The sequence below is a fragment of the Vitis riparia genome, unplaced genomic scaffold (assembly GCF_004353265.1).
Source record: "Vitis riparia cultivar Riparia Gloire de Montpellier isolate 1030 unplaced genomic scaffold, EGFV_Vit.rip_1.0 scaffold868_pilon_pilon, whole genome shotgun sequence".
In the NCBI taxonomy this organism is placed as follows: Eukaryota; Viridiplantae; Streptophyta; class Magnoliopsida; order Vitales; family Vitaceae; genus Vitis; species Vitis riparia.
In genome coordinates, this window is record NW_023269819.1 from 2,880 (window position 1) to 74,968 (window position 72,089).

At 31.2% G+C, this 72,089-nt stretch overlaps 2 protein-coding genes across 2 annotated transcripts; both read right to left on the bottom strand.

The window, feature by feature from the left end:
* Positions 1-1,492: 1,492 nt before the first annotated feature.
* Positions 1,493-27,464, bottom strand: LOC117910805 (diacylglycerol kinase 6-like). Its single transcript, XM_034824955.1, has 10 exons — positions 27,308-27,464; positions 27,092-27,232; positions 24,432-24,517; positions 23,545-23,617; positions 15,196-15,244; positions 11,605-11,677; positions 5,256-5,330; positions 3,670-3,736; positions 3,419-3,535; positions 1,493-1,785 (listed from the first exon to the last, which is right to left on the bottom strand). The coding sequence occupies exons 1-10, from the start codon at positions 27,314-27,316 to the stop codon at positions 1,594-1,596; spliced, it is 882 nt and encodes a 293-aa protein (XP_034680846.1). The 5' UTR covers positions 27,317-27,464; the 3' UTR covers positions 1,493-1,593.
* Positions 27,465-29,316: 1,852 nt separating this feature from the next.
* LOC117910807 (probable disease resistance protein At5g45490) lies at positions 29,317-30,584 on the bottom strand. Its single transcript, XM_034824959.1, has 2 exons — positions 30,125-30,584; positions 29,317-30,031 (listed from the first exon to the last, which is right to left on the bottom strand). Exons 1-2 carry the CDS (start codon positions 30,486-30,488, stop codon positions 29,319-29,321), a joined length of 1,077 nt encoding a protein of 358 aa, XP_034680850.1. The 5' UTR covers positions 30,489-30,584; the 3' UTR covers positions 29,317-29,318.
* Positions 30,585-72,089: the final 41,505 nt, after the last annotated feature.

Below are 72,089 nucleotides of genomic sequence, written 5' to 3' on the forward strand. Positions count from 1 at the left end.
GGAAGAAAATCAGATTTTCACCGACTGAACTGTGTGAGATCCTATTGTTTTCAATTGTTTATTGAAAACAATAAACAATTATTTTTAATTATTTTCAATTGTTTATAAAAAATATTTCAAAAGAAAAAAGGAATTATTTTTGAAATCATTTCCAAACAGATCCTAAACTTCCTCAAGATTTGTTCTTTATACCTATTCATGTGAAGAATCTAAATATTATCACAAAAACTATAAGATAGTTCGACATTAGATTCTACACACATCTTAGTATGCTATAAATTGAAATAGTTTCTTTTATCAAACTTCTCAACTTCAAACTTTATTGTCATTCCAGGTCTAACAACTTTAGCTGTGATACTAGTTTGTTATGGAAAACCATAAAAAGGAAAAATAATAATAGGAAGAAAATAAGAGAACAAAATAAAAAACACATAAAATGTATAATGATTTATGTGGTTTAGCTTAAAGTCTATATCCATGGGAAAAGACAAAAAAACTTTCATTCTTTTTTTCAATGAGATTGCAATCCTAGGACTTTCAAATCTCAGAGTCCAAATTACACCTAAATAAGGACTTTCTCTTTGTCAAAGACTTAAAAAATTAACTTAAAAGAGAATTTAACACACTTTCTAATATCTTTGTAATGCCTCAAACCCTTTATGCATTGGAAGTGGCATTTATATAAAGTAGCTTTAGTCTTTGTTGAGTGATGTCTTAGGTTCTTTGTGGTTTGTTATAAAATAGTTCTGTTCTTTATTTAGTGATATCTCATGCATGTTCTTTGTACTTCACAAGTGCTAGCTACATGGAATTGTTTTGTTCCTTGTTGAGTGATGCCTTAGGTTCTTTATGATTTGGAACTAGTGGCCACATATGAAGTATAATTAGTGTAGAGGAAAGAAAATATTATTATTTTTGTATGACAAACAAATATTTACTTTGTTTTTATTGTACCCCTTTATTTTGTATACTTTTAACATGTTGCCTTTTTTAAAACCTTAGGTTAGATTGATAAGAAATAAAACCTTTAGCTTTATGTTAATAGTGTTAAGAACAGATTTTCTACTCCCAATTATACAAATTTTAACCAAATTACATATGGTACACCAATAGTTGTTTTACAATTCACAAGTTCTCGGATTTTATGGTAAATGCTAAAAATGGATTTACAAGTGAACCAAATTGGAGACATGACCAATTAACGACTCAACCAATTTTATTGGCTATGCCTCTTTTCAAGAATTTCTAATGCTCTAATGCCATTATTGAGTTGTGATTTGTTCAAACGCCTTTATAGTGTTTCTATGGTAGTATTTTTAATGGAAAATGAAACTCTATATCTTTTATTTTTTATTTTATTTTATAAAACTCCCATCATTTTTTAGAGTTGTATATAAAGTATAAATATTTATAATTAAGGATAAAAAAAATAAAGTTCTTTTTATTAAAATTTATGAAATGAAAACAAATATTTTTAATCTACTCAACTGGATAGCAATTATATGAAATATTTACTCACTATAAAAGTAATACAATTTGATTGTTCTGGCATGGACTGAGAACACCGCTCAACTCTTTGGAAGACATTCAATATCACTCATCAAGCGATTTGAATTTGCACCTTGAGTTGGAATTTACTAACACCTTTGTTTTTCCTGAATGATAGATCTTAATCACCTTATTGTCGTCCTCAATAGGGAGAGGAAGTTTCCATCTATTCCCGTCAATGCTCATATGGATATTGTTGACTGCACTATTGTAAAGCTCAAAGCGGATTGTTTCCACCTAAATTGGAAAGCAAAAATAGAACTTATCTTAATGAATTTTCTTATTTATAGTCTTGAGCATTGTAATGGTATAATAAAAATTAGAAGAAAATTCCCTAAACTAAAATAAGATCATATTTGCCATATGAGATGAATTTGTTTATAATGAAACCATGTGATTAATAACAAATATTCGAGTAACATTAAACACTACTATAATTGAAAATTGTTGTAAACATCATTGAATCAATGGTGCATCCTTGCAAACTATGGGTTATTCCACACATAAATAACTGATGGATATACCATAGAAAAAATTGTTTGCTTCAAGTTATTTTTGTTAAGCAGTATTTCAATTGAAACTTATGAGTTAACTTGTTAACATGGGTGTAGAAGTTGGCAATCTAGAATATAAACACACAATGTTTGTGTATTTTAGTTAGTTGGCAATTTTGTTCCATTTCTTATTGATTAGATTCAACTTACTTCTTTGGATCTTAATGGTTAAAAGGACTTCATGCTTCTATAGAATTGAGTTCAGGAGGGTACAAAGTCATCTAATTTGAGGCAAGAATGTATATATGGTTCGTACAACTTTTGAACTGACTAATACAAGAAATTAGGATGAAAATTACTTTCTGTTTTCTAATTCGATTTTACTGTTTTTTTAATTCAAAAATTGATTTTTGGTAAGTTTTAAAATTGTGTTTATTTCTAAATTGTAGTTTGATTCTAAAAAGATTTGGAATATTTTTAAAAATTAAAAACTCTCCTAATTGGTTACTAGGGTTTTTAGAAAATTTTACAATTAGGAAACTTTTCATAACGAAAGTGTAGGGTATTTTTAATATAAAAGAATTTGTTTTGTTGAAAATTATGGGACTTCAAGAAAATTCTAAGCCAAAAAGAAAAACCATAAAAGAGTAGTTGTCATCTCAAAGCTTCATCCTTCAACTCTCAAATCTTTCAAGATCCCTTTTGAAAGTACATATTGGTTTCAACAAAGGTATGAATTCAAATTACTTCAACCTTGATAAAGGCTTCAAGGGATTCACTAAGCAACATAGAGGAGTGTTGCATTAGGGAAGTTAAGTGTAGGTGTTGCTGATCTAAGACCCTAGGGAGTAGGTGTATTGGGTTAAGTAAAACTATGTACAATTTTCTCATATTTAGTGAATTATTTGCAGTTAAGACCACCTGTGGCTTTTACATCTAGTAGGTTGCTAGGTGGTTTTCAATGTTATACCTTGTGTACTATTAGAATCACTTTTATTTATCTGTGCATGAGATTTTTTTCTCTTGCTTAAAAACTAATCTAAAGGAAGAAACTAAGCAAGTAATAAAAAATAAAATTTGAGGATTAATTCAGGGGCTACCAATTCACCCCCTCTAGGTAGTTTCATTATATCAAGAGTAAACACAAAATTTCTTTCAAATAGTAATATTATTGGTTAGCCTTAAGGGTTCCATAATAAATTTTCACCTGTTTTCTTACCTGATTGCTTATTTAATGTACCAATGTGAGTATCCAAATATATATAGATTAATACTTCATATTTGTAAGTTTCTTTTGTAAGAATCCTTGAGTTCAAACAACTAAAGACATTACCTAGTTCCAAGTTTAAGGCAAATATAGATGCATTCTAACTAACCTGCACAAGACATTCCCCTCGATCTTTGGAAGGAAGAAAATCATTTCCATGCCATGCATCTTTAAAACAAATAACTTCAAGAAGCCCATCATCTACAAAAGGATCTTTAAAGTTTCTCTGTGCATCAAAACAAACTTTGTCTCTTTAGTGAAAGTTCTAATGATGTAATCATAAAGTTGGCTTGTTGCATCCATTAAAAAATTAGTTTTCTTTTTAGACATAAAAGAATACATTTAAGAAAAAGAACTTACATATTTTTTTTTTACATTTGGTCTATCTGGAAAGCAAGGCAAGTTAACGCAAATGATTGACCTGGTGCTACATATAAGAGAAAGAAGTAACAATGATGATTAATTAAGTACAACCCATATAGACAATACCTAAAAATAAATTCTTAGCTTTAGATGACATACAACAAACCTTTGTTACCTTAATATTGGGAAGTTATAATGGTATAAAGATTGGGTTACATTCCACAACTAAGAGGTTTATTATCTAACAACTTAAGCTTTTGGGATTCAATATTAGTTTATTATGATAATATTAAAGTCATTCTAAGATAATATACTTTTTTTTAGAACTATTCTTTCCACTTCTTTGTTTTCTTTCAACAAATAGTCATTTTTTATTTTTACTACTATTACTTGTCATCATCCTTTTTAAAATACCAACATCATATATCTTTTATCAATCAAGCTAGATAATCAAATTCATCATTTGGGGCAATCTTAGATTTTCACTCAAAGGTTATGACCTTGATGACTATGTTAGTAGAGTGCTATCTTTTCTTCCTCAATTTATCATATCTAAAGATGATATGAACAACTTGAATATCAAACTATACATGGCCTTGAAAAATTAATATTAGATCTTATTATATGGACACTATTACTATTCTTTGAATCCTTCTTTACACATGTTATTGATCTCCTTACTCCACAACTTGTTGGACATGCTATTAAAAACCAATTTACACCTTGCTCAGGTGCAATCATCAAAATTTGTAGTGCTTCCCTCAAACATTAATATAAGGTGGTCAAACTATGATGAATTTATCTCAAACATGCAAAAATACTTCCTATATGATTTTCCTAGATTATATATGAATCCAAACTTCAACAATTGATTTATTTTTATTTTTATTTTTTATAATCTTCCTTATGGGGATGACCTCAACATGTACAAATTTTACCACCATTTTAATTATATTTCAATGGAATGTTTTTAAGTTCACTTATGATCCTTTGAAAACACTTGGAATAACTATGTACAAAATTAACACAACACTATTTTTTGTGTGTTGATATCCTCTTTAATTTTGAGAGTGCTCTTCTTCATAAAATACTTAACAAGATTACCAATCCCTTTTCAAGGTTATGGCAGAAACTTAAGAGATAAAAGACATTGTTATTATACTCAAAATGCTTTCAACTGTCTATAGGTGGTTGACTACATTGTAAGCACTAAATAGGCATGCTTAATTGTGTGGCATTAGTAATGTTACAATCATTACATGTGCTTATCCATATCATCCCTCTCCTCAAGCCAAACCTCTTTCAAATTTGATATCTCAATTTAGGGAATTGTTGGAAGGTTCATGAAGATCATCTATAGGTAAAGTGGCTAAACATAGTAATTCATCTTAATCTTATTATCATTCTCCTTATGCTATGGAGTTTAGGTAGCTATTCAATCATTATCTTCTACTACAAAGGCACTTAGAAATGTAAGCTCATTAGATCCATTTACACTTTCATGTGACCAAGTGTGGAAGCTATAGTTCAAGTAAGTTTAATTGAAAAATATAAATTAGAATATAGCAACATAATATATTTACCTGTGTGGTATGCTTATTTCCTTCCACTCTCCTTGTTCATCTTTAGTTTTAATACCGATAGGTAGAACAATGTTCCTGCATTCTCATGCTCCTCACATTATTAAATAAATAACAAAACAAAATGCTAGTGTAAAATTAAATATTCCTTTTAAGTACATAAAACAATCCAAAAGTCAACTTATTTGATGGCCTTCAAATTAAGATATCCTAGCACAATGATAACTATGAATTCAAGCACAAGTCAAGATTTCAACCTCCTATGTTGACATAAGCTATGAACAAACTATCATTAAAGTGAAGTCAAATTTTTTTATTAAAAATGTTAAAGTAAGACTTTCCAATAATAGATACACATGGAGAGGGTAGTTGTTTCAGGAACATGAGTTGTAAATTGAAAAGAGTAAATTTGATCTTTAATACTTCAATCTTGAGTTTTAATAATATAATTAATTTAAAGTGAAAGGTAAAGTGTCGACATACATGAACATTGATTACTACTCAAAAAGTGCTATTTGATAGCTTCTAATTAATCCTTTTAAACACTTTTGAGTAGTAGTTAGTACCTTTTAACCCAATTAGCATGTTAAGGCCCCTTTCAATCAATTCTAATCAAATTGTGTAAGTTTTGGTGTTTTTGTTAGTATTTTGATCACCAAAGCATTTTGAGATTGAGGAGAGTTTTATGGAATCCTTGGCAAGCAATGGAAAGCTCAGAAGCATGAAGAATCAAAGCTTTGAAGCCCTTTTCCATAAGCAAATCCGGAATGCAAGGAAAAGCAAAGAGGAATCAGTCATGGAGCATTCTTGATGACAGTCACTGCAGCCACTTTTGGAGCACTTCCTGATGTCCAATTTATGCATGCTATATGTCATTTGAAAGCTTAGGAAGTCAACAATCCAATTCTTCAAACCGTGTGCAATTTGGAGCTGAAATGAGGAAGTTACAGCCTTTGGAAGATAACTGCTCCAAGTTGAAGGAAGGATTCAGAAAAGTGCTGCGGAATCAGCCTTTTGTTGCGAGATATTTCGCAACACTTTTGCACAGTGCTATGGATTTCCCCTGAAGCTTCACGCCGCGATGGAAGCCAAACACCACAAGATGTAAGCCAGCTTCACAAAGGTGTTGAATCAGCCTTTTGCTGCAAAGAAATTTCGCAGCCCTTCTTATGCATCTGCAAAATCTCGCAGACCTCATTTTCACCTGCGAAACGGTCCTGAAGCTTCCCGATAGTTGTGCACCGACTCTTTTAGATCTTTTCTTCTGATATTTTTGTGTCTAAATTTCCATTTGCTCCTTGTATTCAGCCACTCATGTAATTCCTTAGCTAGGAAGTATCCAAGGAAGGGTAAATTACCTTCCTATATAAACTCTCAGGGGGTGACTCTCAGAAGAGGTTGTTCCAAGAGATCCATCATAGATATATATCATATATGTAAGCAACGAACAGAGCATTTGCTCTGTTTTTCCTATATATTCTTGTTTTCTCTTTAGTTTTCTTTCTAGCCAATCAAACTCTGAGGATTTTTCCTTAGAGGATGAGAGGCTAGGCTCTTTGTCTCTTGGAGTGAAGAAATCCGGGTAAGTTTCCACATGCATAAATTGGAAGTTTTGTTGTTTTAGTTTTTAATGAAGAGAAAGAGTGACCGTTAATGGTTTTTATCTTTTTAGTTAACTTAAAACTCCTTTTAATCACCTGGGCCAACACTTGGTAAGGCAAGTGATCTCCATCCATGGAGATGCACTAGTTTACCCCTTGCGAGCCTTTAGGAGGTGGCTTGAAGGTAGGATTTTCTAGAATTGCCAACACTTGGTAAGCTTTTGGACTCCAAGGAGACATCCATTAGTTATCTCTTGCGAGCTTGTGACGGGTAATCCAAGGTTAAAGATCACCTTGAATGGCAAGTGCTAGGTGAGAGGTATGAGCCATTGCAAGTTGCATCAGTGAGAGGGATTTAATGTTTGAACCCATTAATGGGAAGCATCTGTACAACACCGGTTGGAGAAGGAACTATATGTTAATTCTCTAATGCGAGGAAAAGAAACAAGTGACCGGAACTCTCCTTTTTGTACAAGGAATCTGAGCCTAGTGATCTGAAACTCCAAGAAACACTTTTCTTTGTAAGTAAAATCAGTTACTATTCTTGGTTAGCTTAAAACCGAGCCTTTTTCATTCAAACATCTTTATGTTTTCTTTTAAAGCTAACCTTGAAATGAAAAGGCACCAATTCAGCTTTGAATTAATATCATTTGTGAAGTGAAAACCCATCCCAGTGAACGATCCTAGAGCCACTATGCTATAGTAGCTTTGTCTTTGCTACCCTAGTATATGGTGTAATAGGTTATAAATTTTGTTGATTAATCCCTCAATCAAGGAGCACCAGCTGGACACGAATCAACTGAGACACCAATTAGGCATGAATCAAACATGTGCTTGTGTCTGTATATATATATATGAGGATATAATTAAACATAGACATGCATATATGGCGATCCCATAATCCTAGTTGTGTACTTTGCATGCCAAGGTTAGATCCTCCTAATTAACCTTCACTAGTTGGGTCTCATTAGCACCTTCTCACTCCATCAAGGGTTCCTTCAATTATCATCCTCATCACTTCTCAAAAAAGTGGTTATATGAATCAACATTTTTCCAAGAGGCCATGAAAAGTAAGCACCTAGTTACCTCATCAAGAGGATACATTCACAACAAGGATCATGAAGAATTTAGTCACTCAATTGATAAACTCATATTTTACATTTCTTTCAAGGGTGACTAAGAACATATAAACTATATGTTTTAGTTCCATCTCACTCGATAATAAAGCTTGAAGTCCTTAACATGGTCTTGGTCCATCTTGATAGATAGCTTACCTCTTCCTTATACTAAGTAAAATAGGATGGTTTGAGGGTCTTGGTTTAATGACTGGGTTGGGAAGCTTGCTAAGAAAGAATGATATATAAATTGCAAGACTTGCTTTGGTTCAATGTAGAAGGATGGAACCATTATTGTCCATGGGCAAATTCTATCTCCACCACGTTAAGTTGTCCTTAAAGCCATATCTAGTCACCAAAATGGATCCAAACTTGAACCTTACATCTATGTGGTCAACTTCTTCTAATAAAAAATCCTCCATCAAATAAAACTAAATTAGGATTGATAAAAATAAGATTATAAAAAATCATCCTTATTGATTAAGCTCTTGATTGGATTGATAGAATAAAAGATTTTACCATTTGACTAATGACCATTTTTCATTGTCAATCTTGCAAGAAAATTAGGTTAACCAATCTAATAGTGGATGACACAAGCTTCTTAATTCATGCCAACCTAAAATGATGCAAACTTTATAATCTTCAAAAATCTAGAATTCTATTTTAGATTAAACCCCTTCCTACAAATATTAATTTTGAGAGATAATTATGTTATATTCCCCTATTTATTAATTCTTCTTTATATTTCCAATTTGAGACAAAAGACATGGAAAGGATTCTTTTCAAAGAGAAATAAAAATCTCATAATCCATTCTTAGAGTAACAAAATGAAATCCTTAGACATTGTAGCAACATCAAACTTGGTACTTATGAATTTGCCTAAAGGCTTGTGAAGAGAGATGTTCTAGATTTATTTTCATAAATGACTAGTGGATGCAAGTATTCAACTTTGGGGAGTTCAGACTAGTGATGTTTTACTATTCAAATATTGAACTTGATTTGCTAAAATATTTGGTCTTATAATGGTGTAGAGTAAGATTTCATGAAAGATACTACTTAAGATTCAAGACTTGAATTGTAAGTATACCTAAATATTTTTTGTGCCCTTAGATATGCAACGTTTTATATAGGCAAGGTTCTGTGATCTTTTGAGAAGATTCTTCAATATAACTGATTAAGCTTCCTTCTCATGTCCATTGTGCTCTACATAGTTTTTCATGATGCATTTTTTCTTATAATAATTGAAGTACTTGTTTCTCTAGACATCAATTTTGATCCAAACTTACTTTCACCATGATAATTCTTCTTTTATATTCTCCCTTTAGCAACCAAAATCACCTATGCCTTCTACTTTGAGACAATTTTTTCTCAACTAATTGAAGTTCAAAATTAGCTTTTAACTTTCTCCATTGAAAAAGTATTTTTGCCATATTTCATGGGCATCAACAACAATACTCCTTAAAACCATAATGGTTATTAAATTGAAATGATGAAGATAGTCTTCAACATAATTCTTCTATATATTTGAAGATTGAACATTTTTTTTTTCAAATAGAAACAATTTATCATTGGCTTAGTGATATTTATAAGTGATGGAAGTCATAAGTTGAGCATTTAATAAGGCTAAAATCACATATTAGGTGCATGATAGGTGATAAACACACTCCCAATGTGGTATTTTATTTAAGGTATTTTAGAGTTGGTGACGACATCCCATTGCATATGGCAATCTAGTTTAGGAGAAAGAGACCCTTATGACCATTCTTTTGTCCATGAAGTGTTTCTCAAATCTTAGGTGTTTGGTGATAAACTTAGCTTGTAATCTAGACTTCCTTGCTTTGATTAGAACATTGGTTCTTGATGCCTAAAAATTTGAGTTTAGGAGCCTCTTTAAGAGTATCTCAAGTGCATATTAGTCAAAATCCATTTTCAATGTAAGACAACTCTTATTGAGCTCCTAAAGGAATGGTTTAACAAACAAATAAGTAGTGGAAACTTTAAGGATACATATAAAGGTGTAACTCACAAGTGTGAGACTTCTAGATTGGTTAAAAATAGCTTGTATTGAAAACCTTCTAGTTGAGAATACTTGTAGGTAATCTAAGTTGTCTTAATTTGATTGAGGGTCTTTTCATAAAAGTAAAGGAGCTAAAGGGATCCCTCAATCATTAGAACTTTCGCAAATCTTTTCAAATATAATTTCATTTTAATTTCACCTAGGTTTTCCCCTTGTTTTAAGAAAATTTATCAACATTTTTTTGGTCAACAATTGAATGACACAATCACCTTAAAATTTTTGCTCACTTTTCAAAGCTTTCCATTTCCCCTATACCTCTAAGGCCATCTCCTCGTGGATAATACTCAACTCACTAAGATTCTTATCTATAACTTCTTTTTATATTTAGGGACTCTACCATATAGTATACTTATTTAAGAGCGGTTAATAAACTCCCTAACTCTATTGATAACATATAAGTATATTAGAATTTCATTTTATATTTTCTCTATGAGTTCATTAATTTCCATAAAGGACATCCTCATCACTAAAGAGTTTGTACCCTGTGCGCTACATTAAAAAAGAAAAAAGAAAAAAATAATAATCATAAAGGATGCAATGATTTATATGGTTTGACCCATTTAGACCATCTCCTACAACATCAAATTATTACTATTAAATTGGACTATCTTCCAAATAATAAGCCTTACTTCCTTACATATTTGGATTCTAAGTAGTGAAGAAACTACCAAAAAAGAGTTGACTTTTTCATTTACCATCTTAAGGTGAATTCTAACACCCTATCAGTTGGGAGGGTTCATGTTAAACATGTCTTCTTCTTTATTTGGATTGATTCCAAGGATACTAGCTTGATCTTAATGGCCTGAAATAACCCTATGAAAAATCCTATACTATTGTTTTCGAATTAGATGAAATGGTCTTCAAGATGGCATAACTTAAGTCTCACATAATCCAATACTTGAAGACATGATTATTCCAAAGATAAGTAGAGGTACCTAGATAAAACACATTCAAAAAAATTAATGCTTATTTAAGGGTTTATTATCTTTATTTTGACTTTTGTCACAAGCAACCATGAACCACCAAATATCAAATAAAAGTATCCTTTTTTTTTTTTCTTTTGACTAGTTTAGAATTTCATTATCATAAATAATAAAAAATCACTCTCTATTTCTCTCTCCCACTCCATTTTTTTTCTCACATTATTTTCTTTTTCCTTCCCTTCTATCCCTTGTTAAGAAGAAGATTACACATAAATTTAAAGTACTTTTTGGTCATCAAACAAACATATGTTTAAATATATCTCAAAATCTTAATTTGAACTAACTAGAACATCATAAGGAATAGGAAATAAAGAAATACATATAATGAAATCTCTCTTTCTCTCTCTCTTTCTCTCAAGCCTCACTCTACCTTCAAGGATAATATCACATCATAATTTAATGCATTTTTAATTTACAAAACAAACATATATCTAAGACATATCTTAACAAAACCAAGTAAACTTCGATCAGCCACATAATTGTTAATCTAATCTAAGTAGAGTATTATAAGAAGTATGAAATAAAGACAAATACAATTATTTGTAAATGTTGAAAATATCATTATCAAACAATCACCTTGGCCAAGACGTCAAAGAACAACTACCACAACATCCATCATTTTTCTGTGACAAATCTTCAATATCCAATCCTAATATAAACATGTTAAATCAATCAACAATGTAATCCAAGTTAATTTGGCTTGATTTTCATTAATTAGCAGTTTTGGTTGAATATCTTAAAACTCATAATGCAATAATGTAGAGGAAAAAAAAAGAAATTAGTATAAAAATACAATTTATTTACATACAATGTTAAGTGCAATAAATGAGTAATTGAATGTTTACTTCTAAAATATCAAATAATGGTTTTCTAAAAATATGACGGCAAGTCTATATGATAAAATGAGGTGAATATAATGAGACATGATATCGATCAATTTAAGGAAACAAAAATCCACTAAATATTTCATAGATAGAATAATTGGTTTGAAGTAGAATAAAAAAACGATCCAAAGGAATCAACAAACTAGGCCATAAAATTGTCAAATGTGATATGAAAGTATGCATAGTAGCCTTGAAAAACTTAGAGAAAAATGAATAGTCCTATTATATTATTTACTAAATGAATCCTAGATGAGGAACTATTAGGATCAACCAAAGTTTATAGTTTCTGAATTATAGGATTGAGTAACAAAAATATGATTTATTAAATAAAAGTTTCTGGCAATGAAATATAAGATTTTACTAATTCAAGTAAGCCCTAAAGGATGGGGAATGATGTTCAAAAAGCGATAATCTATGTGAGACCTTTGAACACAAGAATACAAATATATGCTAGTTAAATTGAACCTAAACTCAAGTACTTTAGGAACTCACATTTTTGAAAATTTACTCTCTATAATCCACATAATTCACAACATTTCTAAGAAAAAAATAGAGTTTCTTTGGAACAATGATGAGAACTCAAATTAAACACTTGGATGACTATTTAGTATATTAGAGAAAACATATTGATTATCACTCAAATAAATGTTTATATATGCTAAAAATGAATTTTTATATACCTTAAGTGATAATCATTTTGTTTTGCATAAACATATGCTATGTTCCAATTTAAGTACTAATATGTTTATCTAGTGTAGAATGCAAAATAAAAAAAAAGGATTAAGTCTTGGTGGGAAGTATCAAAGACAATTTAGAGTTATGAGAATGATGAAAGCAAGGTGGAGAAGCTTGGATCCATAAGAAAATATGAAAAAGGCAAGGAAAAGGGCATAGTTGAAATGCTAAATCCAAATCAATACCTAAAGGTGTATTTTGATGTTGAAAATTGTGAAGGGAAGGATTGTTAACAAAAGAATTTCGAAGCCCAATGGTTTATATTGAAACAAAATTGATACATGAGATGACTCATCAAAATTTCAATAGAGGCCTTAGAGATATCAAGTCTTGGTATTATTTAGCAATTACAATTGACAACACTTTGATACAAATTTGATGCAAGTAAGACTTGGTATCAAAGATTCAATACCCACTTCAACAACATACTCATTGAACAATATTTGGAACAAATTACTTCACCTAATTATCGAAATTGTAATACTAGTTTGATGCCTCATCCAAAATATTGATACAAGTATGCAATTTTTCTTTTTGAGCTTGATTCCATGAAATGGTGTTTTAAGGAGTAATTTGTGATTATTAAGGTGTGTTTGAGGTATGAGAAACTTGAGAAAGTCATGAGGAATGGTACTTTTGAAGTTGCCAATTTTTTATACCAACACTAGAAATTTTGAAACCATGTTCAGTACATAGTACACATTTTAAAACAAGCACTTGAAAGATGATATGATTCATCGAAATTTTGTTACCACAATGATGATGTATTAAAATTTTTGATAGCAATAGTTTATTTTGTTATTTTGTTTTAGAGAATTGTACTTGTATATTGTTCAATATTTTAGATATTTTATTGATGTTTGTAGATTTGAGAAGTAGATATAAATACTGACTTTACGACCTTTAAGGTGGGGATGGTGACTATTGAAGATAATATACATTCTTTCTTGATACTTGTTCTATTCTTCTTGACTTCAATGTCAAATGTTAGATTAAATATAAGTGGTTAAAATCCTGATATCAAGAGGAGGAGGATCTCTTAAGGGAAAAAAAAATAGAGGAATGCATCCATGATGAGGTAAATAATTATCCCTACTTTAAGATGCACAATTCTCATGATCTCAAAAAGGAAAAAGTAACTCTATGACTCTGCTAAGACAAAATATATTTAATACCTATTGGATTTAATGAATGCTTTCTATAAAAAAGGTTGATTTGCTAATATCTAATTTGATAATTAATATGCAAAGTCTTAGGTTTGGTATTTAAGATGAGCATAGGGCTTATTTTAGTTGAGAAATGAAAGTTGCATCCATGAAGGATGTTAGAGAACTAGAAGTATAAGAACGTAATTATATGCTAGTTGCATCAAACTCAAAGGCATATAGGTCACAAGAATCACTAATTTATAATTTGACAAATCCTTACTCTTTTGAACCATGTGTGTCAAAGATCAATTTCATGCCCAGTCTTTTTTATGAATCTTTCCTTAATGAAGTTTCACCTTAATAGTTGGTCCTTATGAGCACACAAGATTTTTAAGCTAATAGATTTGATGGGTTTAAAAAACAAAGAAAAATTAATGTTTTTTCATAGATCAAGTTTTGTATTTCAAGAGAAGTCCTCCATAATGTTTCTCAAACTAAAAGTCTAATGGCCAAGCTCATGGGGAAGTCCATAATATGTTATCTAAGAATCAAGAGAATGAAATACAAAAAATGAGGGAGGAAGGACTCCACAATTTCATTCCTTGTAGTCATCATTAAATATTGAATTATCTCACACATTGATGAAGATTCTACATGGATGGCTGAATATAACATTACCAATAATTGTACTAATGCATAAATCAATTGGTATTGGATATAGTTTAATAAAATGGACAAATGTTATAATCTTTTTAATTTTTTTATTATGGATAAATAAGTTTTAAGGTTTTAAAATAGCTCAAATCTTTATAAAAAATGTTGTAATAATTATTGAACAAACAATGTTGAAATTGACTAAACATTCAAAATTATTTTTTGACCTTAACATATGATAACCCATTATTCATCACTTGTTCCTTTAGATATTTTTTTAAATCTATTTCCCATGGCATAACATTATGCTCACTATTACCAACTAATATGATTTATTTTTCTATTTTTAGTTCACTAAGAAAAATCAAGTTAACTAAAATGATGCATTTTTTTTTTTTTATCAAATTTGAAAAGATAAAACAACAATCTGTATGTTACCTTCCAAAAGTTATCTTCTACAGCTCTTCATATGTAAGCCTTGTATATAATTAAATATAAATATAACTAAATAGCTACATAATTAATAGGCAATTTAAAAAATAAAAAGTGAATGAATCAACATAAAAAAGATAGTAGGAAACTTTTGTCCTTAGTCTCATGAAACATATATAGAAAACAAGATAATAGTTAAAGTTTTGGAATACAAATCAATGTTTCATAAATGCATCTATATAATAATGAATCTTAATAGAGAATAAATATATTACCTATAAAAGAAGGGAAAAAGAGTAAGATAAAGTTCTTACCGATAATAAAGTAGTTCCAAAATATTACATGAAATTCTTTGTCAGCTTCCTAAAAAAATGTTGTTACAAGAAGTATCAGTACTACAAAAAATTAAATAAAATTTCATCCAATTGAAGTATTAATGCATATAATGATTAATATGCTAAAGGATAGTTCTTCCTGATTTGAGATTAAGTTAGGGAATCAATTCTCATTGATGTTTCAAGAGTTTGGTTTAACAAAATTAATTATCATGTTAGTAAATGTTAGGATAGAGCCTTTAAAAGTATGACATGATGTAATAAATTTTTGGATTTTAATATTTATTAATAAATTTATAATTCACTTTTATCTATCCTCATTCTATGTATTATACCTTATAAGCATTCTACCTTGCATCTCTTGCATTATATGTGACTTGGGTGCATTAGAGTTGCAAGGAAGATCCAAATCATGATTCCTTGCAAGTAGATGACTTAGTTATAGTGGTTTGTGGGCTTAGGCAACCCATTAGAGGTTGTAGTGCACTACCTCCTAATTGGAGGGACGACTAGTCCTTGATCATCAGGATGGGTCTCCCAGGGTGAGTGCACTAGTGTGTATGGTTACACATTGGATAGGACTTATAATAAGTCATGACTTAAGGCTATCAAGTAGTTATGATTTCACCAAGTTGCTTCATTGTGTTGTCTCTCAACCTTGAGAAAACACTGAGTTTGTGGTAAAGTTAACAATGACTTTGACCTATGAGTGAAATCATAAGCTAATCATATATTCCCTATGGATTGGGTCACTGTTGATGGAAATTGGTAGCAATAGGTACATTTTCTTAATAAAGGCATCATGATATCTCATGAGATTGAGACAAAGTGTTTGATTAGAGTTGAAACATGTGCTCCAATATGATAAGGAATATGGCAAAGAAAGATATAGACTGGAAAACACTAAAAGATAGTCCACATTGCATAGAATACTATGGATCTAAAGGTAGTCCTACATTGCATAGAATATTATGGATATAAAGGTATAAGCACATTCCATTCTCAGTATTTCTAGTACACAAGTGCCTCATCATAGTAGGAGTTTTGTATCCCACAGGTTATGATGAAGTAGTGAGTTGCATTAGTGCTCACTTATGGCAAGGAGCTATGAAGGGATGGTTAAAATATTTGTGTTCTAACATAGTTTAGGTTCCTATAGAAGCATTGGAAGAGGTAAAACCCATATGAAAGTAGATGGAAAGACTGAGTTTTATGTGGCTAGGTTGTAGCTAAAGTTATAGTTTGATAACATTCTTTCAACTATAACAAACCTTTTTACCAGTAGTTATACTAAAATTCATTAGAGTGTTTGCCATCCATTGCAGTGTATCTCAACTATGAGATACAACAATTGAATATCAAGATAGCATTCTTGAATGATTATCTTGATGTTAGCATCACTATGATGTAACCAAATATTTTCATAGCAAAAGGCCTTCTGTGTACAAGAAGGCGAAAGAAAGCATGATGGTGCTTTAAGATCTTGCAGATAGATGACAATTTACTCATTGGTATGATATAAGGATATTGTCATCAGTTAAGATTTGGTTCTCTACTCATCTCTAGATGAAAATTTAGAAGATGGCACAATATATTCTTGGGTTTGAAGTATTTTTGGACTATAAGAATGGGAAAATTGTGCTATATCACCTACATTGACAAGCATTTGATCAAGTGCATGATACAAGACTCCAAGGGTTTCTACCCTTAAGTTTAGAGTTGTCTTTCTTAGGATTAGCGCCTTTGACATATGAAGAGATAAATTGCATTAAGCTAGTACCCTATGTTTCTACAATGTGTAGGCTTATGTATGTGTTGCTATGTGCTAGATCGAATATTTGCTTTGTTGTAGGAATGGCAAGTTGATATTAGTCTAATTGAGGATTAGACTTTTGGGCGTATGTCAAGCATATACTCAAGTATCTTATGAGAATGAGGGATTATATGTTTATGAGTCATGCGTTGAGTTGGTATTCCTTGGGTATCGGGAATTAGACTTTCAGTTTAATGAGGACTCTCGTAGGTCTACCTTTAGATATGTGTTTACACTCTAAGTGATATTTGTTGCTACTTCTAAAGCAACAAAGGATATCGTTTGGCTTAGGATTTTCATTATGGGATTAGGGCTAATTCTCTTGGTTGTATCATCTAAGATCCTATTATGTGATAATAGTGGGGTAGTGACACAATTTAAAGAACCAAAATACCACTAAAAAATAAAATGCATAGAGAGAAAGTACCACCTATTTTATGAGATAGTATAGAGAGGTGATGTGATTGTGGAACATATTCTTTCTATAGTGCTCAATCTTTTTTTTGGGTTAGTTTGGGATTGAGCCCTTAAAAGCAAGACATGATATAACAAAGTTAGACTTCAGTTTCCTCTAACTATCTTTTTTATGCATTGACATTGATTTGATCATTTAAACCCATATAATTTACATTATACATGACTTGGGTGCATTAGGAGTTGCACATAAGATAAAAGTCATAGGTTCTTGTAAGATGATAAGTAGTTCACAGTTGATTCATGGATTTGGGCAATCTTGTGGAGACTATAGTACATTACCTCCTGATTGGAATGATGACTTGTCTTGGTCGTTTGGATGGGTTTCTCATGGTGAATGTACTAGTGTGTATGGTTACACATTGGATAAGACCTAGGGTGAATCATGATGTAAGGCTATCGAGTTTTAATGATTCACCAAGCTACTAGATTGTATGGATTTTCAACTTTGAGAGGATATTGAGCTTGTGCTAAAATCAATAGGAGGCTTTGACCTATGGGTGAGACTCTAAAGTGGTCATATATCCCTATAGATTGGGTCACTATTGATGAAGGTTGTTAACAACAAGTATTCTCAATAGAGGCACCATGATATCTCATAGGATTGAGACAGTGTGTCCCCTTAGGTGATCTTAAGAATATGTGATCATGAAATCTATATATGGTCGTAGTAATTCCTTTAGTGGAATCTGACATATGCTCATTGGAGTTAATTGATCACATAATAGGAAGATTTGTAACTCAAGGATTGGAAAGGTAATCTTAATGGGTTTACCTTTTTAGACCATGGACAACAATTTATCGGGAGTTTGGAGTTTTAATGACTACCTTGGTTTAAAATTTGAACTTGTAAAGTGTATTGAAAATTATTTCTAGATTTTGTTTAAACCAAGAACATTCCCAATGGGAGAATTGGTGTTGTTAACAAGTAACCTTTTGTACTTAATGTCCATACTGATGTTCCTAACATACACAGAACCGTGGCAACTTGCCTCATGACAAAACCAAAAACTGGCGCCATCATTGGGAAAGTTTGGCTAGCCCCTCCTTGGGACGAACCAAGGTTGAACCGGGAATAGATAAATTTGGGGTTTCCAAGATAAGGCAGGTGACAATAGGTATTCTCAAGATATGTACCATGATATCTAATAAGTCTAAGAAAATATGTCCACTTAGATGATCTTAAGGATTTGTAATCATGAAATATGTGGTCATAGTAAATCCTTTAGTGGAATTTAATATATGCTCTTTGTGAGTTAGAGTATGTCAGTTGATCACATAATAGAAAGATTTGAGACTTAATAATGATAGAGGTAATCTTGAGAGGTTGATAACTTTCACCTTATTAACTTATAAACATCAGTTCATGTGGAGTCTACACCTAGTGGATAGTAGTTCATGAACTCAAGAAATTGATTAAATTGGATTAATCAATTTTTATCTCGATGTAATATCATACGATATTGGAGTGCAGTTTACTTTCTTTAGTGAAATGTCGAGTCAATTTTGAAATTTGATTTTGAGAGGGATAGTATTTTCCTATGGGTCCTAATGGTCCCTACTCGAGCTTATAGTCTTTGTTAGCCCAAAGTTTTGATGTTTTATGGAGAGTTAATAATTTGTATACATAAGAGAGTTTTGGTAAAAGAGAAAGGTTGCACATGAATTTATGATTAATTTTTTTAGGTTTTTCTGGATTGGGCTAATTACTTAACTAAAGCCCATTAGGGCTAATTAATTAATTAAGACGTAGTGAGTTAGATTAAGTGACCCAAGCTTAAGTTAAGCCAAAGTTACTTAAGCCCATAGAAGAGTTTATATAAACCCCTTGGGTTTTAGGGTTAGACGCTAACTTTGAGACTAGTAGTCTTCTAAAAACCTAGCCTCCCTTTATCTCTCTCTTTAAGGTGTGTAGCCACTTTACACATGTGCCAAGGATCAAAGATAGTGACATCAGGTGGAAGATCACGAGATTTTTAAGATCATTGCATCAACTAGAGTAGGATCTGGGAACATCCAAATCCAAAGGTACAATTTTTATAACACCTAGATCTATGTTTCCTTGCTTTCACTATCTATTAGATCTAGTAGCCTTAGGATCTAAAGAGCATGTACCCCTATTATCTTGGTGTCATCCAAAAATTACAATAGGGAGTGATGAATTTAAGAATTTGGAGAAAGGCTAGAGATTGATCTTTGGAAGGAAATGAAGAATCCAATCTTGGTTGGGAACTTCATGCATTAAGCAACTTTAAAGGTTGAAATTTCATGGTTGGAAGTTTGTATGAATAGTTAATTTGATAAGGGAATTGTAGCTATATTTGAATGAGAAACAACCAATTTTGAATACCCATGTGAATCTTTGGATTATTATGCCAACAAAGTTATAATCTGTATGCTTTTGGTTGGTTTTATAATGGTTGGAATGCCTATGCGAAGCTCCATAAAAGGCCATCATTGAGCATTATTTTCACACTATTTTTTAACACCTATGTGAGCCTTTTAAATCCCTATTCGAGCAGCCACAAAATTGGTGTAATCCAGCTACATTCTCATGTGCTATTCGCATTAGACTCATTCAAAGAAAGGTTGAGTAAAGTCATAATGATGAATTCTCCATAGAGCCTTGCATGCTCATATGAGTATCAAATCCACCATGTGAGAAGAATTCAACTCAATGCTAATTCTCCATATTTAAAATTGAAAGGCTCATTCCATTACTGGGTTAGCATAATTGGAAAATTCTTGATGGGCTAAAAAAATTAGTCACCTATTTTTGTACCATGTGTTCATTGTAATCACTATACGTAGGAGTTAAGAATTGTCATTCAAGATTTTTTTAGCCATTTTTGTAATTGAGAGAGCTGTATAATTTTTCATTTGGAGAAATACCTTTTTATTTTACTTTCTTAGCAATTTTCATTCATTTTCTTTAGAGTCAAACATATTTTGTACCATTAGATCTCCAAAAAATGAGTGGCTAATTTTCACTTTTATAGAGAAGAAAAGAACTAGAGTCAAGATCCATGGTGAATTGGTTAATTGGAGCTATGAATGGATGGTGATCTTGATTAAATTTTTTGATTGATTATTTTAAGAAAATATGCCTAGAATAAGGAATATAATGTAATCTTTCTCGATTCACCGAATACTTAATGTTAGATTTGGTGAAATTATGTAGTTTCATTATAGGATATATGGGAAGGGTGGTTGAAGATGAATTAAACTAATTATGTATTCTTGATCCATGCAACTAAGAGATCCAATTTGAGCATTAAATTGATATAAACTTAAAGCTAAATCATATATCAATTTAAATGAGATTTTAATGTCTTTAACCTAGATTGATAAAGTATAGATCATAATTGTTAGGATAAAACCCTTAAAAGCATGACATGATGTAATAAACTTTTGAATTTTATTATTTATTAATAAATTTCTAGTTCACTTTTATTTATCTCCATTTGATGCATTATACCTTGTAAGTATTATGACCTGCATCTCTTTCAATGTATGTAACTTGGGTGCATTAGGAGTTGTACAAAAGATCCAAGTCACAGGTTCCTTGCAAGTAAATGACTTGTTCACAACCAGTTCATGGACCTAGGTAATCCATTAGAGGTTGTAGTACACTACCTCCTAATTGGAAAGATTGTTAGTTTTAGCCATTGAAATGGATTTTCCAAGGTGAGTGCACTAGTGTATATGGTTACACATTGAACAAGACCTATGGTAAGCCATGATATAAAGCTATTAAGTTGTCATGACTTCACCAAATTGCTTCATCATGTTGTTTCTCAGCCTTGAGAGAATACTGAGTTTGTGGTAAAGTTAATAATGGCTTTAACGTAGGGATGAGATCATAAATTGATTATATATTTCCTATGGATTGGGTCACAATTGATGGAAGTCAGTAGCAATAGGTATTCTTAATAAAGACAATATGATATTTCATGGGATTGACATAGAGTGTCCCCTTGGGTGATCCTAAAGATGTGTGTCTATGTAAATTATGTCGTAGTTCCTTAAGTTGAACTTGATTTAAGCTCTTTGAGAGCTAAGATATGTCAATTGAACACACAATAGGAAGATCTATAACTCAAGGATAGTAAAGGAAGCCTTGAAAAGTTGATAGTGTTTACTTGGTTAGACTATGAACACCTATTCATAAGGAGATTGAACGCAATGGATAACAAGTCACAAATTTGAGCACTTAGTGTTTCATTGTTATTTACATAAAGTACTGGAGTGTAGCTGATTCTTTGTAATGGGATGTTGAATTAACTTCATAATTGGATTCTGAGGGCACCAATACTATCCTATAAGTCCTAGTGGTCCCTACTTGAGATTATATACCTTGATGGCACAATCTATGAGGGTTGGATTGACTTTTAGTTCACTTTTATGCATAAGGGAATTTTGGTAACTACACAAGGTTGCACAGGGGTTAGTGAGCAAAGTATCGGGATTGGACTAATTGATTAATTAGGTGGCACCATAAGGTTAATTAATTAATTAGAACCCATTTTGGGCTAGATCAAGTAACCCAAGCCTTTAGTGGGCTTAAATCACTTAAGCCTAATTAAGGAACCATATAAATACCCCCTTAGGGCCTAAGGTTTTCAAGAGAGTTGTCTTCCACCTCCAAAGAAAGAAGAGTAACAACCTCCATCCTTCATACCTTCTTATCAGTTAAAATGCCAAGATCATGTTAAAGCCATCAGGTGGAAGATTTTGGGTGTACGAGACTTCCGGAGAATTCATCTTCATTTTCACCGCATGGATTAGATTTGTTAATATCCAAATATTAAAGTTCTTTAAAGTGTAGCATTTTTAATCTAGACCTTTTTGTTAAAAATTGTATCTTTTGCTTCCATTTCTAGTATCTAGATCCTTAGGAAGAAATACATACACCTAACTTGAAATTGGGGTAGGGAATGAATAAGAGATTCATGATTTCCTACAATGATGACCTAAATCATAATAGAGATTGATCTCTAGTTAACTCCAAGTATGAAGCTTTTTTGTTTGATTGATAAAATTTGAATTTGGACAACTTTTATATCTTCAAATTCAATCAATTTTGCCACTTTTCAAATATGCATTTTATTTACCTTATCACTTGATCATTATCGCCTCAATTCACATTTTTTTTCTATCTTAATTACTTACAATTTTAACCATCCAAGTGGAAGACAATTGGTTCCACTATACTACCATAGCTTCTTGTTTTACACATTTTTTACCACGTAAGAACTACCTACATATAGTAAGATCATTTTAATTTGTTTTAACATGATCAACTACCTAGTCATCACATCTCTAGGTATCTTACATCAAGGAAACCCATTTTATTTAACATTAAAATTATCCATAACACCAACCATAAAGTCACTTATCTAAGCAAGGATGACATAAATAGATGGTTCCACTAACAAGCACCTACTTCCCATATGGTGTGTGTCACTTTGTATTCTCCAATATAAGCTTTTCCTTCAATCGTTTGCTCATCAATCTACGAATTATCAATTTTATATATTCCTATTTTCAACTGAATTTGTATTATCCTATTATTGATTTGTTAATCAACCTAGCCTATCTTTGTGTTTCTAACATACTTTATAAGAATGCAATTTTTATTTCTTTGATCTCGTTTAACACTTAGACATATTGCAATAATGTGCATAATTTATAACATATATTTTTTTAAATGATTAAATTTCTTCTAGCAATCGATTACCACCACCAAAACTTAGAGCAATATATAACTCTTACTTCAAAACATACTTTGATACCTTTTCTTAATTAGGTAATAGATGGTATGGGTATGATTTGAAAGAATTTTAAGTAGAGTTAAAATCCTATGTTAAGCATGTGATAATTAACAAGTCTATATATGAAAAACTACAAAGCCAAATAAAAACAAAGAATAAGGATCCTCAAGCTTAATTAGTGGACTAATGAGTGCATTGATATTTTTTAGAATCAAAAGGAGATATGGTTGTGTAAATTAAAGAAAAATGCATTTCAATAAACATTACCATAGGTTGCGAGTTTTCTTCAAGAGTAGGAAAACCTTCTGGAATAGATTTCATTTTCATTACAATCCCCCAACTGGAACACATGTAAGAAAAAGTATAACTAAAATGAGGTTATATTAATGTTAAGGAAGGTTGAGAGGTTTCAACAAACAAAGCAAGAGTGGCCAAAAGCCATTGGGTAAAAAAAAAATGGTGCAAAAATAGTCAAAGCCCTCAAAGGACAACCAAAATCAATTTTCATTTCAACTTGGAAATAGAACATTACTTACTATCATAACAATTGAAATTAATTAAGGAATGTAGTAATAAATAATTTGTGAATAGGATATAAGAAGCCTTTTATAATCAAATTCATAACACACAACTGCCTAATGTTAAATAATGACAAAATGGATAGGATCTAAAATAGAAACATATAAAAACTTTAAATAAAGCCATGTCACCTAAGTGCTACATATGTAGGCCTTGTTTTCTATTCATTTTAAAAGATTTTTTTTGTAGAAAAAATGGTTCCTAAATTCCTTGACTTTCAATAAGTATTTGAATTTATTGAAGATTTCTATTATGTCTCTAAACTTATGTATCTTTGATCCAAGGAGTGAGAGAGATGGTGTGTGATTGCGTTTCAATTTAGTTTTAAAATTGGGCTGATGTAAATTAGGAGTTTTTGATAACCATAAAAGACGATACGGAACATGCTATTTTTTAGCCACCTATAATCTTTTAATGAAGGCTTGCTCAACAATAGTAGAAAAATCATACTTAGTTAAAAGCCTATGAGATCCTTTTAGATTTATTAAATGTTTAGCATTTGGGTATAAAAGTGTCAACAAAGCTAGTAACCTCAAATCTACTTTCAAACATAAAAGTGTCAACATAATGTTTACCTGTCTATATCCTTTTCTGGTTTGCCCAACAACTCTATATATAATTCGACCATATGCTTAGGTGCTGTTCCTGGTGGTTGATTCTCCTGTAAGTTCACAAGTAATTGTCACATACATGTGATTTCTACTTCATCATTGCATTATGTAATCAATATTCCTTTCCACCCCTTGGATAAATGTTTTATTTAGCCTTCTTCAATGTGAAGATGGCTCAATGGGTGAAGCAAACAATTTTTGATAGAATATCTCGATACATATTCTAGGATATGAGAAGGAAAAGTTTGTGAATTTAATCATAAATTCATGCCAAGTACGTAGAAATGTAAAACGTGAAGGATAAATAGTGGAATAAGGTTTAGAGTTCAAGTATAGATATTAAAAGCCAACAAATATGAGATGTTTCAAGGGTCAAGAGACATCTTTGTTTTCTTTTTCCTCAATAAATTCTCTATGGTATATTAAACTTGTTCTCACATGCATGCATATATAAGTAATATTGGTGGCATCAAACCGTTTTAAGACCTTATATATATGCATGTAATTATTTTTATCTTTAGGTTATTGCACCAACACCTTCATATTACAAATTTCATTAAATATTGGTCAAGTCATCTTGTGGATGGATTGAAAGACCTCAAATATTGGAAGCCTTTTTTTCAGGAAAAAAAATCTATTTAATGAAGCATGAAATATTTTAAGGCTTAATCGTTTTTTGCAAGAATACTATTAATAGAAACTACAATGTATTTAAAGCATGTAAAGAACAATTTTGAGGTTTCTAATGTAAGAACTGGAATCAATCTCTAGTGGCTTAGCATTCTCTTTGTTTGAAAAGATTGAATTTATTGGATTTTTTAATGTCTTTAGCTACAATATTATCATCATTTGTTGGATGGATCAATAATAATAAATATAAAATTATAGAATAAAATTGCAAGTATCAAATTTTTAGGAATGCAGTATGAATAATATGCTTAAAACTCAATCAGTTCTAATTTATTGGAAGGAAAATGGAGGAAGGAACAAAATATGCTTAAAAGTATGGGATCTTTAGACCATACTTTCCTAAGTTTTTTCTAAGAAATTTACCTTCCTTTCATTTAGGTAGTATAGATAAAACTGAAAATTAGGTACAAAACACCGTTGATGTTGAAATTATAGTGTTGAATTAATGAAAATGAAAAGTATTTGTTATTATCTTATGTTTAAGCGTTGAATGTAATTTGATTGTTTGATAATGAAATTGTACAAATTTAAAATTACTTACATTTATCATGTTATCTCTAAAAATTTAAAAATATATTGTTTGAATGAAGTAATTAAATCTTTATTTAATAATAAAATTTTGCATGATGTGATTAAAATATATATAAAAAAAATTGTCATTTTATATTCTACATAATTTTAAGGATTATTTTTTAACTATCATTTACGTCGAAAGTAATAAAAAAGAAAAAAGATATCAAACATTCATTCACTACTTTGTCTTAACCTCAAAATTTTAATTATAAGAATAAAATTAATTAAACAGTTTTTATTTGTAATTTTATTTTTAATTTATATAATAAAAAATTTATCTAAAAAAAGTCAAATTTTAATTTAAAATAAGATTCAATATTCTTCTTATAAATCCACAATGTTTGTTACTTTGTTTTTCATCTTAATTAATTTAATTATAAATAATACTTGAATTATTTATAGATTTATAATTAAGTATAATTAACTCTACCTTTAAAGTATCTCATAAAATATTAAATAATTAAAAATGATGAATTATTTAATTTGTGTCATCATAATTTTTTTTTCTTTTAATAACAACTATTGAGATTGTGTTAGGTTCTCAAAAAATATTAGAAAAAGAAAAAGAAAGTTAAGAAAAATCATTTTTCGTCCACGAAAAACCAAATAGAAAAAAATAAAAAAGGAAATACTATGAATTTTTTTTAAACATTTTCCTAAAAAACTATAGAAAGTTTGAGAAAGTAATTTGTTAATAATTTAAATTTATTTTTTCAATTTTTTAAAAGAAGTTCTATTCACTATTTTCCTTTGTTTCAAATTTTTTATTACAATATTTTTTAAGTAATATATAAGAAGAAAATCAATAAAAGTAAATTATTGAGTAAAAATTATAACAAAACAGAAAAAAGATATTATACACAATAAACAGCTTATAGTAAATAAAAATAATATATTTCATCATCATTTTATTTTTTTATCAAAAATATTTAAAGAAATATAATGATGCTTTTTATTTTTTTTCATTAATTCTTTAAAGCAAAAATAGTTCTTATAAATAAATTAAGTATCATTTATTTGGAATTCTAATTTTATTATATTAAATAACTACTAGAAAAGATTTCGCCTTTAAGAAATTCAATTTTAACATAATCAATTAACAATAGAGTTTCATTTAAACAACAACTAAAACAAGTTTTAAAAAAAAATTAATTTCTTTCACATAAAGTAACCACCATGTTTTACTGCAAGTGAAGTGCTCGTTTTACTTAACAAATTAAAATTTAATTGGCTCTTCATATGGAAGAGGAAAAAAAATAAAAGAGAACTAAACTCAAAAAGGTGTATGAGAATTACACCGGGCGTTAGAGATAGAAGTTTCGTAAATGACTATGAAATATATGATGCAGATTTTAACTTACCCATCCAAGTGAAAACGAAATATTAGCTTTTGATCCCAAAGGTAATAAGAGAATTGGTGGATTTGAATCACGTTTGAGATCTCTGACTACTTGCATGATTACTTGCATGAGTTGATTAGCCATTGCATCCCCACTCCAAACCTGGTGAATATATGTATATGGTAAGATATGATATAATAAATAGAATATATAGAAAGTGATTGCAACTCAACTTACTATTATCATCCCAATAGTTGATCCCCATGAAGATGATATATATTGATGGACTTTGTTGAATACATCATGAAGAAGAAGCTTTGATACATCGATCACCTGATGATGAAAAGCAAACTATCTCATTAAATGAATCTTTTATCATAATATAAAAAGGTTATGTTTTAAAACCAAACCATATTTTGATCAAATGAGGTGGCACGCCACGATAACAAAAGCTCATTTCCCAATATAGCATCATCTTCAAGGTTGACCAACACCAACACCGCCACATCTAGTAGACCCCGATAAAAATACCTGTAACAACAATTTTAAAGATTTAATTAAAATATTTAAAAAGATTTTATACATATTTAATTTTAAAATGGTTTTCACATAAAATTAAATAATTTTAAAGGAAAATATTAAGAAACCGGAACTCCTATATTTATTTTAAAAAATGGAAACCATATGTGATAGCATATTTGGATTTTCATTTTTTTTAAAAAGGTACATTTTCAATTTTTATTTTTTTAAGAGAACTGACAAGGAAAAAAATCTTATGGAATCCAAAATATTAATATATATATATATATATATATGAATATTAACAAAATATGACATGACGTTTATTTGAAATCAAATGTTATTTGGAAAATATTGTATAAATATTTTACTTTCTTTATTAGACTATAAATTATGATAAGTTGTTATACTTTTAGATATTAATTTATTTTGTATGTTTAACTATAAATGTATTAAAACGCTTTATTATACCTTAAAATAAAAAATATAACAAAGAAAATAAAAATAATAATGAAAATATCCAATATCGTAATAACATTTTGTTTCCAAAGTTGGTAAAAGTTGAAATTAGGTCCAACTACAAATTCTGTGAGACAACAACAACTAATAATAAGCTTGGTTTTAATGACATATTTAGGGAAAAGTCCGAAAAATAAATAAATAAAATATATATTTATTTTATTTATGAAAAATACTAAAATAGAATATTTGTGTTGTGAATGAGATTTACTTCAAAAGCAATTTTTATGCTACGTTAAAACAAAAACCAAATTATTTGTCCAATTTATGATTATATGGACGGACAAATTATATAAATTCTATTAAATCACATATTGTTAGGCAGGTTGGTGAGAAGTAAATAAAAACCAAAAATATACGTAAGAGGCTATAAAGATTTAATTTAAGCAACTTGTGCTTAAAAAATATTAAAAAATGGGAAGTCCTATTTGTTTACATTCTTTTTATATTTTCATTTTCAATTTTTCGGAAAAGGTGAGTTTACAAAAGGAAAAATTGAAAACATTAATTTGACATTTTCAAAACTAAAAATTTAAGGTTATGTTTGGTTCCTAAAAAATTTGAGGGAAAATATGAGAAAAAAAAAAAAAGAGGAAGAGTTGAAGGAAAAAAAATTAAAGAAAATAAAAAATAGATTTAAAATTAAAAATTATTTTTATATATTTCTTCCAACTTATTTCACTTCATTTCCTCCATTATATAAAGATTAAATAATTTTAAAATATATAAATTTCTAACTAATTTTAATCATATTTAATTTTTTTTTAAATTTTATAGTGAAACCAAATATGAGAAAATTATTTTTCTTTACAGTTTTTTTCTTTACTTAATATTTTTTAGGAGCCAAACATAAACCTAAAGATAACAAAAGTTGAAAACAGAAAAGGAAAAAAAAAACTTTATGAGATCTATAATATAAAAAATAAGAATATTATAAATATAATAGGAATATAAATATGAACAAAATATGATCTTTTATATATGTATATTGCTTTTTCAATTATACTAAAAAAATAAAAAAAAATGAATTAACAAATAAAAGTTGGTAAAAATTGAAATAATAGATTTTGTTTTGACAATTAACAAATAACTTTTAAACCTTTATTTCATAATATAAAATTTTCTAAATCATATTTCTATATTTTTAAATGAAATAATTATGAAACCATTAAAACAAATAAAAACCAACAATACCATAAATGCTCAGATATTACCTGTTTCCCAGGATCTGGTCTTCAATCACTGGTGCCAATGTGTGCATTGCTAATGGGAGGCCATCACATTGCTCTGTAACCTCATCCTTCAATTTCAACTTATACCTTTTAAGCCTATACAATGTTTCTTCGAATAGCCACATGTGCCCCATGGGAGGCTGTATGTGATACAGATTGTGAGGGCCCACCATCATTCTTGCTTTGTGGGGGAGTCGGCTTGTAATGATGACATGCCCATCAGCATTACCATCACCAGTTAGAGACTTCAACTTGTCCTTTAACTTGAAATACCAGTGGATGTTGATGTCCCAGATGCCGTCCAACACCATCAAATACCTTTTACCCTTCAAAGCTTTCCCAAGATTCTCCAACAGCTCTTCCACTTCTACCCCATCGTAGTCTTCATCATCCACCGCTGCTGCTTCCTCACTCTGCTCTTCTTCATCAAAATCTTCATAATCCCCCACTGCCTTACACTGCTTCAACATGTCCTTTATCATCTTCTTAAACCTTACATTTCCACTCAGTTTCCGGAATAAGCATATCCAAATTCTGTAATCCCGGAAATACCTCTCATCGGATTGGGTAAAAACCAACTGGGCCAGAGCGGTTTTACCCGAGCCCCCAATCCCCACGATTCCAATTTCCTGAAATCCCTCCCCTGTCTTCCGAAGTCGATCTAAAATTGTGTTTAATTGTTCATCAAAACCTGAAACGCTCGGATATTTAAAATTCTCGGGGTTTGGTCTTGGAATAAGTGGTAAGGAGGTGGAGGATGAACTTCCCGCCATGTCGGTCATACCAGGAATAATGGCATCAGCCGGAGCAGTAAGCTTTCTCTTTACTTGAACCAACAACCTTCTGGTTTTGCATAAAATCCAATGCTCCGCCAGAGTGTATCCATGCATCGGACCATCCTTCTTCTTTCGGGGTTCACGCTTCTCCGACAACACCACGCACTCTTCTAATGCGCTGATCGCGTTGTATAGACAATTCTTCAATCTGATGGGTGTGGATGCCGTGATGTCCTTTGCTTTCAACGCATCTCTAATCTGTAGAAAATGAGCGAGAAGGGGGATCTCATTTTCCCCGGAGTGTTCCTCCTCCGCGTCTTCCAAGTCCAGAATGAACTTGTTCTTCAAGAACTGCAAATGATCAACAGACATTTTGTTGATGATATTCGAAGTGATGATGAGGCAATTAGATGTATTTGCTAAAAATGTGGGTGTTTATGGTCTCAAATCTGAGTCTTCCATACTCATGTTGTGTATATCTTTGATTTTTTTTCTCTGTGAAGAAAGAATATTCTTGTGTTTGAAGGATGGTAAAAGAACAAACAACAGGGAAAAGAAAATTAGGTTGAAAGAAAGGAAAGCTCTTTATTCTTTTGTATATACCTCTGTGCTTAAGCAAAGAATGCCCATTATCCTTCGATGGGGTTTGATGAATACGCATTCCTTCCGCCATTAGCAAAGAATAACCCTCTTTATATTTTGAAGATGAAGTGCTAATTTTCCCCACCTCACAGGGTGCTTGAGATTCTCCACTGACGGACGGAGATGACTGGGTTTCACAAGAGACATTGATCTTCCATGTTGAGTAATTCACACCTGCCATGTTGCAAGTAATCTTGAAGCAAATAATGGTCAGAGATTATGATGCTTCCATTCAATGATAATCTTCCATGTTGAGCAATGCATGTGACCTACCAAATGGAAACATCCCATCATTTTCTTGCATAATTTACCCAAATAATGGCAGAGAACACAAGGAACATTTCGAGAAGTGAGAAAGGGAACACCCAAAGCAAACAAGTAAAGAACTTGGGAAACCCAAAAAAAAATACAACCCTACTTCTGCTTTTCAAAGTTTTATGATTGACCATGCTTTCCTCACTTAAACATAATTATTAATAATATAAATAGAATGGTAAAATAACAAATTAAAAATAAACTTCCTTGTGAAAAATTCTTCCTTAAAAAATAAATTAGACTTATTCAACTCCTAAAATTAAAAGTTACATGTCAATTCATAAAGAAAAAGAAATACATATGAATTAATTTGGAAACAAGAGATGTTTTTAATTTACATATACATACCTATATATATAGTCACTTTCTCATTATAAGAAATGAATGTATTGTTACCTTATAACTGTAGGCATTTGAATGGGCGTGGATATCTCAACCTCTCCAATGTCTTCTTCCTCTGCTACTGCAAGTCATCTATCAACTTTTTCTTCATAAACAATAGAAAATTTGCAGGCAATTTGATATTCAAAATGATCAGATATTATATGTAAGTTTTAAAGATATGCGGGGCAGTTATGCCTCCACTGCCCTTACATATATATTGTTTATTATAAGTCTTCCTTGTTTTCGAGAAAGAATATAATGTGTTTGAAGAAAAGGAATAGAATAAAGAAAAGTAAAAGGAATAAATTAAAGAAAGTAAAAGTGTTTACCTATATCTATATCTTAAGGAAGGAATTCTCTCTATATTTTATAAGCATATAAGCCTCTTTAAAAAACCTGGGTAGTGCTCTTGGATGGAATCAAAATAATAAAGTTGCAGCTAGTGACCTCTACTAAAGCAATCACCATCAGCTAGTGATCTCTCTATATTTGTGAAAAATTTTCCCTTAAAAATTAAATTGGATCCACAAATAACTCTTATAATTGAGAATTACAATGTCGATTCAAAAAGAGAAAGGATTTTAAAAAAAAAAAATGAATGCAAATATTTGACCAATAAATCCAACATGTTTTGTCAAATAATAAAAGTACTCAATTTGTGAAATGATTGAAAGATTATAAATATAATTCTTATTGATTTTGAATTTTGTTTTTCTAAAACAAATGAATTCAATAGAAAAAATTATTTTAAAAGATATTTTAAAAACAACAATTTATTAAAAATCAAGAATGTTAATAACAAAGATTATAAATCCAAGTCTTGATTTCACTAATGTTAAAAAATTAAATAGGAAGTTTTTTTGGAAAAAAGTTTTAGGAGTAGTTTATATTTATAAAATTCAACAACCTCATCGATTTGTTTTACCAAAATGTTTAAACCTTTTTAATAAATAGTTAATAATTTAATAAAAAAAACTTTATAGTTTTTTTATAATAAAAATAAAATTAAATATATAAATAAAATTACATATATATATATATATATATGTAAGTGTGTGGACTCCGCATTTCGGCTCATGCGTTCCCCACTCGATGGCGAGCTCGATTTTATTTGAAAAAATTGATTTTTATTGATTATTTGAAAATGACTTGGAGTCGCCACTTATTTTTGTTTTATTTTTAAAGGGTAAACGAAATAAGAAAGAAAACCCTACGTGCGACTCCTTATTTTGGAAAAGGTGATCTACGAAAAACCGGATCGGGTTCGGGGGTTAGGTTACTTATCGGGAAGGTACGGTAAAGACTATAGCACCCCTCTAAGTCCCTAAAGTCGGGTCTCTACTAATAAAATGAAACTGACATGGCAATTGATGAGGAAAACAGTGAATACCCGGAACTATCATGCACATATGAGAATCAATACATGTATATAGAGTGAACAGAGTGAGAATAGGTGCGTACCTGGGCAACAAGCCGTTATGCGCTATCAAGAGAGAGGGTTAGTGTACAATTAAGGAATAATCTCATGCATGTCACAGATCAGAATAAATCAATCATACATGGCAATCAAATCAATCAATCAGTCAATCAATCGATCATAAAATCATATTTGTCGGGCCTCCACCAAAGCCCGTTTATTTTAGCATGAATTAATTTCGTAAATTCTATAATTGAGAATTACGAAATTAAATTCACAATTATTTTAAAACATTTTGAAAATCACATAAAATGTGAAAAAGGCTTGCCGGAAGAAAATGGCGGCAAATTTTGTTAAAAATGGGATTTTTGATACCTATGAGTCTAAGGATGAAAAACTCGGATTATTTAAAGAAAGGGATTTAGAAAGCTATTTTTAAAACCAAAAAGAAAGAATGGAAGGTAGCACGTGGCCAAGGGTGGCCATGCATAGGTTCCCTTTCACATCTGCCTCTTTTATATCCAAACTTGAATTGCACTCTCGTGATAGAAGCGTATGTCGCTCACCATACTGACTTGCAGCAGCTGAAAAATCAATGGTGACCCACTCAGATAAAACTGTTAGATTAATTATTTGTAATTAATCTATAATTTGGGCCACACATGTAAATAATTAAAATGTGTGTGCTATCATTTAATTAAGCCTAAATATAGTGATCTAATTAATAATTGATTAATTGGCTTAAGGGTATAATTGTCATGAGATTATTGTGTAGATACCATTAGATAATTATTATTTCTATGAGGGGCAGAAATATAATTGTGATAAAATTAAAACTGCCCTAGCAGTTTATAAATAGGGTTATGGTCCCCATTCTACCACTACGCATTCCAATTTCCGAAAATCCTCTCAGAGAGAAATTGACACAGAATCTAGTGGTCAGAATTGGAAGACCATCTCAAAGGGTTTTCTTCCTATAAGGTTTCTCCTTCAATGGATTCAGGTATGTTTCCGCTATTATTTTTCTACTGATTTTTAATCAGGAGATTCCAGTATATATGAAATTAGGGTATTCACCTTGATTGAGTTATAACAAGAAATATTCCAGTATATCTGAAATTAGGGTATTCACCTTGGTTGAGTTTTAACAAGTGGTATCAGAGCCAACTCCTTGATTAATTTTTTGAGTTATTATTTTAATATATATATATATATGTCAATGGATTAAGATTTATGAAATATCGAGTTGATAAATTTTTTTTATTACTATTATTATTATTATTATTATTATTTAATAGCATTTTATGATATTAATATTTAAGTTATTGATCTAGCATTTTAAATAGGCTAATTAAAGCGGAAAATCACCAAAGTGACATCTTTCGTGTAGATTAGTCTGTTCGGGGTGTTAGATATTTGTGTGTATGTGATTCATGTGGGTATTGACTGGCCCAAAGGAAAGTTAATATTTGGTCAAATTGCATACATACCTGTGGTGATAAATATGTGATGATTATAAAGGTAACTTAATGTGAATAATAAATCAATCCAAAGATAGATTTATTATTTGACATAACTTATCATCAATGTTTGATCACTACAACAAGAGTACCACTTACAGTTAATATTACTGTCCAAAGACTTGATATTAATGTTGTGCTAGGTATCTTGAAATGTCATAATTTGCTTTTAAATTTAAAGATTATGTGTTTAATTGCTTATTTTATGTGAGCATGATGGTTTATTTGATTCATTTTATTTTGTTCTCGATTCAGCTTTTATATCAACTACTTTTATATCTGCCAACATCAATAATGTCCCTATGTTAAATGGGACTAATTTTAAGGACTGGAAAGAGAATATGATGATTCTCTTAGGCTGCATGGATATAGACTTAGCCTTGAGAATGCCCAAACTCGATGAACTCAATGAGCAAAGTACTCAAGAGGATGAGGTTTATTGGGATAAGTGAGAACGTTCAAATAGGCTAAGTCTTATGATCATGAAGCGCGGAATTCCAGAAGCTTTCAGGGGTGCGGTAACCGATGAGGTTACTAATGCCAGTGACTTCCTTGCGGAAATTCAGAAACGTTTTGCCAAAAACGATAAGGCTGAAATGAGCACGCTTTTAGCAAGCTTGATTTCAATGAAGTATAAAGGCAAGGGTAATGTTCGGGAGTACATCATGGAGATGTCTCATCTTGCTTCAAAACTTAAGGCTTTGAAACTTGAGTTATCTGATGATTTACTCGTGCATTTGGTTCTCATCTCTCTTCCTGCACAATTTAATCAATTCAAGGTCAGTTATAACTGTCAAAAGGATAAATGGACTCTTAATGAGCTCATTTCATTATGTGTGCAAGAGGAAGAGAGATTGAAGCAAGACAAGACCGAAAGTGCTCATCTGGCTAGCACTTCCAAGGATAAGGGCAAACAAAAGAATAAGGATAATAAGGTTGCTGCTTCTAATGGCCTAGAACAAAAGAAACAGAAAGTTGAGGTAACATGTTTCTTCTGTAATAAGCCTGGACATACTAAGAAGGAATGTACCAAGTATGCTGCTTGGCGTGTTAAGAAAGGTATATTTCTTACTTTGGTCTGTTCTGAAGTTAATTTAGCTTCAGTATCTAGAAACACATGGTGGTTAGATTCTGGTGCTACTACTCACATTTGTGTTTCTATGCAGGGTTGCCTGAGTTACCGAAAACCAAGTGATGCTGAAAGACGCATCTATGTCGGAGACGGTCAGTCGGTAGAAGTAGAGGCAATAGGGCACTTTAGATTATTATTGAAATCTGGTTATTTTTTGGATTTAATAGATACTTTTGTTGTACCGTCTTTTAGACGGAATTTAATTTCAGTTTCTGTTTTGGACAAATCAGGTTATTGTTGTTCATTTGGAAACAATAGATTTGCCTTATCTATTAATTCAAATGTTGTAGGAACCGGTTTACTTAATGTTTATGATAATCTATATTTGTTGGAAACTGTTCCGTCCTATAATGAAACCTTGCATGTGGAATCACGAGGTACAAAACGTAAATTGAATAAAGAAAATTCGGCCTCATTGTGGCACAAACGCCTAGGTCATATCTCTAAATCTAGAGTTGAGCGACTTGTGTTCGATGGGATTTTAGATTCACTTGACTTTTCAGATTTTGATATTTGTGTTGAGTGTATTAAAGGAAAACAGACCAAAACAAAGAAATTAGGTGCAAATAGAGCTACAGACGTCTTAGAATTAATTCATACAGATATCTGTGGACCATACCCTACGGCATCTTGGAATGGTCAACAGTACTTTATAACATTCATAGATGACTATTCAAGATATGGCTACCTATTTCTTATACATGAGAAATTACAATCATTGGACGTGTTCAAAACATTTAAAGCAGAAGTTGAGTTACAACTCAACAAAATAATAAAGAGCGTCAGATCTGACCGTGGTGGTGAATACTATGGTAGATATGACGGATCAGGTGAACAATGTCCAGGACCATTTGCTAAATACCTAGAGGAATGTGGGATCATCCCTCAATACACCATGCCAGGATCACCTAGCATGAATGGTCTAGCAGAAAGACGAAACCGAACCCTTAAGGACATGGTAAGGAGTATGATTAGTCATTCTACTTTACCCGAAAAACTCTGGGGTGAAGCACTCAAAACGGCAGCTTATATCCTAAATCGGGTGCCAACTAAAGCGGCTGCTAAAACGCCTTATGAGCTTTGGACGGGTCGAAAGCCCAGTTTAAAGCATTTTCATATTTGGGGATGTCCAGCTGAAGCGAGACCTTATAAGCCTCATGAAAAGAAATTGGACTCTAAAACAGTTAGCAGCTACTTTATTGGCTATGCAGAGCGATTAAGGGGTTTTAAATTTTATGATCCTGCTATTAAGTCAATTTTTGAGACGGGAACTGCAACATTTTTTGAGGATGTTGAGTTTGGGGGGAGAAATCAGGCTAGGAATATTGTCTTTGAGGAGGAAGAGGGATCTACTATTGCTTTTGATAATGTACAGGATTCACTACCTATCATTGATCAAGAAGTAAATTTGGATCCTCAACCAACAGACAATATTGTTCAACCCTTAATTGCAAATGAGGACATTGTTCCTGAAGAACAAACTCAACAACCTCAAGAAAATATGCCATTAAGGAGATCCACTAGAGAGAGGAGAAATGCAATTTCGGACGATTATATCGTATATCTCCAGGAACGTGAGGTAGAAAGTGGAATGATAGAAGATGATCCAATCAACTTCCAGCAAGCCATGAAAAGTTCCAACTCTCATAAATGGATTGAAGCCATGAATGAAGAGTACAAATCTATGCAAGACAATAAAGTTTGGGAACTTGTCCCATTACTAGTTGGTACGAAGCCCATTGGTTGTAAATGGATATTTAAAACCAAGCGGGATTCAAATGGTAATGTAGAAAGGTAAAAAACACGTCTTGTAGCTAAAGGCTTTACTCAAAAAGAAGGAATTGACTTCAAAGAGACCTTCTCTCCAGTTTCTACGAAGGACTCTTTCAGGATAATCATGGCACTAGTTGCACATTATGATCTTGAGTTACATCAAATGGATGTTAAAACAGCGTTTCTCAATGGTGACATTGATGAAACAATTTATATGGTACAACCAGAAAATTTTGTGTCCGAAGACTCAAAGAATATGGTTTGTAAATTAACTAAATCCATTTATGGGCTCAAGCAAGCTTCTCGTCAGTGGTACTTCAAGTTTCATCAAATTATTATCTCATATGGTTTTGAGGCAAATCTTATGGATGAATGTGTGTATCACAAATTCAGTGGGAGTAAGTATATTTTCCTGGTTTTATATGTCGATGACATATTGCTAGCCACAAATGATATTAGCATATTGCACGACACCAAGAGATTTTTATCAAAACATTTTGAGATGAAAGATCTTGGTGATGCCTCCTTTGTCTTAGGAATCCAGATACACCGAGATCGTTCTAGGGGTATTTTAGGATTGTCACAAAGGACCTATATTGATAAAGTCCTCCAAAGGTATGGCATGCAAAATAGCAAACCAGGTGATACCCCTGTCGCTAAAGGAGACAAATTCAGTCTTAATCAATGCCCTAAAAATAGTTTAGAAAGTCAAGAAATGCAGAAGATTCCTTACGCTTCGGCTGTGGGGAGTCTAATGTATGCTCAGGTATGTACACGTCTGGATATTGCGTACATTGTTGGCATGTTAGGCAGATATCTAAGTAACCCTGGAATGGATCATTGGAGAGCAGCCAAGAGGGTTATGAGATATTTACAGAGAACAAAAAGTACATGCTTACATATAGGAGATTGGATCAGTTAGAGTTCATTGGGTATTCCGACTCTGACTTTGCTGGATGCCAAGACAGCAGAAGATCCACATCAGGCTATATTTATCTGTTGGCTGGTGGAGCAATTTCATGGAGGTCTGCCAAATAGACACTCGTAACTTCATCCACCATGGAAGCAGAGTTTATAGCATGTTATGAGGCATCCAATCAAGGAATATGGCTACGAAATTTTGTCACTAGGCTACATGTTCTGGATGGTATTGAAAGACCACTGAAGATATTTTGTGACAATAAATCAGCAGTTTTATATTCCAATAACAACAGGAGTTCTACAAAATCAAAATACATTGATATCAAGTTCCTAGTTGTAAAAGAAAAAGTACAGAGTGGACAGATATCCATAGAGCATATTGGAACAAACTCCATGATAGCAGATCCGCTTACAAAGGGATTACCACCCAAGGTCTTTCATGAGCACACTGCTCATATGGGTGTTGTCTCATTTGAGGATATCCAAATTTAGTGGGAGTTTATATTATTCATTGTATATTGCTCTATGTTATGTTTAGACTTTATCTATAAATTTGGATTGTGTTCTGCAGAAATAAAGTATTCATTTTATTGCACTCTGTTAAATTATGCTAAAGATTTGATCTCAATAAAGTTAAGTAGGACCAGTTGGAAATAGGCATGAATAGATCACATTGCATGTAATTTCCATGCTATGCACTCATGATTGATCTATGTCATTTAGCTGTATAGATATATGTGACCATTGATTGGTCTAGTAACAATTGATGTAACAAAGGCCACCTTGATCCTATGTCAGTATAGTTAATGGACGAGATTGTTCGGATATACCCTAAGGACATGATAGCAAATTTTGAGCTCATAAGGTTAAGCACATTTATTTGATTACATATGCATGTGGCCCAGTGGGAGATTGTTAGATTAATTATTTGTAATTAATCTATAATTTGGGCCACACATGTAAATAATTAAAATGTGTGTGCTATCATTTAATTAAGCCTAAATATAGTGATCTAATTAATAATTGATTAATTGGCTTAAGGGTATAATTGTCATGAGATTATTGTGTAGATACCATTAGATAATTATTATTTCTATGAGGGGCAGAAATATAATTGTGATAAAATTAAAACTGCCCTAGCAGTTTATAAATAGGGTTATGGTCCCCATTCTACTACTACGCATTCCAATTTCCGAAAATCCTCTCAGAGAGAAATTGACACAGAATCTAGTGGTCAGAATTGGAAGACCATCTCAAAGGGTTTTCTTCCTATAAGGTTTCTCCTTCAATGGATTCAGGTATGTTTCCGCTATTATTTTTCTACTGATTTTTAATCAGGAGATTCCAGTATATATGAAATTAGGGTATTCACCTTGATTGAGTTATAACAAGAAATATTCCAGTATATATGAAATTAGGGTATTCACCTTGGTTGAGTTTTAACAAAAACATCCATCAGATCAATTCGGTAAGAAAAGCTGGAATTCCTTTGCGAAACGGGGTTTGCTTCATAGCTCCAGAACGCAGTCAGATTCTCAGTTGTTGCATGTTTATAATCCAGGCGTTGAGAACCGGACTGTGAGAGTTTCGACTCTTTTCTGCAAATCTGACGCCCGGTCTATTAAAGAGAAGTCCGAGGATGTTACCAACTTTATGAAGTTTAGGAGCTTTGATCCTGAAATCGATTTCTATTTTCTTTACTTCAAGAGATAACTGCACGCCCTCGTGAATCGAAACTGCAGTGGATATGAACTCCTTCTCGGAGAATCCCTTGGTGGTCATGGCGGGTGACCCAATGTGAATGCCACTAGGCGCTAAGGCACTCTTGTCGCCAGGCACTGAATTCTTGTTGAAGATGATAGAAGCCATGCCAAGAATCTTTTCTACTCGGGACCCACCACTATCCAATGGCCCAGGATCCACAAGGAGAAAGTGGTTATCACCTCCCATCAGTAAATCCAGTGAGAACCTCGCTAAAAATCACTGCTCAAACTCTGGCTAAGCGGCTTCAATATCAGCTTCTACGTCAGCGAGAGACGGGTAAAGGCATCTTCACCGGAGACGTTGAGGTCATTCTGCTCGTCAGTACCGTACCGAAGTCATATGGTCTCTGAACTCGTTAAAGAACTTCTTCTCTTCACCATCAATACCAGTCATAATTCATCTTACAGAATCCTGCCAAGTCCTATAAAGATCTTGGAGGAACTCCCATCAATGAGCTTGAGCACAAATCAAACCAGCCTATTTTATAATCTCGGACCAATCTTGAGAGGCAACGACAACAGCAATAGATGAGCTTGAAGCCTCTCCTGGGCGAGGATGAGTAACATCAGCTCCAAAAATGATAGTAAGCCGATCACTGACCAGAGGCATGTACCTTGACATTGCATCCACAAACATCGTATTTCTCTTTCCAACCTTTACATTGATCTTCGATGCCACATTTGCCAAAATTTGTTCACTCATTCTATACATGTGTTTATGTAAGCAACACTGTGGAGCAAGCCCAAGATCTGTCTTGCAGGTTCGTTTTAAATCACCAATAGAGCGAACCCTCATTATCTGGTGAAGTAACAATAAGCAAATCAAACTCCTTGTCCTGTGGCTGGAATTGGGTCACGGCATCATGGAACCTTGCCTTCAAAACTCTCTCCACCTGATCAGGACGTGTAGTGATCGGTAGATGATGAAGGCATGAAAAGTTGCCAGAATATGATGAAACAGTGGGAGAAATGGGTATATGGGTACGCGGTGCAAAAGAAATGGGTATGGTTGTGGTGTAGAGAGAGAAAGTAGTGGACGGGTATATGAGAGTAATGAGAAGTGGTGATATGGGTAGGGTATTTCCATGCATGGCGGGATGGAGTTATGAGTGAAGGGTATGTAGTGACATGAGTGGGTTGGTATGAGGATGAAGGACGTATATGGTGGATCAGAGGATGGAAAGTAATGAGAATATGGGTATGAAGGTGATGGGAAAAGAAAAATGGCGGAGAATTCAAATGGTTTTAGATGGAATTTGAGGCAGCCACGCATGTTCAGGAAAAAAATGGGTTATGAGTTGATGGGATAGGTAGAGTAGTTTAATGATGTATGGAGATGAATAAAGGTGAGTTTAGCCCGTAGATGGAGGATGCTATTGTTGAAATAATGACTGTCATCAGCCATGAAAACTGTCCATGCCACAACAAACAAGTTACAATATTTGGCAGTCTTTTCTCCCATTAACGTATTAGCTCCCTTCGTGCTTGCCTACATACTCTTCAGTTGGTTTTGATCTCACAGAGAACTCATTAGCCAATAACGAACATGATAGCTCTCTTTTCTTGCATTCCCGGAAAGAGTCCAAAGCAATGGATTCATAACTTTTCAATCTCTACTTTGCCAGCATTACAGCCTGCCCGCCACTTAGTGGGACCCACAAGTTGCAGAGAAAGAGCTGAGAGGGAGCCCTATGTGCCTCCAATATGGTTGTGTCTTCATGCTCTGAACACATTTGCGATATTAATCCTTTCAAGCCTGAATTGGGTCATTAACGTACACGGCTTATGACATTAGAGTTCAGTGGTGGTAGTAGCTTGGTAGTGAGGGCATTCTTTTTGGACGGGTCCATGTTCTCTTCATCGGGCCATGAACCTCATATCCACCATTATAGCCCACCTGTAGGCCCCTACACTTTGTAATGTTTGGATTCCCACCCAATGATACTCACAGACCTCGGCCATTCTGGAATTTTCAATCATGCATCACATTGAATTAGGGTCATTATAGGACACTTCATAACTAGCCTCTTACAGCTTATCAAAATCACTTCAAGCGGCATAAACCCCACCAGCTTCTCCAACTACAATCCACTTTGCCAACTTTGAATCTGTTAATCTCACGACATATTGACAATCCGAAATCTTCCCTCTTGTTTTGGTTGTATTCAAGGAATTCTCCAAACAATGGCTGAATGGCTAGGGGGTGAAGTATGCTGCATAGACTTCGAAAATAGAGATGATATTCGTGGATATATTCATTTCGAACAAACTCAGACTTTCACCCATGAAATCAACATTATCTGTTTCGATCACTTCATCCTCTTTTACTCCTCAGTAACCTCCCCGTTTTCTGCCCAGCCTTGCTTTAATTCACAGTAAAGAGATATTCATCTTCCATTGCAAGTCAAAGCGGGTGAAAAGAGGGAAGGGAAAGGAAATCCAAACAAAACTAGAATGAGTATGACAAACAACAAAATCCATGAGTCGCAACCTCATCTCACAAGGGATGGGTGAGTTAGGGGAAGTAGGTGGGATGAACAAAAATAAAATTGCAAATACAAACGAGAAATGCTATTACAGATATCAAGAGGAACAAAGCTGAGCAAATCTCAACAAAAACCAAACAGAGAAGAATGAACATGTTAGAGCATCATCAAAACGATTCAAAGGTCAATAAAAGAAAGAATGTAGCCCTCTATATCTTCTCCCAATCGAAATAATGCTGAAAAGTAATCAATGGCAAACTGAAGAGAACAATCTATAACTAGTAATGAGAGGACCATCGTATACGTACCTGGTTTCTTCAAACTAAAATAGTCGAATTTTCCTTTTACTCCCTGAACCTCTCCCTCAGAAAGCTTGATGCATCAACTTCCCCTTCTTGTCCCAAAAAATTCTCTCTCACCACCTCCCAGAAACCTTCTCTTCCGAGACCTTTTCCTCAGTCGCCCCAAAAAAAACTTCCCTCCTCCTCCCCAAAAGCTCTCTGCCGCCTTCCTAAAGCAATGGATACCTCAAAAATATCTCCATTTTCTCTACCGGATTTGCCCCTCCAACAACATCTGCAGCAAAACCACCCCCTGCACCACTACTCTGCAACTAGAAGAAAAAGAAGGTATCCTCTAACGGCCCGACCACCTCTCTTCACGCAGTTGGCTTTTCTCCCTCAAATAACAGCCAAAATGATTTTTGTCTGATTCCCCTTGACACGTGTCGACCCCAGATTGGCCTTCAAAAGCACTACTCTGATTCCATGATGGCCAATCAGGAATTGACACGTGGATGCTTAGGAGCGCAACACCTGGCCAAACAATGCTGCAGCAAAACAAACCCCACATGGGGGTCTACAAAGTGATACATATGATTTTGTTAAAGATATCATACAAATTCTTTTTATTGGAAAAAAAAAATCTATTTTTATTAAGTTTGTAGATTTTCTTTATTGGACATCATTTAAGAGTTATAGGCAAACAGAGGTAGAGAGGCAAGTTTATTTATTTGTTTGTTTGTTTTTCTTTATTTAAATTTAAGGAAGTACATACCATTCTTGATTCTAAATTTTGAGGTTACAGTCAATGTAAACTAATTTCAGGTTATAAAACATGAGATGTACTTGCAGCAATTTTGAGTTATATATATACTCATTTTAAGGGTATGTTTGAGAATATTTTGAAAAACAATTATCAAAATAGAGTGTTTAAAAAATGTTTTCAAAATTAGTTATTTAATATTTTTTAAAATAAAAATCTGTTTAAAAAGTCAAAATATTTTTAACTTGTTTTATATATTTTTAAATATATTTTTAAAATAGTTTTTATATATAGTACTTTATTTTTAATAATTTTGTATAATTATTTTTTAAAATAATCTCTCAAAATAAGTAAAAAATAATTGAAAACAATTAAAATATATTTATGAAAAATATTTGTTTTCAAAACAATGCTCAAAAACCTATTTTCAAAACAAATGATAGTGAAATATATTTTCTTATTCTTTTATTATAAAAATAAAAATTTGCTTTAAGATCATGTACCAAATGTAGCTTTTCAGCTACAAATGTAAGAGAATAAGACACCACACAAATCCTATTTTAATTTTCTTATAAGGGAGAGGACATTATTTTAGTATTTCTTAGTCCCACACTGCATTTGCTTGCAGGCACTGTACTAATAACCATGCATAGAGTAGGCCATAAGAATTTAATAAATAAGCCCACATACGTAAGTATAAATAAGCCGAAGGAACTATGACATTCAATTGATGAACTCATGAATACAAAAAATGCTAGAAGAACAAGTAAAACATTTTTATTACCATGGATTATTTTAAAAATATGTATAAGGCATGAAGACAATTTTCATAATTTCAAAATAATGGAATTTGTGGGATTAATTTATGTGAAATAAATTGGGCTTTGGTGGGGGCCCAACATTCATAAGATTTTTTTCGAAAATAATTCAAGTGAATTGCATGATTGATATTGTTCGATTTTGATTGGTTTTGTGTGAGATGTTTTATACTTATCATTATGCACCAACTCCATTTTATTGATAGCGCATCTTTACTTGTTACTAAGGTACGATCTCACTTCCACTTTACTTATTCTCACGCATGTTTCATTTTATCATTTTGGTATCCATTGATTTCATTATCAATTGTCACATTTGTTTCACCTTATTTAGTAGAGACCTATTATAGGGCTTAGAGGGGTGCTACAACTCACCATCGTACCTTCCCAATAGGTAACCTGACCCCTAGACCTGACTTTGGTTTTTCATAGACTGTCTTTTCCAAATAAAGAGTTATATTTAGAGTTTTCTTTCTTATTTTATTTTTTCTTTAAAAAAAATAAACAAAAATAAGTGGCAACTTTAAGTCTTTTTGAAAAAAAAAAAATCAATTTCAGGTGTTAAAAGTCATAATGGGAAGCCAGATAAACCTCTCAACCAAAGTCTATAAGGTGGTTAAAAAAAAGGTAAGTAATATAAGTAGTAATGGGTCACCAAGGAACTACTGTGGAGCATTGAAAGTGAACTTAAAGTCATGTGCTAAAGGGAAAAAATGGAAGGTTTACACATGGTTAAGTTACTAATTGGTTTGAATTATAAAGAATTTCAGGTGTTAATTTGGAAATTCATCAAAGAACCTAATGGATGTAAGATCAAGACCTTTGGAAGACTTTTAATCATAGGAAACTTATGTAAGATGAATGCATGAGTGCACTTAGGATTTACTTATCATTTCATGCATATTTGAAAAACTCGGTTTATACTTTAAAGTTATATTTCCATCAAAATTTGAGATTTATCAAATGAACCTTAGGAAAAACGTTTCAAAATTGGCATATAACTTTACCTAAAGACCTTGCCTAAATGTTAGGAACAAAAATACCAGAAAAAATAGGTTTTCGGGTCAAAATTGGTGAACCGGTCAAGGCTCTATTCAAACTGGCTCAACCAGCCAAGGTACCGGTCGACCAGTTCCCTCTTCCCGATTGAGGTCCGGTCGAGAGGTGCAAAAAACACACTCTCTCTCTTCTAGTAGCCTTTTCTTCCCTGTCAAATGATCTACCTTCCCGATCGAGGTCTGATCGAGGGTAATGGTCCCCTACCAAGCATTAAATACTCTAATGTCTAGTGAACTGGTTGACCCCCAGCTTGATCGGTTGAGGCTGCTTTTTGTTTTTCTTGGCTCCCGAGATTAGAAACCTATAAATAGAGAGCTCCACTTCATTTATGAGTAAGAGAACACCTGCATTTATTTGTCTACCCACTTGTTCTTACCTTAAAATCTCTCATTCTTTTCTTGGTGCATTAAATCTCCATTTGCATATCCTTTAGTGTACCTTTGTGATTCATCCTATCCTTAAGTTGTATTTGAACAATTGTTGAACTAGGTTGAGAGATTCATTCTTGTTAATTGAGTGTTAAAGCCTTTAAGTGAGTTGAAATTTGAAGAGATTGTATAAGAGCCCATTGGAGTCGGAATCCAAGTGCAAAGGTGATTGGAAGCTTAGTTGAAGCTTCAAGTTAGTGGAACCCTCACTTGATTAGGAGCTTGAAGAGAGTGGACGTAGGCAAAGAAGTGCCGAACCACCATAAAATCTGAGTTTGATTTATCTAACCTTATCTCTTTTTATTTGCTCCTCTTGTGCTTAAATTTGTTGTGATTAAAAAGTTTTTTTTTTAATCCCAATTCACCCCGCCCCCCCTCCCCTCCCTCCCTCTCTCTTAGGTGTTTTCTCTTTTAAAGATTAGCATTTATTTTCTCATATCTTAAACACCTTCCTTCTTGATTTTTGCTCTCATACTCTCATTGTATGCACTCTTTAGTGATGGATTTGAAGATGATTCCAATGAATTGTAAGAGTGGAGAAGGGACTAAGAATCCCTCTATTTATAGGTGTAGTATGGCTCTTCCCATCAATAAACCAACAAACAACTTCTTTAAACTTTTCATTAATTAATAATACTAATAATAATTGGAACATGAACTTAATAAGCATTGTAAATTTCAAAATAAATCTAATTTGATTTCATTAAAATCCACGCATGGGAAAATGAATTAAACAATTAAAAAAAGAAAACTTAACTTTTAAGAAAAGAAACTTAAGGTGGTCATTAAGACCATTTTTGGTTCTAACATTTCTAACCCTCCAAGAATCACTCTCAGCCTCCAATTTTACAAGTTAGTTAGCAGTTTAGGATGGTATTCGAGTTAATTAGCATATTAATATGGTATTTAAATGAGGATTCTAAGATGTTATGAATTCAACTAAATGGTATATAAATACATTAACATTTTGTTTGAACCACTCATGAAAAGTTAAAAGTTTTTTTATCATTTCTTTCTTGAAATTTTAATAACAGCTTTTCTAACTATTAAAATGGTTTCATTAAATAGCATATAATTTTAAAAAGAGATTAATACATATATATATCTATGTTAATCCTAAAAGCCTTATTCCGATTTATGTAAGAAGATATTTCGTGTCTAACCAACTTTTATAATATTACAAATATTTTTTAAAAATTAATATGACTTTAATTGTGATTTCTGACTTCCACTTGAAATTAATAATAAAGGGAAAACTTTCCACGATGGAGTTTGAAAATAATAGAGTGATATTTCATTTATTTATTTATACTAAACATTTTTTTTAACTTTTGGATGTTAAACAAGATTTATCAAACTCATAATTATTAAATGTTCTTTTAAATCAGCATTGTAATTTGGACTCAATATAATTTAATCAATTGTTTTCTTTTGTTATCATTAAGTTAAAGAATTGAATCAATAATTATTTAACTTAAAAGGCTATCTTACAGTATATGTTGGAAAAAGTTAAAAGAAGTTCTTCATGATTCTAGTTTCATATAAACTAACCTAATGATATAATATGAGACTTAATTTAAGACATTAAGTATATAAAATATATTTTTTAAAAATGATATAACTACACCATCTAAAATTAAAATTGACTTGACTTATTAAGTTTGATAATTTTTTTTCAATTCAAGATAATTTTGTATATTTATTGCCCAAAACTCTTCTTATCATCTCTCTTTCATAACCATAACTTTTTTCTTACTGTTTTCTTGCATAAAATCATTCATTGATACTAGATAATGGTACATATATCAAATTTAATTGTTTATTTGTTTAAGTTAGTTTGTCAAATAGCTTTAATATTTAACCTAAGAATTAAATAATAAATTTTAAGTCAAGCAAATTTACATAATTTTAATTAATAAAATCATTTTAATTTATTAAATCATTAAATATGTAATGATTATTTCTAATGGAATAGAAATAGATGTTGAAAAGGAATAACTATTTTATATTCACCTTGTTATGATAATAGATTATATGTAATATTTAGTATCCATCCCGGGTTTCTTTTAAAAATTTATTTATTTATTTGTAAATTTATTATGTCAAGAAAGTTTTTTTGATTGAAGCCGAATGTTGATATGAATTTTTATCCTTTCTAACTTTTAGTTTTAAATTTTAAATTATTCATTTTTTAGTTTTTAAAATTCTAATTATTTCTCTTTTGTTTTTCATTTTCATTTTATTTACCAAAAATTTTAGGTTCTAATTTTAAAACATTTGGGGTTTAGCCATCCTATGATGGTCACGTGGAATTGATATTGCTCTTGAATGAATAAAGAGATTTTAATAACTAATCCTATATTTAATTAATTTTCCGAAATTTGGTAAGCATATAGAAAAGTAAATAATCTGAAGCTCACAATGGAAATGTCAACACACCTATATTGATCAGTTTAGCAAACCTTTATACAGACGTTTACAAACCTATCTAAGGAATTTGTACAGCTAAGGAAATATCATGTACAACGGTTACAGATTTGCTTTACTAAAAATAAAACAATTACATCAATTTCAGGCCATGATACTCGGCTTGATGATTGCTGCAAATCACTTCCAGATTTGTTGTTGGGGCTTGATGATTGCTGATTGCTGCAAATCACTTCCAGATTTAAATCTTATTCTTGTCTTGTGTCACTTTCCTTAATACGCCCCCGCAAAATTGAGCTTCCATCGGCAAGACCAATTTTGGCTCTTAGACATTCTGTGCGTTCCCGAGACAGTGGCTTAGTTAGTAGATCAGCCAATTGATCTTGAGTATGAACATAACTCACTTTAAGTGCACCTTTCTGAACTTGATCACGCATAAAATGAAGGTCAATTTGAATATGTTTCATTCTTGAATGTTGGACCGGATTGAAGCTGAGATGAGTTGCTCCAAGATTATCACATAGAAGAGAAGGTGGCAGCTTTAATGAAAAACCCAATTCTTGAAGAAGGGCAAGTAACCACATTGTTTCTGATGCACCATTGGCCAGCGCTTGATATTCTGCTTCTGTGGTGGAACGAGCAACAGCTCGTTGTTTTTTTGAACTCCATGAGATGGGATTGCAGCCCAGAAATGTAATGTAAGCTGATGTGGATGTTCGATCATCAATGTTTCCAGCCCAATCTGCATCAGTGTAGGTTGTTAAGCATGGTGCTGCAGCTGACTTGAGGTGAAGACCGTGAAAGATTGTCTTCTTGAGATATCGAAGAAGTCTCTTAGTGGCAGTCCAATGAGTGACTGTTGGCTTGTGCATAAATTGAGAGAGCTTATTAACAGCAAAAGAAATGTCGGGCCGAGTAAGAGAAAGGTATTGTAAGCTGCCAATAACACGCCTATACTCTGTGCTGTTTACAGCATTTGTGCCATCTACCAAGTGAATGGATTGAGTTGTTGACAGCGGGGTAGAGACATCCTTTGCACCAGCCATGTGTGTATTCTCCAAGATGTCACGAACATACTTATGTTGGGAGAGAAATACACCTGCAGTAGTTGGTATAACTTCCACTCCAAGGAAGTAATGAAGGGAACCCATATCTTTCAAGGAAAATTGGTCACCAAGTTTGGTAACAACATGAGCTACAAACTTCTTGTCATTACCTGTAATGACTAAATCATCAACATAAACAAGGAAATAGCAGACAATGGAATCATGGCGATAAACAAAAAGAGAGGAATCAACTTTAGAATTTTGGAACCCGAGTGCTAAAAGAGCAGTTTTTAATGCTGAATACTTGGCCCTTGGGGCTTGTTTGAGACCATAAATTGCTTTCCTGAGCCGGCACACATAATCAGGTCGAGACAAATCTTTGAAACCCGGAGGTTGCATCATGTACACAGTTTCAGTCAGATTTCCATGTAAAAAAGCATTGTTTACGTCCATTTGTTTCAAAGGCCACCCATTCATGATTGCAATGCTCAACACTGTCCTTATGGTGGCTGGTTTAACCACAGGACTAAAGGTTTCGTTATAATCAACACCAGGTTGCTGATTATAGCCCTTGGCAACAAGCCGAGCTTTAAATTTATCAACTGAGCCATCTGCTTTCCTTTTGACTCTAAACACCCACTTACAACCCACTGGATGACAATTGATGGGGGGAGGAATTAAATCCCAAGTACCATGTCGCATGAGAGCAGTCAATTCACTAGACATGGCTTCACGCCATTCAGGGTGAGATACAGCTTGAGTCACGCATGTTGGTTCTAGAGGTAATGGAAGATAGTGCTTAGACATAGTGTGTAATTGCTTAGGTTTAAAGATGTTGTTCATAGATCTAGTAGTCATGGAATGGGTTCGGTGGGAAGTGGGTTCAGTGTGGATAGGAGATTGTGAATCAGGAATTAAACTAGATGCAAGTGAATTTGAAAGAGAAGCATGCGGAACAGTCATATGTATACCAGCATCTAAGTTCAGATTCATATCACAGGTATTGTCATGCGATTCACAATGAAAAGAAGGAGAGATAGAGGGGGATATACCTAGAGGTGGTGTAGGAATGGCAGCTGCAGGTTCCGAGCTCAGTGGTGGCTGCGAGGAGCGATCGGGACGAGATGGAGGCGCAGGAATGGAAGGAGGACGGGAGAGGAAAGTAGGGCACGGGTTCTGCTGAAGGAAAAGGTGAGGAGCAGAGGAAAATAAGTGGGTTTCGGCAAATGGCCCGTGCTTGGTTTTTGAAAGGAATGGGCTCTGCAATTCATCAAAGGTCACATGTCGTGAGATATACAACCGATTCGTTAATGGATCCATACATTTATAGGCATTCTGTGTTTGGGAATAGCCGAGAAAAATGCAAGGGATTGATTTTGGTTGTAATTTATGGGTATTGTATGGCCTTGTGAGAGGGTAGCATAAACAACCAAATTTTCTCAATTTGAGATAATTTGGTCGTTGACCAAAAAGAACCTCAAATGGAGACTTGTGTTTAAGAAGAGGAGTTGGTTGGCGATTTATAAGATAAGTGGCTGTTTGAAAGGCATGAGGCCAATAAGAAAGAGATAAAGAAGCATCGTGAAGCAAAGTGAGACCCGTTTCTACAAGATGACGGTGACGTCTTTCGGAAACACCATTTTGTTGGGGGGTATGGGGGGCGGTGGTGTAGTGGCTTATGCCATGATCGGACAAATATTTTTTTAAACTCACAAATTCGCCACCATTGTCCGAGTACAAGCTTTTTATGGAACACTTGAATTTTGTTTCAACAAGTAATTTAAACTGTGGAAAGACTGTAGAAACAAGAGATTTTGTGGACATTGGGTAAAACCATATATATTTGGTGTAATGATCCACAAAAATAAGATAATAACGTTCACCATTTAAACCGGTAACGTGCGCGGGACCCCAAACATCACTGTAAATAATTTCAAGGGGAGAATGACTTTGAAAACTTGTAGAGCCAAAGGGTTGTTGATGTGCTTTATTGATTGAACAGGAAGGACATGACAATGGTAATTTATTTGTTGTCAGAGGAAGAGAAAAAAGATTAACAAGATTTTGAACAACTTTAATCGATGGGTGTCCAAGACGCTTGTGCCATCCATCGATTGAAGTCCGTTCATGCACATAAGCAACCATTTTGGGAGTAAAAGGAGCCACCATGGAGTTGGGAAAAATGTAGACGCCATTCTCACACACACCTCTTAGTAGTATTGCCCCCGTGGATCGTGCCTTCACAATGAAAAAAAAAAGGGTGAAATTCAAGAAAAACATCATTTTGCTTGGTGAAATGATGAACTGAAATGAGATTTTTGTGAATATTGGGAACGCATAAAGTATCATGTAAATGAAAGATTTTTTTGGGTGTGGGTAATGCTAAAGAACCAATATGCGTAACCGCTAAACCTGTACCATCACCAAGAAGGACTTCATCAGTGCCATCATACTCAGAGTGAATTGATAAATTTTTTATATCTCCCGTGATATTGTGAGAGGCTGCAGAGTCAATTAACCATTTATTTTCTTGACCATCAGAAGTTCCTGCACAATTAACAGTCATTTCAGAAGAATTTAATTGAGGGCAGGCCTTGGCCGTGTAGCCCATTTGATCACAGTACTGGCATTTGGGCTGATAGCGTCTCTGATTAGAGTTGAATCGGCCCTGATTGTTGGAACGGCGTGGGTCATGAGATGGGCCATTTGAGCTGGAAAACCGATACTGGCCTTGTGAACGGGGAGACCCATTTCCCTTGTGAGAAACTTTCTGTTGCTGAGATGCAGAAAAGCCAGAGCGTCGGCTTGTGAAATTTGCAGCAGCCACGAGCTGCTGGGTAGCAGCCTCCATCCTGCGTAGGTAATTTTCATGCCCTATAAGGAGGTCATGAAGCTCCTCAAAGGCAAAGGATTTTTCTCTTGCCCGAATAGGGGCAGCAATCTCACGGAATTCGGGTCCTAACCCGTTGAGGACGTAGAGAGTGATGTCGTCGTCGGAGATTGGGTGGTCGATGAGTGCAATCTCATCAGCCAGGCCTTTAACGGCATGAAGGTACTCCAGAATTGGGCGGTTTCCACGCTGAATCAAGGTGAGTTCTTCCTTGAGTTGCATGGCCCTTGTACGCGATTTACTTGCATACATGGTGGATAATTTTTTCCAGGCATCATAGGAGGTTTTTGCTGTGGCAATAAGAGAGGTAATGGTTGGGGAAGTAGAGGCAAGGATGGCACTAAGAATTAATTTATCTTGCCTAACCCAGTGGTGTTTCTTGGCTATAGATGGTGGGATGCCATCAGAGGGAGGGCAACGGGATTCGCCAGTAACATAGTCCATTAGATCATAGCCAATTAGGAGAGCCTCAAACTGAGCTCTCCATTGGGGAAAAGAGGAAGGTGTGAGTTTCTCATTGATCTGAGCTGTGATGTTAAAAACAACAAGGAGGATTTCGAAGGTAGGTTGTGTTGGGGAAGACATTAGGATCAAATTCTCGTTGGAGAGACGCTCTGATACCATATAGAAAAGTAAATAATCTGAAGCTCACAATGGAAATGTCAACACACCTATATTGATCAGTTTAGCAAACCTTTATACAGACGTTTACAAACCTATCTAAGGAATTTGTACAGCTAAGGAAATATCATGTACAACGGTTACAGATTTGCTTTACTAAAAATAAAACAATTACATCAATTTCAGGCCATGATACTCGGCTTGATGATTGCTGCAAATCACTTCCAGATTTGTTGTTGGGGCTTGATGATTGCTGATTGCTGCAAATCACTTCCAGATTTAAATCTTATTCTTGTCTTGTGTCACTTTCCTTAATAAAGCACTTTAGACTAATTTAAACCATTTTTAAGTTAGAACCCAATTAAGGGAATATGGAAGTTTATGGAGGTTTTGTGAATGGATCCTTAATTAAGAGACATAAATCATAAACCCCTTTATTTTATATATTATTAATATTTTTTTTTCTTTTTGTCTATTTTATTGTTATAATATTTTAGTTGATTTGTAACTTACCCTCAAACTTGGAGACCAAGAAAGCTTGGTCATGATTAAGTCTCGAGAAATTTGACAACTATTGCTCATGCATCCCACCAAGGTAACAAAACAAAAATAAAATAAAATAAAATCAGGAAAGTATATAATATAAAAGAAAAACGAGAGCATATTTGGAGTTTTGTGGGTCCTCCAAATGTTGCTTAGAGTGGCAGGGCTTTAATTATAGAGCTTGGGGGTCATCTACCATTTGACCAATGTGATCCCCCATACTCCGATGTCTCATTCCACAGTCAAGTCTAAATCAATCTTCACCATTCATTCACTTACATCTGAGGAGGGTTTTTATTTTTTTCATGAATTATCAATTTAAAAATTACCCATTTGATGTAAAAATTTAATTTATTAAATAATGGATAAACAATGTATATTTAGTTGATAAATAAACGATGACATTCAAATTTAAGGTTGTGTTTTATAACGGTGGGTCTATTTGACATTCTTTCTCAGAAGTAATTCTTTACAAATAGTTTTTAAATAATTTTATTTAAAAACTCAAATTTGAAAAATAGTTTTTTTTTTCTTTTTAACTATTCTTCATGAATTTTCTGTACACTCAAGTACAATATAGAAGTTTCAAAGTATTTTTCATTTTTTTTTCAATTGTTGCTTACAATACTCTATAAAATATAATTGAAAACATTTGGAATTTGTTATAAAAAACAACCTATTTTCGAACCAATTTTGAAAAAAATTATTTTTTATAAAAAAAAAACAATTTATGTCTGCTAAACATGTTTCTTAGTTAGAAAACTATTTTTTTTTAAATGGTTTTAGGAACAAAAAATTGTTTTCAAGAATAATTGCCAAACAAATCTTAAGATGTCCCATAATAAAGATTAAGGGATTTATAAATGAACTTCTAATTTAAAAATTATTTATTTGATTCAAAAGTTCATATTTTAAAACAAGGAATGGAAAATAAAACATTATCTAAGGCGTTGTTTGTTTTCTCACATTTTTATTGAAAACAACTTGCTTTTAGATTTAGGATAGTTTATTTTTTTAATTTTTGTTGACTTATTACTTATTTCTTGAATTTTTTTTACTTAATAGAAAAATTTTAAATATTTGGCTTGTTTTTTTTTTTTTAATGAAAAAAGTAACGTGTTGGTTTTCTTTACTTCTTAATATTTAATAGAAAAAAATATTTAAAAACCAAACAACTTAATACTTAACACTATTAATTACTATTTAGTTTTAAGTTTTATTTAAAATTAAGTAAAAAAACAAACATTACATAAGCTTTGTTTCTATTTTTATTTTTATTTTTCTTTGTTTTTGGTTTTCTTTTTATTTTATAAAATCCCCATCACTTTTTAGAGTTGTACTCTAGAGTATAAATATTTATAATTAAGGATCAAAAAATAATTTTTTTTAATTATAATTTGTGAAATGAAAACAAATATTTTCGGTCTACTCAACTAGATAGCAATTATATGAAATATTTACTCACTATAAAAGTAACACAACTAGATTGTTCTAGCATGGACTGAGAATATCACTCAACTCTTTAGAAGACATTCAATATCACTCATCAAGCGATTTGAATATGCATCTTGAGTTGGAATTTACAAACACCTTTGTTCTTCCCGAATGGTTGATCTCAATCACCTTATTGTCGCCCTCAATAGAGAGGGGATGTTTCCATCGATTCCCATCAATGCTCATATGGATATGGTTGACTGCACTATAGTAAAGCTCAAAGCGGATTGTTCCCACCTAAATTGGAAAGCAAAAACAGAACTTATCTTAATGGATTTTCTTATTTATAGTCTTGAGCATTGTAATGGTATAATAAAAATTAGAAGAAAATTCTCTAAACTAAAATAAGATCATATTTGCCATATGAGATGAATTTGTTTATAATGAAACCATGTAATTAATAACAAATATTCGAGTAACAATAAACACTACTATAATTGAAAATTGTTGTAAACATCATTGAATCCATGATGCATCCTTGCAAACTCTTGGTTATTCCACACATAAATAACTGATGGATGTACCATAGAAAAAAAATGTCTAATTCAAGTTATTTTTGTTAAGTAGTATTTCAATTGAAACTTATGAGTTAACTTGTCAACATGAGTGTAGAAGTTGGCAATCTAGAATATAAACACACAATGTTTATGTATTTTGGTTAGTTGGCAATTTTCTTCCATTTCTTATTGATTAGATTCAACTTACTTCTTTGGATCTTAATGGTTAAAAAGACTTCATCTTCTATAGAATTGAGTTTAGGAGGGTACAAAGTCATCTAATTTGAGGTAAGAATGTATATATGGTTCATAAAGCTTTTGGATTAACTAATACAAGAAATTATGATGAAAATTACATTGTGTTTTCTAATTCAATAATACTCTTTTAATTTAAAAAAATAGTTTTTGGTAAGTTTTAAAATTGTGTTTATTTCTAAATTATAGTTTGATTCTAAAAAGATTTTTGGAATATTTAAAAAAAATTAGAAACTCTCTTAATTGCTTACTAGGGTTTTTAGAATATTTTATAATTGGGAAATTTTTCATAATGAAAGTGTAGGGTATTTTTAATATAAAAGAATTTGTTTTATTGAAAATGATGGGACTCTAAGAAAATTCTAAACAAAAAAGAAAAACCATAAAAGAGTAGTTGCCATCTCAAAACTTCATCCTTCAACTCTTAAATCTTTCAAGATCCCTTTTGAAAATACATCTTGGTTTCAACAAAGGTATGAATTCAAATTACTTCAACCTCGGTAAAGGCTTCAAGGAATTCACTAAGCAGCACAGAGGAGTGTTGTATTAGGGAAGTTAAGTGTAGGTATTGTTGATCCAAGACCCTAAGAAGTAGGTGTATTGGGTTAAGTACAACTATGTATACTCATATTTAGAGAATTATTTGCAGTTAAGACTACTTGTGGCTTTTACATCTAGTAGGTTGCTAGGTGGTTTTCAATGTTATGCCTTGTGTACTATTAGAATCACTTTTATTTATCTGTGCATGAGATTTTTAACTAAGAAAGTAATAAAAATAAAATTTGAGGATTAATTCGGAGCTACCTATTTACCCTCCTTTAGGTAGTTCCATTATATCAAGAGTAAACACAAAATTTCTTTCAAATAGTAATATTATTGGTTAGCCTTTAAGGTTCCACAATAAATTTTCAGTGGTTTTCTTGTTTGATTGCTTATTTAATATACCAATGTGAGTATCTAAATATATATAGATTAATACTACATATTTGTAAGTTTCTTTTGTGAGAATCCTTGAGTTCAAACACCTTAAGACATTACCTAGTTCCAAGTTTAAGGCAAATATACATGCATTCTAACTAACCTGCCCAAGACATTCCCCTCGATCTTTGGAAGGAAGAAAATCATTTCTATGCCATGCATCTTTAAAACAAATAACTTCAAGAAGCCCATCATCTACAAAAGGATCTTTAAAGTTTTTCTGCACATCAAAACAAACTATGTCTCTTTTGTGAAAGTTCTAATGATGTGAATCATAAAGTTGGCTTGTTGCATCCATAAAAAAATTAGTCTTCTCTTTAGACATAGAGGAGTACATTTAAGAAAGAGAACTTACATTTTTTTTTTTTTTTTAACATTTGGTCTATTTGGAAAGCAAGGCAAGTTAACACAAATGATTGACCTGGTGCTATATATAAGAGAAAGAAGTAACAATGATGATTAATTAAGTACAACCCATGTAGATAATACCTAAAAATGAATTCTTAGCTTTAAATGACATATAACAAGCCTTTGTTACCTTAATACTAGGAAGTTATAATGGTACAAAGACTGGGTTACATTCCACAACTAAGAGGTTTATTATCTAACAACTTAAGCTTTTGGGATTTAATATTAGTTTATTATGATTTCAAAGTCATTCTAAGACAATATACTTTTTTTAGAACTATTCTTTCCACTTCTTTGTTTTCTTTCAACAAATAGTCCTTTTTTATTTTTACTACTATTATTTATTGTCATCACTCTTTTTTAAATACCAAAATCATATATCTTTTGTCAATCAAACTAGATAATCAAATTCATCAACTAGGGCAGTCTTAGATTCTTCACTCAAAGGTTATGACCTTGATGGCTATGTCAGTAAAGCACTTTCTTCTCTTCCTCAATATATCATATCTAAAGATGATATGAACAACTTGAATATCAAACTATACATGGCCTTGAAAATTTAATATTAGATCTTATTAGATGGACACTATTAATACTCTTTGAATCCCTCTTTACACATGTTATCGATCTTCTTACTCCACAACTTGTTGGACATGCTATTAAAAACCAATTTACACCTTGCTCAAGTGCAATCATCAAAATTTGTAATGGTTCCCTCAAACATTAATACAAAGTAGTCAAACTATGATGAATTTGTCTCATACATGGAAAAATACTTCCTATATGATTTGCCCAAATTATATATGAATCCAAACTACAATAATTGATTTTTTTTATAATCTTCCTTATGAGCACGACCTCAACATATACAAATTTTACCACCATTTTAATTATATTTCAATGGAATGTTTTTAAGTTCACTTATGATCCTTTGAAAACACTTGGAATAACCATGTACAAAATTAGCACAACACTAATTTTTGAGTGTTGATATTCCCTTTAATTCTGAGAGTACTCTTCTTCATAAAATACTTAGCAAGGTTACTAATCTCTTTTCAAGGTCATGGTAGAAACTTGAGAGATAAAAGACATTGTTGTTATACTCAAAATGCTTTCAACTATCTATAGGTGGTTTACTACATTGTATGCACTAAATAGGCATGCTTAATTGTGTGGCATTAGTAATGTCACAATCATTACATGTTCTTATCCATATCATCCCTCTCCTCAAGCCAAACCTCTTTCAAAATTGATATCTCAATTTAGGTAATTGTTAGAAGGTTCATGAAGATCATTTAAAGGTAAAGTGGCTGAACATAGTAATGCATCTCAATCTTATTATCATTCTACTTGTGTTGTGGAGTCTAGGTAGCTATTTGATCATTATCTTCTACTATAAAGGCACTTAAAAACGTAAGCCCATTAGATCCCTTTACACTTTCATGTGACTAAGTGTGGAAGCTATAGTTCAAGTAAGTTTAATTGAAAAATATAAATGAGAATATAGCAACATTATATATTTACTTGTGTGGTATGCTTATTTCTGTCCGCTCTCCTTGTTGATATTTAGTTTTAATACCAATAGGTAGAACAATGTTCCTGCATTCTCATACTCCTCACATTATTAAATAAATAATAAAACAAAATGCTAGTGTAAAATTAAATATTCCTTTTAAGTACATAAAACAATCCAAAAGTCAACTTTTTTGATAACCTTCAAATTAAGATATCCTAGCACAATGATAACTATGAATTCAAGCACAAGTCAAGATTTCAACCTCCCATGTTGACATAAGCTATGAATAAACTATCATTAAAGTGAAGTCAAATTTTGTCATTAAAAATGTTAAAGTAAGACTTTCCAATAATAGATACTCGTGGAAAGGGTAGTTGTTTCAGGAACATGAGTTGTAAATCATTAAAAAGAGTAAATTTGATCTTTAATACATCAATCTTGAGTCTTTATAATATAATTAATTTAAAGTGAAAGGTAAAGTGATGACATACATGAACATGTGCTTGTGTATGTATATATCTATATATGAGGATATAATTAAACATAGACATGCATATATGAGTATCCCATAATCCTAGTTGTGTACTTTGAATGCCAAGGTTAGATCCTCCTAATTAACCTTCACTAGTTGGGTCTTATTGGTACCTTCTCACTCCATCAAGGGTTCTTTCAATTATCATCCTCATCACTTCTCAAAAAGGTGGTTATATGAATCAACATATTTCTAGGAGGCCATGAAGAGTAAGCACCTAGTTACCTCATCAAGTGGATACATTCACAACAAGGATCATGAAAAATTTAGTCACTCAATTGATAAACTCATATTTTACATTTCTTTCAAGGGTGACTAAGAACATATAAACTATATGTTTTAGTTCCATCTCACTCGATAATAAAGCTTGAGGTCCTTAACATGGTCTTGGTCTATTTTGATAGATAGCTTACCTCTTCCTTATACTAAGTAAATAGGATCGTTCGAGGGTCTTAGTTTAATGATTAGGTTTGGACGCTTGCTAAGAAAGAATGATATATAAATTGCCAAACTTGCTTTGGTTCAAAGTAAAAGGATGGAACCATTATTGTCCATGGGCAAATTCTATCTCCACCATGTTAAGTTGTCCTTAAAGCCATATCTAGTCACCAAAATGGATCCAAACTTGAACCTTACATCTATGTGGTCAACCTCTCCTAATAAAAAAACCTCCATCAAACAAAACTAAATTAGGATTGATAAAAATAAGATTATAAAAAATCAACCTTTATTGATTAAACTCTTGATTGGATTGATAGAATAAAAGATTTTACCATTTGATTAATGACCATTTTTCAATGTCAATCTTGCAAGAAACTTAGGTTAACCAATCTAATAGTGTATGACACAAGCTTCTTAATTCATGACAACCTAAAATGATTGCAAACTTTAGAATCTTCAAAAATATAGAATTCTATTTTAGATTAAACCCCTTCCTATAGATATTAATTTTGAGAGATAATTATCTTATGTTCCCCTATTTATTAATTCTTCTTTATATTTCCAATTTGAGATAGAAGACATGGAAAGGATTCTTTTCAAAGAGACATAAAAATCTCAGTAGAGTAAAAAAATGAAATCTTTAGACATTGTAGCAACATCAAACTTGGTACTTATGAATTTGCCTTAAGGCTTGTGAAGAGAGATGCTCTAGATTTATTTTCATAAATGACTAGTGGATGCAAGTATTAAACTTTGGGGACTTCAAACTAGTGATGTGTTACTATTCAAATAATGAACTTGAATTGTTAAAATATTTGGTCTTATAATGGTGTAAAGTAAGATTTCATGAAAGCTACTACTTAAGATTCAAGACTTGAGTTGTATGTATACCAATATTTTTTTTTTTTTTTTTTTTGTGCTCTTAGTTAGCTACACTACGTTTTATATGGACAAGGTTCTGTGATCTTTTGAGAAGATTCTTCAATATAACTGATTAAGCTTCCTTCTCATGTCCATTGTGCTTTACATAGTTTTTCATGATCCATTTTTTCTTATAATAACTGAAGTACTATTTTCTCTAGACATCAATTTGGATCCAAACTTACTTTCACCATGATAATTCTTCTTTTATATACTCCCTTTAGCAACCAAAATCACCTATGCCTTCTACTTTGAGACAATTTTTTCTCAACTAATTGAAGTTCAAAATTAGCTTAACTTTCTCCATGGAAAAAGTATTTTTGCCATATTTCATGGGCATCAACAACAATACTCCTTAAAATCATAATTGTTATTAATTTGAAATGATGGAGATAGTCTTCAACATAATTCTTTTATATATTTGAAGATTGATTTTTTTTTTTCAAATAGAAACAATTTATCATTGGCTTAATGATATTTATAAGTGATGGAAGTCATAAATTGAGCATTTAAGAAGGCCCAAATTGCATATTAAGTGCATGATAGGTGATAAACACACTCCCAATGTGGTATTTTATTTAAGACATTTTAGAGTTGGTGACAACATCCCATTGCATATGTCAATCTAGTTTAGGAGAAAGAGACTTTTATGACCATTCTTTTGTCCATGAAATATTTCTCAAATCTTAGGTGTTTGGTGATAAACTTAGTTTGTAATCTAGACTTCCTTGCTTTGATTAGAACAATGGTTCTTCATGCCTAAAAATTTGAGTTAAGGAGCCTTTTTAAGAGTATCTCAAGTGCATAATAGTCAAAATTCCATTTTCAATGTAAGACAACTCTTATTTATCTCCTAAAGCAATGTTTTGGCAAACAAATAAGTAATGGAAACGTTAAGGATACATATAAAGGTGTAACTCACAAGTGTGAGACTTCTAGATTGGTTAAAAATAGCTTTTATTGAAAACCTTCTAGTTGATAATACTTGTAGGTAATCTAAGTTGTCTTAATTTGATTCAAGGTCTTTTCATAGAAGTAAAGGAGTCAAAGGGATCCCCCAATCCTTAGAACTTTCACTAATCTTTTTAAATCTAATTTCATCTTAATTTCACTTAGGTTTTCCCTTTGTTTTAACAAAATTTATCAACATTTTTGTGGTTAACAATTGAATGAAAGAGTCACCTTAAAAAATTTTGCTCACTTTTCAAAGCTTTCCGTTTCCCCTATACTTCTAAGCCACCTCCTCGTGGATAATACTTAACTCACTAAGATTCTTATCTACAACTTCTTTCTATATTTAGGGATTCTGCCATATGGGATACTTATTTAAGAGCGGTTAATAAACTCTCCAACTCTATTAATAACCTATAAGTATATCAGAATATAATTTTATGCTTTTTCTATGAGTTCATTAATTTTCATAAAGGACATTCTCATCACTAAAGAGTTTATACCCTGTGTGCAACATTAAAAAAGAAAAAAGAAAAAACAAATCCTAAATGATGAAATGATTTATATGGTTTGACCCATTTAGATCCTCTCCTACAATATCAAATTATTACTATTAAATTAGACTATTTTCCAAATAATAAACCTTACTTCCTTACATATTTGGATAATAAGTAATGACGAAACTACCAAAAAAGAGTTGGCTTTTTCATTTACCATCCCAAGATGAATTCTAACACCCTATCAGTTGAAAGGGTACATGTTCAACATGCCTTCTTCTTTATTTGAATTGATTCCAAGGATACTAGCTTGATCTTAACTGCCTAAAATAACCCTATGACAAATCCTATGCTATTATTCTCTAATTAGATTAAATTATTCTTCAAGATGGCATAGCATAAGTCTCACATAGTCCAATACTTGATGACATGATTATTCTAAAGGTAAGTAGAGGTACCTAGATAAAACACATGCAAAAAAAATTAATGCTTATTTTAAGGGTTTATTGTGTTTATTTTCACTTTTGTCACAAGCAACCATAAACCACCAAATATCAAATAAAAGTATCCTTTTTTTTTTTTCCTGTCTTTGACTAGTTTAGAATTTCAATATCATAAACAATAAAAAATCACTCTCTATTTCTCTTTCCCACTCCATTTTTTTCTCACACTATTTCCCTTTTCCTTCCCTTCTATCCCTTACTAAGGAGAAGATTACACATAAATTTAATGTACTTTTTGGTCATCAAACAAACATATGTTTAAATATATCTCAAAATCTTATTTTGAACTAACTAGAACATCATAAGGAATTGAAAATAAAGAAATACATATAATGAAATCTCTCTTTCTCTTTCTCTCTCTCTCTCAAGCCTCGCTCTACCTCCAAGGATAATATCACATCATAATTTAATGCATTTTTAATTTATAAAACAAACATATATCTAAAACATATCTTAACAAAAACAAGTAAACTTCGATCAAGCCACATAATTGTTACTCTAAACTAAGTAGAGTATTATAAGAAGTATGAAATAAAGACAAATACGATTTTTTGTAAATGTTGAAAATATCATTATCAAACAATCACCTTGGCCAAGGCGCAAAAGAACAACTACCACAACATCCATCATTTTTATGCGACAAATCTTCAACATTCAATCCTAATATAAACATGTTAAATCAATCAACAATATAATCCAAGTTAATTTGGCTTGATTTTCATTAACTAGTAGTTTTGGTTGAATATCTTAAAACTTATAAAGCAATAATGTAAAGGAAAAAAAAATTAGAAATTAGTATAAAAATACAAATTTATTTATATAAAATGTTAAGTGCAATAAATGACTAATTGAATGTTTACTTCTAAAATATCAAATAGTGGTTTTCTAAAAATATGAAGGCAAGTCTATCCGATAAATTGAGGTGAATATAACGAGACATGATATCGATCAATTTGAGGAAACAAAAGTCCACTAAATATCTCATAGGTAGAACAGTTAGTTTGATTATAGAATAAAATAACGATCCAAAGGAATCAACAAACTAGGCCATAAAATTGTCAAATGTGATATGAAAGTATGCATAGTAGCCTTGAAAAATTTAGAGAAAAATGAATACTTCGATTATATTATTTACTAAATAAATCCTAGATGAGGAATTATTAGGATCAACCCAAAGTTTATAGTTTCTCAATTATAGGATTGAGTAACAAAAATTTGATTTATTCAATAAAAGTTTGTGGCAATGAAATATAAGATTTAACTAATTGAAGTAAGCCTTAAAGGACTGGGAATGATGTTCAAAAAGCGATAATCTATGTGAGACCTTTGAACACAAGAATATAAATATATGCTAGTTAAATTGAACCTAAACCCAAGTACTTTAGGAACTCACATTTTTCAAACTTTACTATCTATAATCTACATAATTCACAATCTTTCTAAGAAAAATGATGAGAACTCAAATTAAACACTTGGATGATTTAATAAAAAATTATTTTAGTGTGTTTCAAGCACTCATAACAAGCCCAATTTTTCAATTTGATGTTAATACCTTCGAAAAATTTGTTTTGATATGTTTTATGAGATTTTTGTAGAATTAAGGCATGTTTAGTGCACTTCCAACACTTCATGAAGAAGGAGTACCTAAACGAGGGATGCTATCATTGATAGCACACTTCAATCTAAAGAGCCCACTAGGAAGAGTAGGACCCTAATAAGGCACTAGGAAGAGCCTATTGTAGATTATGCACCCTAAGAGAACCAATCCAAATTGCATACTTAATGAAGCATACTTAAAGATTTCATATTTAAGTAGTGGTTTGGATTGCACACTTAGGGGCCTAATCTACACTACACACTTTATATTGTGCATATTGTATGCTCCTTAGGTATGCTCGGATAAATAACGCACTCCTCTAGGCATTTCAACAATTACACACTATTCGAGTGTGCTAAGAAGGTACTGCACCATACATTCTCAATCCTACATAAAACTCAAAGCACAACTTAACAACCATAAGTGTGTTATTGTTCATCAATATGCATAGCACACAGAAACAACCCTAGGTGCACAATTTTATGCAATAAAGTAGGACACTTCCCCAATTCATATAATGCATTCTTCTCTCCTCCACTAAGGAAACACACCTTAAATAGTTTCTACATCAACGCATTGCCTTGATCACTCTACCTTGTGTATATGCCACACTTTTTGATCATTGCGCACTCAATGCGGTACAACAATTAGTACCCTGGACTTTTAATTATTCCACCTTCATCATCATGTTGTTGTACTGAAAAGAAAGGAAGTGTAACCAAACACTCCACATAGACATCTCATGATTGATGGCTATACTAACACTCTTAGTCCATCAGCATGGACAAAAGGCATAGCTAAATAAGGGCGGCTTTTAAGTAGTAGGGGAGGATTAAGGAAAATTGCCACCTATAAATATGGGGATTATAAATAAACAACAGGAGAGAGAAGATCAATAAATAAATAGGTTAGGTTGTTTTAGTTGTCTTTCTTGTGTTTCTTGTGTTTCTTTTTGTTTTTGTAACCTTTTGTTTCTAGTTTTAATAAATCTTTCTTTTTAGTTATGTGTTTCTATATTTGTTTGAGTGTTTTCTTTTTAGTTGTATTTTTTTCTTTTTATTCGTGTTATTTTCCTATCCAATTGGTGAAAGAAGCTGAGATCTCCACATTTTAGTTCAATTCACTATTGGTTTAGTTGTGAGTGGTAGAAAGAGAACTAACTTAGGCCAATGGTTATGGGGACAATAAGAAATAATTATTAACTTAGGCTAGTGGTTATGAGAACTAAAAGGAATAATCATGGTAAGAACAACCTATGTCGTTGTGGTTGTGAATGTATAAGTCAAGTAACCACGACCATATACCTATGCTCCACTAGGTCTCATGAACTAAACATAGGCCTTTTAACATGAGTAAGAATCCTCTTAAATCATCTGATTGCAAGGACCTAAAAAAGAGCAATCAGACCGAGTTCTTCTTTCAATTAGATAGTTAATGCTCATGTCAATTGGAAACCCTTTGGTATAAACACTTGGTCTAGTTCTAAATTCATAAGCACAAGATCAGAGCCCTATTGATAAGTTGAACTTAAGAGAAGGAATTTAAGTGGATTTATGCTCTTGGAGTTCAGTGTGTTTTGACTTTCTAATTTCTAAGGTCCTTCCATCTCTCCAAATTTAAAATTTAAAATTTTATTTTCCAACCAGCACTTAGGCCCCCAAAATTGGTACTTTTAGCACTATTAATATGAAGTTCCCTATCAAGATAACCTAATTGCTATACAATTGTTAGTTCTTTTAATGTTTTATTCAAAAAATAAGAATTTCAATGATTAATCTAGTTTAAATTTTGTTCTTATGAAACTTCAGCATTAAATTTATTTCTAAATTTTGTTTTAAATTTATTTAAGATCATAAGAGATAAAGTTCATACATTTGTTATAGTGTTTAAGACTATATTTGGTTCTTGAAAAGTTCTAAGGAAAGGAAAATAAATGACAAAGAAAATCCTTTTCTTATGTTTGGAAATCACAGAAAAGAATATGAAAAAGATGAAGGAAAATATTTCTTCTTTTTTATTTATTTTTCTTTTTTTCTATTTATCATCTTTGATTTCTTTTTTATTTTTCAAACTTTCTATCTAGGAACCCAACACAAGCTATAGTCTTATTAATATAAAAACAATTTTAATATACCTTGATGCTTGACGATATCAAATGCAATATAAAAAAATTTGCATTTTTTTTTTCAGTCCAATATCTTGCAAAATTAAGGTGAAATTTAAATATGCATGACATGTTTATGAAATAAGCATTTGTGATATTTAGATATTTAGGTGTTGATTCATAACATTTTGATATATTCAAATATTTAGATATTTAGCATTTTAGATTCTTAGGTATGGCTTACAAGTTGCAGTTGACATGGTATATTATAATGCACCAAGATGCAAATTTGAATTAGATATCTACATTTTTGTTATAGACCTAACATGAAATAATTTATAAATTAGTTCATGAGAATATATGTGATTATAATGTTGCCATTAAAATTTAATACGGTAAAAAAGAAATTATTTCTTATCAAGATATGAAAATAGTGTTAGGGCATCTATATTCTATACATTTTGAAATTTAACATGTTATATATTTACAAAAACATGTTGTCTTTTAGCATTAATTTGATATCTTAAAATGTCATATTAAGTTGGAGAATTTTAATATGTTGAATGTATTCGACTAAGTTTAATTTTTGTGCATAGATTAAATTAAATAAAAGTAATAATCACTTAAGGTACAAGCAATAACTAGGAGTTTAATGAATTCTCAATGTTGGGGCTTGTGAATATATATATATATATATATATAATATTAATCAAGAAGACAATATTTTTAATACTAATTTACCAACCTTCCAATAATTTTGAAAGTATAAATAGGGTAATTGGCCGAATTAAAGTCTTCAAAATATTCAAATTTTCTTCATTCCAAAATTACCTAATTGCTCTCCACACTAATCCTAAATATTTTATAATAAAGATTTAAATATTTAAAATCATTAAAATAAATATTTTCTTATTAAAGCAATTTTTTCAAAGTAATAAGATAAAAATCATGAAATCTTCAAAACTATAATTACAACAAATATTTTTAATTTAAAACTAATTTCATAATTTAAATTAATGATTTTAAAAAATAAATATTATAAAAATAATTTTTGTTTATTTTTAATTCCATTTAAATATGATTTTTTTTTTTTTAATTTCTATTGATAACAATGAAATTATGTTTATAAAGGCAAAAAAGTAAAGATATATATATTTCATTTAGTTTACTTATAATGAACAATTCAAACATGATTGATTTTAATTTTATTTCCTATGTGTTAATTTTTGTAGGGAATGTCTTAAATGACATAGTTTGGTAAAAAAAAAAAAAAAACTACCAATAATTATCTTAACGTCAAATTCAAGTTGTTTAAAAATTATACAAAACCTATTAGGAGTCTTGTACACCCTTGTACATTTAGCACATTTCCCTTGTACAGTTAGTGTAATACCCTTGTACAATGACACAAATTTCATATTTCTCATAAGTTATATGTTCATGTAGGTGTATTAATCATATTTTCAATGGTTTGGTTAAGAAAATGGTGGATGACTTAGGATCAATTTTTATTCCCCAAATATCATTATTGGGGAAATATTAGAATTTCGATGTGAGAGTTAAATAAAATGTATGACATAGGCGTACAATCCTTGGGTGATAAGGAAAAAAAAAGTGGTTTAGAATTTATTAAAATAATTCACAAAGGGTAATCTTGTACACCTTTGTATAATTAGTACATTTCCTTTGTACAGTTAGTGTAATACCCTTGTACAATGGCACAAATTTCATATTTCTCCTAAGTTATATGTCCATGTCCATGTCCATGTATGAGTGTTTAACCATATTTCCAATGGTTTAGTTGAGAAGATGGTGGATGACTTAATATCAAATTTTTTTTCCCCAAATATAATTATTGGAGAAAGTATTGGCATTTCCATGCGGGAATTAAATAAAGTGCATGACATATATGCACAATTCGTGAGTGATAAGAAAAATAAAGGAATGACTCGTAATCTATTATAATCTTTCACAAATGGTAGTCTTGTACGTCTTTGTACACTTAGTATATTTTTCTTGTACAGTTAGTGTAATACAATTATTCAGTGGCGCAATAAATGAATAAATAATTTTTTTTCATATAAAAAAATAGTACTAAACAAGGTTTTCAATTTCAAGTTTTAAAAATAGTTTTCATTTTTTAATTAAACGTATTTTCAAAAAGAGACAATATAGAAAATAAAAATTATTATTAAAAATAAAAAAATAAAAAATAAAAGCTAGAAAAATATTTTAAAACCAAACTCAAATATAATCTATATAATTTTTAGTTATTTGTTTTCATAAAAAATAAGTAAATATACCTTTCAACCCTTTTATATAAGAAAAATTCAATCTCTACTATATATTGATATAATCCACTTCTAAAATTAGGTCATATGAAAACATTTTAATTGAGTACTTAAAATAAAAACTCTCAATCCATCCTCTTTATTTCTTTTTCTTTTTCTTATTTTAATAAATTTTCAATTAATTCAAATCATTAATAAACAAATTTGTAACATTTCATATAACTTATTACTAAAAATCATGTTCAAAAAGTTATTAAATAAGGAAGGAAGAAGATTAAAAAAAAAAAAAAACTTTTTATTTTATAATAGTAAAAAAAAAACCTTTAAAAATACTTTTTAGTATAAAAAAATTAAAATAGTGGATATGTTTATTTTAAATAATATTTTAATCATTAAATTATTTACTTCTAAAATGTAAAAGATAAAAATAAATGAAAAAGATAATTTTTATTTATTTAAATTAATTTTTTTTAGAAAGTATTTTCCAAAATAGTCTTTGAATCATTAATATAATTTTTGTTTATTTATAATTTAAAAATAAAAAATAATGTTAATTTTTCAATTATTTATAAAAGAGTTAGTTTTCCCCACCTCACAGGGTGCTTGAGATTCTCCGCTGACCGACGGAGATGACTGGGTTTCACAAGAGACATTGATCTTCCATGTTGAGTAATCCACACCTGCCATGTTGCAAGTAATCTTGAAGCAAATAATGGTCATAGATTATGATGCTTCCATTCAATGATAATATTCCATGTTGAGCAATGCATGCGACCTACCAAATGGAAACATCCCATCATTTTCTTGCATAATTTATCCAAATAATGGCAGAGAACACAAGGAACATTTCGATAAGTGAGAAAGGGAACACCCAAAGCAAACAAGTAAAGAACTTGGGAAACCCAAAAAAAAATACAACCCTACTTCTGCTTTTCAAAGTTTTATGATTGACCATGCTTTCCTCACCTAAACATAATTATTAATAATATAAATAGAATGGTAAAATAACAAATTAAAAATAAACTTCCTTGTGAAAAATTCTTAAAAAATAAATTAGACTTATTCAACTCCTAAAATTAAAAGTTACATGTCAATTCATAAAGAAAAAGAAATACGTATGAATTAATTTGAAAGCAAGGGATGTACTAGTACCAGTCTCTTTGTTCTCTTTGATATACATAGTCACTTTCTCATTATAAGATATGAATGTATTGTTACCTTATAACTGTAGGCATTTGAATGGGCGTGGATATCTCAACCTCTCCAATGCCTTCTTCCTCCGTTACTGCAAGTCATCTATCAACTTTTTCTTCATAAACAATAGAAAATTTGCAGGCAATTTGATATTCAAAATGATCAGATATTATATGTAAGTTTTAAAGATATGCGGGGCAGTTATGCCTCTATTGCCCTTACATATATATTGTTTATTATAAGTCTTCCTTGTTTTCGAGAAAGAATACAATGTGTTTGAAAAAAAGGAATAGAATAAAGAAAAGTAAAAGGAATAAATTAAAGAAAGTAAAAGTGTTTACCTATATCTATATCTTAAGGAAGGAATTCTTTCTATATTTTATAAGCATATAAGCCTCTTTAAAAAACCTTGGTAGTGCTCTTGGATGGAATCAAAATAAATTGTGGTTGACCACAGCCAATGCAAATACATCTTATAGTTGTGGTTGTAAATAGAATTGGGACTATAAATTGACAGATTAGGTGATAACCTCAAGTACCTTGCAACAAATGTGTTAGTTACCTACTTCACGTGACCCCCACTAAAAGGAATGATTTGTTTTGTAGTTATAATACCCTTATAATAAAACATATAAAGAAATTAGTTGCATTCAAAACTAAAACCAAAATAAAATATTAAAATGTTTTCATAAGCTGATTATGATACATAGTTGTCATGATGTTTCAACCTATGGTTTAGAAAAATACAATATACACCTATGTACCCAGCATCTAGTACACAAAACAAATAAATTTGTGAAACATGGCTTCTAGTTGTGCATATTAATGAAAATCCATCCTTCTCATTTTTTTTTTTAGTATTCTAATATTTTTTCAAACGTAATTAATAGAAATAGAATGATATAAAGTACTATTTAAAAATGAATTTATTTGTGAAAATTTTTCCCTTAAAAATTAAATTGGATCGACAAATAACTCTTAGAATTGAAAATTACAATGTCGATTCAAAAAGAGAAAGAATTTATAAATAAAAAAAAATGAATGCAAATATTTGACCAATAAATCCAACATGTTTTGTCAAATAATAAAAGTACTCGATTTGTGAAATGATTGAAAGATTATAAATGTATGTCTTATTGATTTTGAATTTTGTTTTTCTAAAAAAAAAATGAATTCAATAGAAAAAATTATTTTAAAAGATATTTTAAAAATAACAATTTATTAACAAATCAATAATGTTAATAATAACAAAGATTATAAATCCAAGTCTTGATTTCACTAATGTTAAAAAATTAAATAGGAAATTTTTTTGGAAAAAAGTTTTAGGAGTAGTTTATATCTATAAAATTCAACAACCTCATCGATTTGTTTTACCAAAATGTTTAAACCTTTTTAATAAATAGTTAATAATTTAATACAAAAAAACTTTATAGTTTTCTTTTTTATAAAAAGAAAATTATATATATATATATATATATATATATATATATATATATATATATACACGATTTTGTTAAATATATTATACAAATTCTTTTTATTGAAAAAAAAAATCTATTTTTATTAAGTTTGTAGATTTTGTTTATTGGACATTACTTAAGAGTTATTGGCAAACAGAGGTAGAGAGGCAAGTTTTTTTTTTTTTTTCTTTATTTAAATTTAAGGAAGTGCATACCATTCTTGTTACAACCAATGTAAACTAATTTCAGGTTATAAAACATGAGATGTACTTGCAACAAGTTTGAGTTATATATATATATATTCATTTGAAGGAAAGGGATATGAATAAGCAACAGTAAAATAAATAAATTAAAAAATATAAAAAAATTAGAAATACACCTAAAATTCAATTTTAAAGAAACTATCTTCACCCATAGAAAAATAAATACTAGCTCAATACTAAAAAAAAAAACCGATAGAAGATGAAAAAAAAAAAACTATAAAGATTGACATTTAAATAAAGTTTTAAATATTTATTTATTAATTAAGCACTAAGGTGATGCTTGTTTTTTTGCTTAATTTTAAATAGAAATTTAACGCTTCATAGTGTTAAATATTAGGTTGTTTGTTTTTGTAGTATTTTATTTCTATCAAATATTAAAAAGTAAAGAAAAACCAATATATTATTTTTTCTATTTAGAAAAACCGAAATATTTTGGTTTTTTCTATTCAGTAAAAAGTTTATAATAAGTCATGAAAAAATAGAAAAACAAATAACTTAAATTTTGAAAACAAATTGCTTTCAGCAAAAAGCTAAAAAAACAAACACCACCTAAGATTTTAAATGAGTGTTAAGTAAAATTTATATTTTAATTAATTGGAATTAATTATTTTTAACTATTTTATATTTAATTTCATTTATTTTAGATGTATCTAGTAAAAATGTGGGGATTTATGGTATGAAATTTCAATTTCCCATACATATGTTGTGTATATCATATGTTTTTTTTTTCCTTTTTTCTCTTGGAAGAAAGAATAGTTGTGTTTGAAGAAAGATCAAAATAGGAAAAGGAAAATTAAGTTGAAAATAAAAATCTCTTTATTCTTTTATATATAGCTCTCTTA

Excerpts from the sequence above, each read along its gene's own strand:
- LOC117910805 (XM_034824955.1), bottom strand. Across the intron at positions 24,518-27,091 it reads TTTCGTTTTCACTTGGATGG|GAGAATCAACCACCAGGAAC; the intron begins GTAAGTTAAAAT and ends GTGAACTTACAG. Across the intron at positions 3,737-5,255 it reads GAAATAAGCATACCACACAG|CACCAGGTCAATCATTTGCG; the intron begins GTAAATATATTA and ends TCTTATATGTAG.
- LOC117910807 (XM_034824959.1), bottom strand. The coding sequence starts at position 30,488 with ATGTCTGTTGATCATTTGCAGTTCTTGAAGAACAAGTTCATTCTGGAC. Across the intron at positions 30,032-30,124 it reads GGCTGATGCCATTATTCCTG|GTTTTGATGAACAATTAAAC; the intron begins GTATGACCGACA and ends CGAGCGTTTCAG.